Source organism: Ptychodera flava, chromosome 22 (assembly GCF_041260155.1).
Source record: "Ptychodera flava strain L36383 chromosome 22, AS_Pfla_20210202, whole genome shotgun sequence".
In the NCBI taxonomy this organism is placed as follows: domain Eukaryota; kingdom Metazoa; phylum Hemichordata; class Enteropneusta; family Ptychoderidae; genus Ptychodera; species Ptychodera flava.
The window spans coordinates 23,239,957-23,312,045 of record NC_091949.1 but is presented as its reverse complement, the minus strand read 5'-3'; the positions used below and the strand labels follow the sequence as shown (position 1 = coordinate 23,312,045).

At 38.0% G+C, this 72,089-nt stretch overlaps 1 protein-coding gene and 2 long non-coding RNA genes across 4 annotated transcripts; all 3 read left to right on the top strand.

Annotated features, from left to right (window-relative positions):
- The first annotated feature begins 5,464 nt into the window (after positions 1–5,464).
- On the top strand, positions 5,465–12,342 carry LOC139122993 (uncharacterized). 2 transcript variants are annotated; one of them, XM_070688927.1, is made up of 7 exons: positions 5,465–6,077; positions 6,167–6,201; positions 6,766–7,236; positions 8,233–9,471; positions 9,818–9,939; positions 10,275–10,483; positions 11,290–12,342. In XM_070688927.1, the coding sequence occupies exons 4-7, from the start codon at positions 8,665–8,667 to the stop codon at positions 12,138–12,140; spliced, it is 1,989 nt and encodes a 662-aa protein (XP_070545028.1). In that variant the 5' UTR covers positions 5,465–6,077; positions 6,167–6,201; positions 6,766–7,236; positions 8,233–8,664; the 3' UTR covers positions 12,141–12,342. The 2 variants fall into 2 exon arrangements, with proteins under 2 accessions (XP_070545028.1, XP_070545029.1); XM_070688928.1 differs by lacking the exons at positions 5,465–6,077; positions 6,167–6,201 and having other exon boundaries at positions 6,655–7,236.
- A 37,837-nt stretch (positions 12,343–50,179) lies between these two features.
- Positions 50,180–59,838, top strand: LOC139122384 (uncharacterized). The gene is made up of 3 exons (XR_011549441.1): positions 50,180–50,296; positions 58,442–58,557; positions 59,624–59,838. It is a non-coding gene; the product is annotated as an uncharacterized lncRNA (long non-coding RNA).
- A 2-nt stretch (positions 59,839–59,840) lies between these two features.
- LOC139122382 (uncharacterized) lies at positions 59,841–63,143 on the top strand. Its single transcript, XR_011549440.1, has 3 exons — positions 59,841–59,880; positions 62,325–62,467; positions 62,987–63,143. It is a non-coding gene; the product is annotated as an uncharacterized lncRNA (long non-coding RNA).
- Positions 63,144–72,089: the final 8,946 nt, after the last annotated feature.

Genomic DNA, 72,089 nt, shown 5'->3' with positions numbered 1-72,089 from the left:
GTAATTAGTGATATTACTCAAAAATTACAGCATTAAATTTGATGAAACTTGCTACAGATGTGGATCTGATAAATATCTAATTGTACTTAGAAGCAATGACCACTGTCAAGTTAAAAATTAGCTCATTTGCATATTCCATGAAGTCTTATAATTAGTCATATAACTCCGAAATAACTGCATCAAATGTGATGAAAACTGCTGCACATACTTTTACGACAGATATCTTACTGTGTTGTAAAGCATTTAGTAGTGTAAAGTTAATTAAGGGTTCATTTGCACATTTAATGAACTTTGTAATTAGGTATATAACTCTGAAATTTCGGCACTAAAATTTGTTGAAACATGCTACAGATATTGATTTGATAAATATTTAATTGTGGTATGAATCATTGAACAGTGTCAAGCACTTTTGTGGACGTACCGTGTGTCAAGTTAATGTAGGGTTTATTTGCATATTTAATGAACTTTGTAATAAGTGACATTACTCTAAAATTACAGCATTAAATTAAATAAAACGTGCTACAAATGTTGATCTGATGGATATCTAATTGTCCCATAAAGCATTGAGCAGTGTCAAGTTAATTGACAGCTCATTTGCATATTAAATAAAGTTTTGTAATTAGTGATTAAACTCTGAGAGTACTGTGCGAAGTTTAAAAAAGCCTGCTACATATAGTGATAACATATATCTCATTGTTTTGTGAAGCGTACTACTATTAATGAACCTGTTGTAAAACACGTGAGCATATTCAGTTCATATCTGGTCTCTCATAGCGACGTCTGTCTGTCTGTCCGTGTGTGTGTGTGTTAGTGTGTGTGTGTCTGTCTGTCTGTTTACACGATAACTCAAAAACGCCTGAACAGATTCAAGTCAGATTTGGTACACAGGTACGATATGCTACTTGCAAGGACTGATTAAATTTTGGTCAGTGTTCCTTGCATATTAATGAAGTTATGCAATTCATTTTTTCGTCCGTACAATGGTTTCCCTATGGAGACAGTAATGACAGTATAGACATATATCAAGAAATACTGCACAAAATTTCATGAAACTTTTCACAGATGACAATCTCAGAACATTATGATGATACTGTGAGTGTCATGTCAATTATCTGCCCATTTGCATATTTAATGAACTTTTGTTATTAGTGACATTACTCTCACATTCCTTCACCAAACTAATTGATACGTGCAACAAATATTTATCTGATATATATCTAATTATACTTAGAAGCATTGGGCAGTGTCAAGTTATTAAAGAGCTCATTTGCATATTTTATGAAGTTTTATAATAAGTCATATAACTCTGATATAACTGCATCATATTTGATGAATTCTGCTGCAGATACTATTCCGACAACTATCTAATTATGGTGTAAAGCATTTAGTTGTGTAGAGTTAATTAAGGGTTCATTTGAATATTTAACGACCTTTACCATTAGTAATATTACTCCAAAATTACAGCATTACATTTGATGAAACTTGCTACAGATATTGATCTGATAAATATTAATTGTACTGAGAAGCATTGGGTGTGTCAAGTTAATAATTAGCTCATTTGCATATTAATAAAGTTTTGTATTTAGTGATTTAACTCCGAAAGTGCTGTGCGAAAGTTGATGAAACCTGCTACATATAATGATATACATGTAACAGGTATCTGATTGTTCTTATTACACGACTCACACGGGTGTCGATTATATTAGTATAAATTGGGTTTATTGACAGGAATATTGAAAAACATAATAAGATAAATCCCCGTCAGAGATAGTTACTCTGGCAGTAGACCGTATTCACGTATAGTCTGTCTTCCACTCCGCGTTGTGTGCTCAATTGAAATGCTGTCAGAATATACAATGTCTGTCTTTGTTCGTGTGTTTCGGTTAGTGATTATCCTGAGGTCTGGAAATGTAGCGTAACATCTCCTTGCTCGTCGTCGTTTGAGACAGGTCAAAGGTACAATTGTTTTTGCTCGTCGTCGTTTGAGAAACGTCAAAGGTACAATTGTTTTTTACTACTTCATAACAGTAAAAAAGTATACAGTAATTCATGTCATACTGTATTATTTCATGCGTCCAGCAGTGTCTGATAAATGTCAATACATGTCAAGTCATCATCAGTCAATTTCAATGCTTGATAACTAAGTTTGTAATTTTGTCAAACTCAAAATCTGTACAAGTGAGCACAACACGTGAGCACATTCAGTTCGTATCTGGTTATAAGTTTGGATTACGTTGACAACAGACGCACACAGTATCCTACGATAGCATACGCATTACGTCCATAAACATTGCGCTTTATTCACATGCAACGCGAACACTAACTTTCGACTTGCTACAGACACAGACCAGATATGAACTGAATATGCTCACGTGTTTTACACCAGGTTCATTAATAGTAGTACGCTTCACAGAACAATGAGATATATGTCATCACTATATGTAGCAGGTTTTTTAAACTTCGCACAGTACTCTCAGAGTTTAATCACTAATTACAAAACTTTATTTAATATGCAAATGAGCTGTTAATTAACTTGACACTGCTCAATGCTTTATGGGACAATTAGATATCCATCAGATCAACATTTGTAGCACGTTTTATTTAATTTAATGCTGTAATTTTAGAGTAATGTCACTAATTACAAAGTTCATTAAATATGCAAATAAACCCTAAATTAACTTGACACTGTTCAATGATTCGTAGCACAATTAAATATTTATCAATCAATATCTGTAGCACGTTTCACAAAATTTTGGTGCCGAAATTTCAGAGTTATATACCTAATTACAAAGTGTATTAAATATGCAAATGAACCCTTAATTAACTTTACACTACTAAATGCTTAGATATCTGTCGTATCAGTATGTGCAGCAGTTTTCATCACATTTGATGCAGTTATTTCGGAGTTATGACTAATTATGAGACTTTATGAAATATGCAAATGAGCTAATTATTAACTTGACACTGTTCAATGCTTCTCAGTACAATTGGATATTTATCAGATCAACATCTGTAGCAAGTTTCATCAAATTTAACGCTGTAATTTTGGAGTAATATCACTAATTACAAAGTTCATTAAATATGCAAATGAACCCTTAATTAACTTCACACAACTAAATGCTCTACATCACAATCAGATATCTGTCGTATCAGTATCTGCAGCAGATTTCATCACATATGGAGCAGTTATTTTGGAGTTATATCACTAAATACTAAACTTTATAAAATATACAAATGACCTATTTGTTAACTTATCACTGCCAAATGCTTCCCAGTACAACTAGATATTTATGAAACAAGATCTGTTCCCAATTTCACTGACGTGGGTACCGTAATTTCAGAGTTATACACCTAATTACAAAGTTCATTAAATATGCAAATGAACCCTTAATTAATTTCACACTACTAAATGCTTTACACTACAGTTAGATATCAGTCGGATCAGTATCTGCAGCAGATTTCATCACATTTGGTGATATCGGAGTTATATGACTAATTACAAACCTTCATAAAATATGCAAATGAGCTGTTTATTAACTTGACACTGCCTAATGCTTCTAAGTATAATTAGATATATATCAGATCAATATTTGTTGCAAGTATCATCAGGTTTGGTGCAGGAATTTTAGAGTTATGACACTAATAACAAAAGTTCATTAAATATGCAAATGAGAAGATAATTGACAGTATCATCATAATGTTCTTAGATTGTCATCTGTGAAAAGTTTCATGAAATTTTGTGCAGTATTTCTTGATATATGCCTTCACTGTCATTACCGTCTCCATAGGGAAACCATTGTACGGAAAAATACGATATTGCCTAACTTCAATAATATGCAAGGAACACTAACCAAAATCTTATCAGTTCTTGCAAGTAGCATATGGTACCTGTGTGCCAAATTTGACTTAAATCTGTTCAGGCGTTTTTGAGTTATCGTGTAAACAGACAGACAGACAGACACACACACCGCACACACACACACACACACACACCACACACACACACACACACACACACACACACACACACGGACCACAGACAGACATCGCTATGACATTAGCCCACGTGTTACCACACGTGAGCTAAAAATGGGTCAAAAGTTCAAATCGCAAGAAAAAGTAACAATTTTATCGTAAATTTACATAGGAACAATAGCCATAGCTGTTTTGGCATACTGAAAATAGATTTGACTCATTTTGTAACGATCGTCGACCATCGCGACGTTCAGTCTTGGTATAGTGAGGTTACAGAAGCTTTCTTGAATGATGGATAATTTGAACGTTATTGTACCAGTAAACAAGCAGTTTTGAAATAATACAGAGTTTGGATGACAGCAACTGTGATCAACTGTTCTGCCCGATTCAGCGAGAGCTGGACGCTGACACTGCTTGTATGATTTCATTTGTAATACTGTATGTCAACTTTCGTCGCAGTCACCAGGAATAATCCCATGATTGTTATTTTGAACTTCTTGGTCTACATCGTTAGAACATCCTGTTACAGCCCAAACTTTGGCAAAGAATGTCTGACATATTGGTTACTGTGAGGAAGTGTCGATTTATTTGTGTATGAACGAATACTAGCTTCATTTTAAAGAGCTGTGTGTCGCGTCTCGGCTCCGGCTGAATCAGGCTAAAGTGCACGCTGCGCCGTTGCCCTTATATGCAATGATTTTTGTACATCAAACCCAAATGTGCTGCTTCAGAGGTGGTTTTTGTCATTGACACCAACTTATTTTCACCACGAGGTGAGTTACAAATCCATACTTTTACCTGTGTCTCGAAATTCGGACTTCGGCCTTTGAAACAAAGCGGACTGTTTCGGATTAAGTTTTGATCGGTACGTTCGCAAATGCACCGACTGGGCAATTTTCGACAATGCTGATTTAGGGGCCCGTTTTAGCACTGCTAAAACAGTATTTTAGCATAGGTGGAATGAGCTGTCGTCCCATCCGAATGGCTCATGGTAGCATGATATAATATAATTTCTGTTTAAGTGATGTTCGGCAGGTTTTGAAAGTTCCCTCGCTTAGATGAACGGGTGGTAGGAGTAAACCAATAGCAATTGATAAAAGTTCTGCAAATGGTACGAAGATAACTATAACATGACGTATGCAAAACGTGGGAAGCTGTGATCATCAATAACCAGAAACTTAAGAACCTGGCAGAACATAAGGGATCGGATATTAACCATGGGAAACTGAAAGTCAGTCAAAATATACAATAATTTGATTTGTCGTGAGCTAAAGGACGTTCTCAAAGCGTGCAAGTATATTTTGATATGATGGGGACACTATTACATAACTAAATACATAGGTTTCATGTCATCACTAATATCTGAGCAATTCCTGATTTTAGAATTGCGAACTCTCGCGAGATTTAACATTATGCGCAGGCGCATTAAATGTGATTTTTCCTATTTTGAAGCAGACGGTAGGACAATTTTTTACCGCCAATCCATCGTCCGCTCGCACGGCTCGTTAGCCAGACAGGAGTCTTCCACTAACCACGCCGTGCGGGATACCCCCACTATATTGCGTTAAGGGAGTTGGATGGAATTAGAAAATCAGGCGGACCAATCAGAGCACGCGTTACAAGTCCCGGAAAATCCAAGATGGCGCCGGCTAAGTGCAGAGCATGCGACTGCGACCTGAGCCCCAGAGATCGCCGAACGATCTTCACTTCAACGTTTCCACGGGCCTTACTTGGCGTTTTGAGCGAATTTTGTGGAGAACTGAAAGAAGATGTGGGATCCAAGTACATTTGCAAGCCTTGCTTCGCCACATTAAATACTTTGACGAAGCTGCAAGACAGTGTCAAGACTTTGCGTACTCGCGTTGAAAATGTGCGAGAAGAATTTAGCATGAAATGTAAACAGCGACCACAAATGCTTGGAAATGTAACACCAAGAAATAGTGGGAAAAGACTTATAAACCGCACACCGACTCCCAAAACGGTGAAGATGGCAAAGGTGTCCGTACGCCCTACACCGCCCAAGGTCGCATCATCGTCAACAGTCAGACAACGGCTCGGATTCGACCAGGCAATGGATACTGCAGAGAGAGAGACAGAGACAGGCAAGAGAGAGAGAGAGAGAGAGAGAGAGAGAGAGAGAGAGAGAGAGAGAGAGAGAGAGAGAGAGAGAGAGAGAGAGAGACAGAGACAGGCAAGGGAAATACTCAGGGGGATTTTCACGTGAAGGTAATTTCGACAAAACTTTAAATTGATACCGGATTTGACTGCGACAATTAATGCATATGCGAGAGCAAGCATCCAAAGCATGAAACCATAAAAACCCGGTAACATTTTCTCAAACGTTGCCACACGGATAACATACGGACAACCCTCATTTGGAGACCCCTTCGATTCCATAAACTACTAGTATTACGGTATTGTTGCCAGAATGATGAAATAGGTCAATATACTTACATTATTTACATGTTATAATCTATTCTTTTTGCCTGAAGGTGGTCAGACTTCCAATGAATTAGCATTGATGCAAAACAGAACAATTTGAAAAGAAGTGAAAATACTTTAGTATAAATAATATTAAAGTATTGAGTTTTTAGTTTAAGAATTTCATGCTGAATATAACTCAGAGGCATGATTTTTGAAAAAGTGTTGAAGAAGGGTTTTATTCATTGGACAAAAACATAAGTGTAGCCTAAATGGGGATAAGTGTAATCATGTGTTCCTTCTGCCATCATAAATTATGATCATAGTTGCTGCTTTCTTAGTACCAATTTTTTTCACTCATTTTTTCAGGTGGCAGTAAAATATCCCTGTGGTGTACATGCCAGAATAATAAAAGACAAATCTACACAGGTACTCTGCAAAGCCATAATGAAAAATGACTATCACGGCATGGCAAATGCCATAATCAAAGACTCTACCTTGATGAAATGTCTGATGAAACGTATCACAGATAAGCTTACAAAGCAGTGCGGGGATCTTTGCAGTAGCAAGTCCCCTTCAACATTGCATTGTTCTGACCCAGAAGACCTTGTAAGCTTTGATTTCCAAAAGGTTATTTTGGAATGGAAGGAGAAGGCACCTCTGTTTTATGAGTTTATTGAAGCTGCCACTGTGACTCCCCATCACCAAAACCACATTGAGGATTTTTTTCCTGTAATGGTTGTAGCTGGGTCATCCCTTCTTCGCAGAAGAAACCCAAACATGTCATCTCTGCATCATGCTATTGGTCAAACATTAGAGCATGGTGGTGCTACTGATAAGGTAATATATGTACAAATAGACATCTAGGTGTAACTTTGCTATTTCTTGAGTATTCTGGTTCTGTAAACCAACTTCAGTTTCTCATCATCACCCCCATGTTATGCTAAAATGTCAATATTCTGGTCGTCAACACAGCCTGTTCATGTGTAATGACCATTATTATTGTTGAAAAATGAATTCTGCCCAGGCTTTAATGCAGTTTTTACGATAATAATGCATGATTAATTGTGTTGACAATCTATGGACTTGGGTGTTTCATATTAATTGTGTTGACAATCTATGGACTTGGGTGTTTCATCATGATTGAGGGGTTAACACCAGAAACAGTAAATTAACAAACACAAAACAAAAATACCGAAATATTGTTAAAAGTTATAGCTAATGGAGCTTTAAAGCTATAGAGTCTATGATTTTACGTAACAACAACTAAGCCTGAATTTGATCCATCATTCACGCTGAGTTTGGACATGTTATTCGTTAAGATGAAAAACCCGAAAATCTTAATTTGTGTGAACTTCCGGAAACAAGAGAGCAGTCCTGAACGCGTACCATTTTTGCTGGCAACAAGGATGCCTTACACAGTGAAGTCATGCGAGCGAGTATTACATGTTTGTTTGTGTTTTTCCCTCTGCATTCATAAATAAACAAACTCCCCAGCAAACTAAACAAGTGTAAATATGCCTATTGTAGCTGAGGATTACTGGCTAAGTTATTTGCCCAATTGATGCTTCAGGACTTGGTCTCCATGCTAAGAAAACATGAACAGGCACTGGCCAATCTAATACGAAGTTTCTATATCAGCCAAATTATCACCCAACATTGTAAAATTCACAACTTTACCCATTTGAACAGATTTAAACCCCAATTTATAGTTTAATATCTGTCATTATGTTTTCTCATCAACCTGTTACATAAGAATAATAGTGAAACTATTGCAAATTCATAATGCAGAATTAAGACTAAATATCAATATATGTTTTATGTCTTTCATTTCAGACCATAACACTGATGAATAAGCTAGGCATGTGTGTGTCGATTGACTCTGTAAAGAAAAAGAAGAAGCAACTGTTATCAAGGCACAAGAAGAAGATAGCAAGCGGTTTACCAAAAGAAATGGTAACACAGAATGAGGTCACTCTGGCCAAGAAGAGCCTTGATGCAATTCAGTCTTCTTCAAATTCACCACCACTGTCTGTAACCTCTCCAGTACCTGTGTCAATTACGGAGACAAGTCAGTACTCCAGACTGATGACAGCATCGGTAACAGATGCCACCCAGTCATACCAATACATGGATGTAATGTCAGAAACAACACCTGCAGGAATTAGCAACACCAGTCAAAGGCAGCCACTTGCATATGATTCATCTCAAGCCATGGACCTGTGGTCCACCTAGCCACTACAAGATCAAGATGTCAGTAGTGGCTAGATGTACCCTTGCTTTATGGCTCGTCATGATCATGTGTCAAATAGCAATGCCTTTGACAAGGTGTGCAGTCATTCACATGCTGGTTGTGGACTTCTAGGAGCTGCAGTGAAGAGCACATCAATGGCAGACACCTCGGCCACTGAAGCGTACTTGAAGAAAATGGTATCCAATAACAACAGCAACAGAGAAGCACCATGGGAAATAATCGGAGACAATCTAGATTGGACACGTCGGCCAACATACATGACTCAGGAAAAACGTCCGGAGAGCCTTCACTGGTTTCTCAATACTGCTGTGAAGCGGCGTGTACTGGGTTCCAATTTACCTGACAGTGCTCCCAAAGCAGACATACTTCAGATTCCGAATGCAGAGTTCCTTCCAACTGTTGCTGAATGTCTTGAATTGGACTCCAATTTCACTTTCCACATTTGTCGAATCCTTGTAAGCAGCGTTGAATGTTTGAAGACCTTTGCAGACTGTGTACCTGCTTACATTAATCATCCATATGTTGAACAAACTAAACAAAAATCCGAGATTGTAATTCTAGATCTCCTTGACAAGAGTGAAAATAAAAGTGATGACATGATCTCCATACTGCAACATCTCCATGAAAATTACATACCTCATACTGATGAAAACAGACCGGAGGTGACGGGATTCAAGGTATTTGGTGGGGATGTACTGACAAATGAGAGAGCCCATTCTGCTCAGCTGGCCATGATGTCAAGCCTTTCTACCAATTATGAAAGCTGCGGAGGTGTGTACCATCGACCTGAAGGGCTTCATCGAATGATGAATTTTCTACAGGTAATGTGGCATGTTTTCACAGTTTTTAGTCTAAATAAACTTAATATAGTTGTAATTTGTTTTAGCTTCTGGGGCATATTGTAAAATGAAAGTTTGAATTTTAGTCAGTTTTAGCAAAATATGATAGGTGCAGCTGAAAAGTAATCTAACGTTACCTTCCATAATCTGTAAATGCATTAATTTCCTCTTGGATTTATTTTCATCATTTCAATGTTCCTGGCACATTCACTCAGTTTTACATTCTTTTCTTTATAAGTTTACATAGGGCATGAAAAAATGAAAGAAAATTGTGATATGTTTTATTTACATTGTGCTATAGAAGCTTATTTTCTTCATCAAATTTCAGTGCATTTATGAGATCTTCTACACAGAGAAGTCAGCCAGGGACACTGGGACAATGTATCACCTCAGAAACACAGTGGCAAGAAATGATATCACTGGAAAAGATGGTGTAATATCAAAGTACAGGTAATACAGTTTTTACAGATTACTGACCAAGTTAAATTTGAACAATAAATTTCATATTGATGGATTGCTGTTACGTCGTGAACCTCATTATGGTGTTTAATGTCGGTCAAATTTATTTAAATCATAAAAAAGAGTCAAGGTTTTAGTACCTGTAACAACATAACATCCATCATGTCTTTATTTATCAAATTGAGAATGCGAAATTCATCTACATACACTGAATTTATTAAAAGCATACGAGTTGGAGTGACGAAAAAAAAAACAGCATGAGTGAAGACTACTGAAATTTGATGTTCTTTCATTTCTAAAGATAGTTCCTTGCATTATTATTCTAGATCACATTTTACATTCATGAAGGACTGCATTGATGCCCATGTTGTAGCTGCTGCAATGGAAATACTTGGCCTAGAAGCTGTAGATGATGTACCACAGAATGGACCTCCTCCTGTGATGAATAGCTGGTCAAAAGATGAACAGTATGAATGGATTTGGAATCTTGCAAAAACAATCCTAACAACACATGTTAAATTGAGTGACTCAGAAGGTAAATCAATTTAATTTGATGGAACATCTTAATTGGGGGCATTTTTTACTGTTTTTGGTCAAAAAATCTTCCCTTAAACCATGTGAAAGATTTCGTTGAAATTTGATATGCAGAGTTGTAGCTATGAGCTTAGTCAGATTTGTTCAAATTGTCTGAAGATTTTCATATTTGTATTTTTGGGGGATTTTTTGCTGTTTTTGATAAACTTCTCATTTGCTATTAGTTATACATATCTGTCCTTCACATTTGCCTTGTATCAGTGTGTTGATATCACAGCGGAGCTCTATCAGCCGCCAGGTCACTTGTTTTTGCTTCAAAATTGAAACCCTATGAAACTGGGGAAAGGGATACCATATTTAATTTATGACACTGTGCTCATAATTCATATCTAATTATTTGAGTTTTTTTCTGTTTTGATGACATCGTGCATATGATTTGCAAAAACTTAATCTTTTCAATCAGTTTGAGAATAGTGCAAAATTAGAATATTTGAACCCACTTACCCTATTAATAACAAGCTGACAGCACCCAAAATATTTTCAGTACTCATTGATCAAAGTCAAAATATCATCAGATGATAAGGGTCACGCATTGCAATCACACAGGCAAAAGTGGGTTGTGAGAAGCTGTGTCTCACGATGTTATTCTTTACTATTCAAATGAGACAATAGTCATGCTTTGTTCCTTTTACACCCAAGGTCCGGTTTGCAAGACTGTAGGTTAATAAAGATAAAGTTTCGTTGAAAATATCAATCTTTTATATGTACACTGTTCTGTAACTATATTTCTGAATTTTTGCACTTTAGGAATGGCTAGAATCATTGGTGACAGCCAAATTCTTGACCAGGAAATGGAGGGACTGAAAGCCATGTTTGATGTGCATGAGAACCACTATGTGTGTAGCTATTGTGGGAAGATATACAAGATGCTGACATATTTAAAGCGGCATTTGACATCTGTTCATGACATGGACTTCAGGACAACATCCTGTGTGACAGTTGATTCATCAGACACTGCTGAAAAACTTAAATCAGCATTTCTTAAATGTGGTCTCTTGCTACTTGACACTGCTGATGCATATGCCATGGCGGATGGCGACAGAATTTTCCGCAATGCCAAAATAGAAATGCTAATTGATCATTTGCAGGGGCATACTAAATACAAATTATGGCTCTGGCATATGATTGCATATGAGAAGTCATTACTGTCCCCAAGGGAAGCTGTAGAATACAAATGGAACACAACAGTGAACCTTAAGGGTGGCATTGGGCACAATATTCCAAATGACAATATGGTTGAAATACAAGTTCATACCATTAAAGAAAAGCTACGAGCACAGGGTGCCAATGTCAGTTACCAATCAGCGAAAATATCAGCATGTACCACCCAGATTGCTGATGAGATCAGGGATAATTTAGCGAAGCAAGCACATGTGAAAGTGAAAGAGCATAAAATTAAAAAACCAGATAAAAGTGTTGACATTAATAAAATGGCAACAGTGTTAATGAAATCGAAAATGTTCAATGTCAGTGGCAATGAAGTGGCTGGGTTTGCAGGATTTAAGGATCCATTTGAGAGAATTGATATTGCCAAATTGTATGGGTGGATATCTAACCAAAAGAAAAAAGCACATTTTGAAATGATCATTCCTAGATAGGTCATACAGATCCATCATGACCACAGTGTAACTTTGCAGAAAAAGAAAAACTAATGGTCATGGTTTCTTTCTGACAATGGAGCAACAAAATATCTTTAATCAGTTCCAGCGAGTGTGTTCTCCAAACTTGTAGATTGAATTAGAGTTAAAGGCACAGTAGCTGTAACTTTTGATAATATTTGCAGAATTTTTAGTCCCCAGTGTCACCTACAGTTTCTTGTTCTTCTCCCTACATCATGTTGATATGCCAGGTATTCAGCTTGTCATCACAGTAAATGCGTGATCACTTTTTATTCAATTTTGGTAAACAAATGTTCTGTTGAACAGCCTGTTTGACCTTTATTAAAGTTTGTATGCAAGTTCCGATGAGTGAAACAAGTTAAATCAACCAAAAGACTGGTACATATTGCATATTCATATTTCCGGGCAATTTTTTCGTGTGTTAGTCAAACAAACCTCCCTTGTCCAAAGCTGCAAGTACAATCGTTTGACATATGCTACGAAATTTCCCAAGGTTACACACACATAATTCGTTCTGAAAATACTGGTCCATATTGAAAATATCAAATGTTACAGCTACTGTACCTGTAATCTTTGGCAGTCTTAAACCATTCCCTTTGAAATCAAGAATAAGAATTATATATATATATATATATATATATATATATATATATATTATATTATATATATATAATATATATATATATATATATATATATAATATATATATTGTTACGTGCAGAGGATACGAACAAAAGGGTGACCTCAGTAGTTTACGTTTAAACAAAATTTATTACGAAAATAAAACTAATTACTAAGTCAGGGATAGAGTAAAGCTTTAAAAGTGTACAGATTACTTATCTCAGCTGGGACGGCAAAGCTCCAGTCTCAGAGTTGAAACAGTCAGTCGGATGAATGAACAGTCCTTTGGCTTGCAGGCTTGAAGCTGCACAAAGTCCACAGTATAAATCCAGCGTTGGCAGTGAAGGTCTTGGAAAGTCTTGAGAATGACTACTGCTGGAGTTTAGTAACACACAAGAGACACGATCCCGAAAGTCTGACTGGAAGCTGAGCACGTCCCTTTTATAAAGGCATATAAGAACAATCTAGAACTTTTATTGACATGCTAATTACTGTTCTAAAATTATCTCCCTTACACAACTAATCAACTTTCCAGAACATTCCAAACATGACTAATTGAATTCAAGGTTGTTAGGTCATCAAGGGCAGTGACCTTGAGAATGTTCTAGACTAATTGAACTCAGGTCATGATGAGTGTGGGGGGAAATGACCTACATAACACACCCCCTCTTCAAAAAAAAAAAATTTTTCAAAGAAAAATCTTTCTTTTACAAATGTAATCTTAAAAGTGTGAACAACAATAAGTTCTAAATACGAGAGAGACAGTCTGCAATTAAATTGTCTCTGCCTTTGATATGTCTAATGTCAAGATTAAACTCCTGTAACATTAAACTCCATCTTAGCAATCTCTGATTTTTGCCTTTAAATTTCTGCAGAAAAACAAGAGGGTTGTGATCAATATAAACCACTATTGGCTGATTTGAAGAAGTAACATAAACTTCAAAATGCTGTAAAGCTAATATCAAAGATAAACACTCTTTTTCAATTGTAGAGTAGTTTCTCTGGGATTTGTTAAATTTGCGTGAAAAATAGCAAACAGGATGATCTACACCATGACTATCCTCTTGCAATAAAACAGCACCAGCAGCCGTATCACTAGCATCTACAGCTAATTTGAATGGCAAAGTGAAATCTGGTGCAGACAACACTGGAGCACTTTGCAGTATGGCTTTAAGTGTATCAAATGCCTGTTGGCATTGCTCTGACCAAACAAACTTTACTTTCCTTTTAAGTAAGTTAGTCAAAGGCTCAGTAATTGTGGAGAAATTTGGACAGAATTTTCTGTAGTAACCAGCCATACCGAGAAAGCGCATCAGTTGTCGTTTGCAGTTTGGTATGGGAAAACTTGAAATGGCACTGATTTTAGCATCAACAGGTTTTATCCCACCCTGTCCTACAGTATGTCCGAGGTAAGTTACCCTTGCCCAACCAAACTCAGATTTGGCAAGGTTGACAGTCAACATTGCTTTACTCAGTCTCTCAAAGAACTTCCGCATGAGCTTGATGTGTTCCTCCAAGGTGTCACTATACAGGACGACGTCGTCAACGTAAGCTGCACATCCGTCTAGCCCGGATATGACGTCGTTGATCATCCGTTGGAACGTTGCTGGAGAGTTCTTCATTCCGAATGGCATCACCTTGTACTGGAACAATCCGTCTGGTGTAACAAAGGCGGATATTTCACGAGCACGATCCGTCAGAGGGACTTGCCAAAATCCCTTCAGTAGGTCAAATTTCGTCACATACTGGCTTTTCCCACTCGGTCGATGCAGTCATCAATCCTCGGGATTGGGAAGTGTCTGTCTTTGTTAAAGTGTTGACCTTCCTAAAGTCCGTGCACATACGATAACTGTGATCTGATTTGGGAACAAGTATGCACGGCGAACTCCAGTTTCTTTTACTGGGTTCAATAAAGTCATTGTCCAGCAGGTATTTGACTTCTTCCTGGAGATATTTCGCTTTTGTTGGATTCAGTCTGTATGGATGTTGTTTTACAGGCTTACTGTCCCCAACATCAACGTCGTGATAGATGACGTTCGTCCTCGTTGGAACATCTTTAAACAGGTGTTTATATTCATGGAGCAGTTCTTTCACCTGTTGTTGTTGTTCTGGCTGGAGGTGTGCCAACTTTGTAGACTCCAGCTTCTCCAGGATTTCTGAGTTCTGAAGCTTGACCGAGCCCAGCTTTGAGTTTAGAGTATTTTCACTCAAGTCAGTTTCAGTATCACTATCTTCATAATGGCCAGAACTGACTGTACTGACAGGCTGAGTTATAGTAGGATTATCCCTATCCAAATATGGTTTAAGCATATTTATGTGACATAGCTGTTTTTGTTTTCGCCTGTCAGGTGTTATTATGATGTAATTTAAATCACTCAATTTCTTATCGATTAGATATGGCCCAAAGTAACGAGCATGGAGTGGTTTGCCAGGAATTGGAAGGAGAACAAGAACCTTTTGACCTGGTTCAAACTTCCGTTTTGAGGTGCTTTATCATATTTGGTTTTCATTGACTGCTGAGATGACTCAAGATTTTCTCTGGCTAATTCACATGCTTTAGAGAGTTTCGTACGAAAATCTGACACATATTGCAAAATATTCAGACAATCATCGTCGTCAGACAGGAATTTCTCTTTAACGAGCTTAAGTGGGCCACGGACTGTATGTCCAAATACAAGCTCAAATGGGCTAAAACCAAGAGACTCTTGAATTGACTCTCTAACAGCAAAGAGCAGAAAATGAATTCCTTCATCCCACTGCTTCTCTGTGTCAAAACAGTAGGTCCTAATCATGTTTTTCAAAGTTTGATGAAATCGCTCAAGAGCACCCTGACTTTCTGGATGATAGGCGGATGACCTATACTGTTTAATGCCTAGCTGATCCATTACTTGTTGAAAAATTCCAGACATAAAGTTGGAGCCTTGATCGGACTGGACACATTTAGGGAGGCCGAATAAAGTGAAAAATTTGACTAAAGCTCTCACTATAGTCTTTGTCTTTATATTTCTCAGTGGTATGGCTTCGGGGAACCGAGTTGATGTACACATAATTGTCAACATGTACTCATTTCCTGATCTTGTTTTTGGTAGGGGCCCAACACAGTCTATTAGTATCCTACTAAATGGTTCTTGAAATGCAGGAATTGGCTGTAAAGGGGCCTTTGGAATAGTCTGATTTGGCTTTCCTACCATTTGACATGTGTGACAAGTTTTACAGAAATGTGCTACATCCTGCCTGAGATTAGGCCAATAAAAGTGACTGAGAATTTTATGATAAGTTTTCCTGACTCCTAAGTGACCAGCCCAGGGGGTTTCATGGGCCAGGCGCAATATTTCAGCACGGTAGGGCTTTGGAACCACAATTTGATGTTTTATAGCCCAATCGTCATCAACCAAAACATCTGGAGGTCTCCATTTACGCATGAGAATACCAGACTTTGTATAATAAGAAACAGAGCTATCTGAAGTTTCACCTTCATCATCTACCCTGTCAAACAAACACAAAATATCTGGGTCTTTGTGTTGTTCTGCAATGAGATTTGATCTAGAAAATGTCTGACCTTGGTCAGCAGAAGTTTTACTGGAAGTTTCAAATCCACTAGGGATAACGGAATGATCCGTGTCAAACACCTGACTGAGAAAGGTGTCATTTAAGTCAACATCTGTGACATTATTTTTGAGAGTATTTTGATTCTCAGAAGTTTTCTTTGACATGGCTCGAGTAATGGCACATGAAGGAAATAAATCAGGTATCTCTTGTTCAATTGGCTCTGGATCCTGATCTAAACTAGGATTATCAGTCACAAGTGGATTAGTAATGACCTTGTCCCCAGCAAGGTCGTTTCCAAGAAGAAGGTGAATCCCTTCAAAAGGCAAAAAAAGCCTAATACCTAAAGTCACAGGTCCAGAAACAAAGTCCGAAGACAAATAGACATTATGGAGAGGAACAGGAATGTAGTCATTGCAATCTACCCCCTTAATAAGAACTTTAGAACCTGAAAATGACTTTTCAGAAAACGGCAGGGTATCTGCCAACAAAAGAGACTGGGAAGCCCCGGTATCTCTTAAAATTTTGACAGGGGTAGCGGAAGAAAAATCACTAGAAAGTGATATAAAACCATTATGAATAAATGGCTCGAAAATACCCATAATGCTATCTTGAGAAGAATTGACCTTGACCTCATTAATTGGGGATAAGAGGGGTTTAACCTCAGAAAATGTGTTGCACACATTATTAGACTCTAATTGAGTTGATGAAGAAATAAAGCCGGTTGGCTTAGATCCACTTTGACCACTTTGACCTTCACGTTTTCTTTTCAATTTGAAACACTCTGACATTAAATGGCCGTCTTTCTTGCAATAATTACAAGAAAGTGTACCGAACTGTTTGTCAGAAGGAGATTGAGACTTGGGATCTGATGATGTGGAAGTGTTACTTGAACTCTGTGAACTGTTGTCATTTGATTTTCTACTCTCCTTTGAAAAATTCTTGGATGAAAAGGAGGAGTTAAATTTACCTGCATTGTTTCTGTATGAAAAGGACTGGGATGGTTTGCTGAGAAATGAAGATTTATGGGTCAATGAATAATCATCGGCCAAACGTGCAGCAACCTCTAATGTATCTGCCTTTTGTTCATTGATAAACGTCTTGATGTCACTCCGGATGCACCTTTTAAATTCCTCAATCAAAACAAGTTGTCGTATTTGTCATAATTCTGACTGACCTTTTCAGAAGAACACCAACGATCAAACAGTTGTTCTTTTGTTCGAGCAAATTCAACATAAGTTTGATCCTTCACCTTCTCACAATCCCTAAATTTCTGACGGTAAGCTTCAGGCACCAACTCATAGCCCTTGAGAATTAATTCCTTCACAGAATCATAATTTGAAGCCTGTTCCACTGACAACTGAATGTAAATTTCTCTGGCTTTACCCACCAAAGCACTCTGCAAAAGCATAGACCAGGACTCCTTAGGCCAATCCAGACTCTGAGCAATTTTCTCAAAATGAAGGAAATATTTATCAACATCCTTTTCTTGGAAAGGGGGAACTAACCTGAAATGCTTAGTGATGTCAAACTTGTCTGAAGGGAAGAATTTCCTGACTGTCCAAGCTCTAAACGTCTCATTTCTAACTGTAGTCGATGTTCTTCCAATTCTCTCTCCTTTTCTCTCTGTCTTTCTTCCATTTGTAATTCTTTGTCTTTCATTTGTAATTTTTCCTGCCTTTCCCTTTCTTCCATTTGCAATTTTTCCTTTTCTAATTCCAATTTCTTAAGCTCCAAATCTGCCTGTATTTCTAATTCTAATTTTTTGAGTTCGAAGGAAGACTCAGGCTCATAATCTTTTAAGGCAGACTCTTCAAAATGGCCAGAATTAACTAAATGTTTTGCAATCTTGAACTGAATTTCTCGCTTGCGCATAGATCTTTTGACATCTACTTTAAGGAAATTTGCCAGTGCTATGAGGTTGTCTTTTCTGAGGGAATTAAATGTGTCCTGATCAAGGTCATCCATAAATTCGTCTGGCTTAAATTCCGCCATGATTAAATTTCGCTGAGTTCACAGTATATAGTAGTTTTGAAAAGCTGTCAAAATGTTGTCAAACGGCTCAAAATATTCGTATCCCGGACAAGCCCCCAATTTTGTTACGTGCAGAGGATACGAACAAAAGGGTGAACTCAGCAGTTTACGTTTAAACAAAATTTATTACGAAAATAAAACTTATTACTAAGTCAGGGATAGAGTACAAGCTTTAAAAGTGTACAGATTACTTATCTCAGCTGGGACGGCAAAGCTCCAGTCTCAGAGTTGAAACAGTCAGTCGGATGAATGAACAGTCCTTTGGCTTGCAGGCTTGAAGCTGCACAAAGTCCACAGTATAAATCCAGCGTTGTCAGTGAAGGTCTTGAAAGTCTTGAGAATGACTACTGCTGGAGTTTAGTAACACACAAGAGACACGATCCCGAAAGTCTGACTGGAAGCTGAGCACGTCCCTTTTATAAAGGCATATAAGAACAATCTAGAACTTTTATTGACATGCTAATTACTGTTCTAAAATTATCTCCCTTACACAACTAATCAACTTTCCAGAACATTCCAAACATGACTAATTGAATTCAAGGTTGTGAGGTCATCAAGGGCAGTGACCTTGAGAATGTTCTAGACTAATTGAACTCAGGTCATGATGAGTGTGGGGGAAATGACCTACATAACAATATCCATTACCACCAATTTTGAATTGCCACTTTCCATCTGCGCAACACATAAACGGTAAGAATTGTCATACCCTATATCTTTTGTAACTTTCTAATTTACTCAGCCTATAAAGTACGTTCAGCATTTAATGACGATCGACACTAGCATTACATCGTTCTGTATTTGTCTGTATTCTCCTTTTGTACGACTGGCAAAGATTACAAGCACAGTAGCTGTAACTTTTGATATTTTCAATATTTTGGTTCTGTGTTTCACTGAGTTTCCTTTTCTCCTCCGTACGTCATGTTGATATGCCAGGTATTCAGCTTCTCACCATGGTAAATATGCATTGCCAGCAGTGTTTTTGTTGACAACTGGATGTTGGTCCTGACAAAATTCAAATTTCAACAATAACATGGAATTTACAAGCATACATACTTTTGTTGTGTAGAACAAGAAACAGTAGTTGTTGAATAGAATAGAAATAGTGAGACTACTGTATCATCGTTACAGCTACTGTCCCTTTAAAATTAAACATTGCCTGAGGGGGGATTCCTGTTGGAAAAATTGAGTACCGTAACATGTCAAATAACACTGCAATGTACCTTTTCATTCATACTGTATTTATTAGGAAATAACGATTCGAATAAAAGATATTTCCCTCTACATTGTTTATTTGCATAAGCTCTTTTTACAGTTTGGTAGTAGCAAGGCTGTGCCTGGCAGAACTGTTACACTCAAGCAAAGCATTCGTAGGAGTCACATGAAAGCAGTATAAACCAGCAATCTAACAGCCGATAGAGCTCTGCTGTGATATTGGCATGCTGATACGAAGCAATGTCCAGCAAGTATGAGCAGTTGGACAAGTGTTTTCAGAACGAATTATGTGTGTGTAACTTTAGGAACTTTCTTAGCATATGTCAAAGCCATTGTACTAGCAGTTTTGGATAAGGAACGTTTTTTGACTAACACAGGAAAAAACTGCCCTGAAATATGAATATGCAATATTTACCATTCTTTTGGTTGATTTGACTTGTTTTACTCATCGGAACTTGCATACTAACTTTAATAGGCTGTTCCACAGAACATTTTGTTTACCAAAATTGAAAAAAGTGATCATACATTAACTGTGGTGACAAGCTGAATACTTGCATATCAACATGATGTAGGGAGTAGAACAGGAAACTGTAGGTGACACACAGAACAAAATTCTGCAAATATTATCAAAAGTTACAGCTACTGTGCCTTTAACTCTAATTCAATCTACAAGTTTGGAGAACACACTCGCTGGAACTGATTAAAGATATTTTGTTGCTCTATTGTCAGAAAGAAACCATGACCATTAGTTTTTCTTTTTCTGCAAAGTTACACTGTGGTCATGATGGATCTGTATGACCTATCTAGGAATGATCATTTCAAAATGTGCTTTTATATTTTGGTTTGATATCCATCCATACAATTTGGCATTATCAATTCTCTCAAATGGATCCTTAAATCCTGCAAACCCAGCTACTTCATTGCCACTGACATTGAACATTTTCGATTTCATTAACACTGTTGCCATTTTATTAATGTCAACACTATATTTATTACATGCAAATTTCACCATAGTTTGAACAAACTGAGGTTACCCCTACAGACCAACTCATCAAATTGCAAAGCAGACAAATACGAAACGTGCAACGTGTTATTTTATTATGAAGGGCCGTAAGGGACATTTTTTTGTAAAGAAAAAAATAATATCTCATTCGCACGAGATACTATCTTGTGCGCACGTGAAAGTATCAGGTGCGCACCAGATAGTATCTCGTGCGCACCAGATACTTTCTCGTGGCCACGAGATAGTTTCTCGTGCGCACGTGATAGTATCTGGTGCGCACGTGATAGTATCTCGTGGCCACGAGATAGTATCTGGTGCGCACGAGATAGTTAGTTTCTAGTGCGCACGAGATACTATCTGGTGCGCACCAGATAGTATCTCGTGGCCACGAGATACTATCACGTGCGCACGAGAAACTATCTCGTGGCCACGAGAAAGTATCTGGTGCGCACCAGATACTTTCACGTGCGCACAAGATAGTATCTCGTGCGCACTAGATACTAACACGTGCGCACCAGATAGTTATCGAATCTTTTATTGCCTTGCTAAGGTGCCCACATTTCTAATTAGTCATTCATTGGCCATATCGGTTCTCTTTTATGTTTGTTGTGCATTTGAAAATAAATTATGAAGCAAATATTGAACTTAATTCTACCTCTCGTTTATCATTTGGCTGACTTGTTGCACAACACGCTTTGATAATTCGTAATCATTTTATGGTTAAAAATTAGATTGTATTGTTTCATTTTTTGTTTGAAGAAATAGAATTATTAATTGCAAACCAAACATTATACCTCAGTTTCAACATGGTTGACACAACCATCATGTTTGTGTAAATGCACGATGCCGGAATAAATTTGCAAATTTGACGTCCTTTCTTGCTAACACCTTTCGATTATTTTATGCATATCTCTAGACTTTCCATTCAGCCGATATCCTCTCCTCTGAACGGAGAAAATGTATCTTGTGAATGGGCTGTCATTACATTATTAGTCGTGCTGCAGAGCTATCAGCTTTGTGTAAAATGTTTCAACATATTTTGTCGTGTTGGTTTTTTATGTTAATATCGTCTAATAAGTTTTGCATGACAATACTTTTTATAACACGGTAATGATATTTATGTGGGATGCCAGGTCTAATATCGCGTAATCTTCATTTTTGTAAAACTATACATTCCGACAACGCTGATGTTCCATGGTCAATGTAATACAGCAGTACTTTTAATGTATGGTATTGGGAACGCATACCGCTTCATTTCAGCGATGGTTGCAAAATGATTTTATTCTCATCCGTCCCTCTTTGTTCGATGTCAGACCGAATATAGCCATATCATGGCCTGTTTCATTTTCATGATGAAAATACACCTCACCACTTTTGGTATAATGTATTTTATTGATACAACTTTGTCTCATTATTACTTGTATGTTCGACGGGACTAATAGTTACTGATGTGAGGCTGTTATGACAAAAATAAACCATCCTACTCTGTTTACAAGATTTAGAGTGTCATGAGTACGCTCCTCATGTATAAACTGCGGAAACACATTTGGAAAAATTCTACCGTTTCCGATCATCATGAGTTAAAACCTACTCAAACATTTAATTTTGGATGTGCAACCTCAGCTGGTTGAGCTCGATATCTTTGCACTTGATATCTCAATAGAGCAATGAAGTAAATTGTCCCTCCTGTCGTGTGTATAAACAGTTTTCAAATACATTATTCTTTTTGTCTACCAGTCCGTACTGGACGGTGCGCGGAGATGTTGGATTCGTTTGGAAACGTAGTATCTACAGTGTAAAAATAAATCCTCTGTGTATGCTGATACAACAACTTCAAAGCTCTCGTTTCCATCAATGCTGCAGTAGACGACTGTAGTCTTTCTATGGAATATTGGTACGCGTGAAGTTCAAAGACGTTGCGTGACGACCATTTCACTTTTCAATCAAAATCATTACAGAAAAAAGGGTACTACATGTACATCCTTTCAAGAACACTAGCTTCTTCTTATCACGTATTACCTGCGCACAAACAACATATCTTTCCGTCGATGCTAACACCTGTTAAAATAGTTAAACTATGTTTCAAGCACTTTACTGTGATGTTTAATTTGTCTCATTATAAAGTGATAATAATATATGATAACTTCCTGTTGCTTTCCGAGTGTGTCATAGGAAAGAAGGATGCAATGATGCACATTCTGTTGTAGCTTTGACCTTTTAGTATCTGTAACGGCAATAACAATAACAATTAAAGCTGCAAGCAGCGTTGGCGTGGCCCAAGCGATTAACATGGTGTCCAATTCTTACACTGATTACATTATGTGCAAAATTTTAGCTTGAAAACAGTCAAGTTCTTGTAAAGAAGAATTTTGAACATCATCTCATATTTGTCTGTTTCATGCAAAATACGATATGGGGACAAAACTATGTGACCGATCCAATTGTCTTTCACAAACTTGAAAGAGCTCTCACTAAGAATGACAAAAGTGGAATTTCACTTCCATCAGTGTTTTGGTTCTGGAGAAGAAGATTTTTAGAGATAAATTGCGATTTTCGTGAAATCAAATATGGCGTCTTAAACTGAGCACGGTGACCTACCAAAAATTTGTTTCAAAAGTACACGACATATATCAATTAGATGCTACTCAAAATTGACAATACTGGAAGGTTAAAATATTCCATCAAATGAATGTATTCATCTCTGAAATTTAGGCCGTAATAATTGCAAATTTGGTTAAAAAATAAATAATTCCATTTAGTCATATATTTTTTCATTACTTATTGCTGTTCAAAGCTTTACTTTTGCATAATTTTATGACAAGACTGTGAAAATTAGAAAATCAAGCATGGTGACCCCATCTTTGTCTTTAATATTGATTATTCTCATATGCCAGAATTCAAAAATTTCCATGTGTTCTTCCTTGTGTTGCTTTCTGGCCTGATCTTGTTTAGGTAATGTTTCACTATCATGAGCGTCATTTGACACAATCTCTTCTTCAACTACCATGTATATCAGAGTCAGAGCTATCTCTGTCACTGCTCACGTATGCAGTAACAGTGACACTACAGTAGCAGGGCGGTATCTGATAGTGACAGTTGCCAATAGGCAGTAGCTGTATTAACTTTGATAATTTTGACAAAATTTTTATTCAGTTTATTATACAACTGTGTTTTTGTTCTACTCTCAACAGCATGTTGAACTGTCCAGTATTCAGCTTGCTAGCACAGCCTGTGTATGTGTACCATGCATCAGTGCTGACAACTGACTGTCAGTCTGGACTCTAATTAAACTATCACCTAATACATATTTATATATACAGGCTTTGTCGACAAACTGAACATTGTGTGTTTGAGCTGCTGTAGGGAGACCGCAAGAAACTGTAGTTGATATATTGGATAGAGATTGCAAAAATCATCAACGGTTGCAGCTTCTGCCCTGTTACTAGGCTCAAGTTTGATTTTTTACGACAATCACACATGTTTAGATTTTTTTCGAGATAAAAGTCATGGAATGTGACAAAATGGTTGTAGATTCTGTTAAATTATTACTAACATTACAACATTTGAATGACATAAAGAAGGTATTCATTTTTCATTAAGTTACCTACAAAAATTGGGAATCGGAAAATGTACAACAGAAAAGGACCACTAAATTTTCAAGCGCCCCCTACAGGTAGAGCACAATTTTCAAGCTCCATGAATTTAGCAAGTGATGCTCGGACAGCGCACAGCGTATCGATGACACTTGGGTCAGGGGTCATCACCAAAAACGTCAGTGCGTATTCACGGCCAGCTTGAATCATGCCACGGATCGCGGAAATCACGGATCATAAATCCAAATGTTCATGTCTATTACGTAAACAGAACCCTAAAATATAAAACACATAATGTTTTGATATGGAATAACATCTTTTTGTTTCACTGACGATCAAGTTAAATGCTCAAATATCGCGACAAGACTTGCGCATTTGCACGACATGAATGTGAAAGTACGTCGACTCGGCATATGAGCGAGCGCCTTTTCTGAAAACCTGTTTACGATATCACGTCACAGTACACTGAAAATTCTTGCGAATTCATCATTAAGGAGCCAATTCACACAAGTTTCTAACGTCAGTAGGGATATTTGCTTGTTGGCAGCAATACACCACCAACATTTAGCCGTTCAGGAGTGCCTTACTCGCTCTACGTTGTAAAAAAAGCCGTATGCTTTTGCCGTGACCTAACTTTCCAAATTCACGGTAGACTTTCCGCAATAGTCGTTGGAGATTTTGTTCAATATATCATGCATGGTGGAAACCGCAATTATCCATAATCACACAGGCACCTACAGCCAAACACGGATTTCCAAAGTTACTTGAACAGCCTCTTCGAAACAGTTCAGTGACTCCAACCTGTTTGGTGGGTCAATGATCACATCAGAATGATCGACACCCGTTGCATTGATACGTTGTCATCAAGAAGTTTTCTTATGATTTCGTGTTTCCTTGGCTGCCGCCTTCAGTAAAACTTGTTATGTTGTCGACAACTCTGGTGCGTTCTCGCACTGGTCTATCACCGGCTGTCAGGGGGAGGACACAGCGACATTGCACTTTTATATGATATCCGATAGTTGCGGCTAATAGACTATACAATATCGAAGTTAGATTGGCTCGGCTAGATCTATTAGGTGGTGAAATCTCCGATATAGGATATTTACCTGCGATTAGACAGAATCTAGTATCGCCTAGTGTCGAAGTCAGAGTCAGTCCTTGGGAGTCGGGTTTGACCAGAACAGTAAGGTGGTGAAATCTTCGATATATATCGGATATTTACCCGCGATTTGACAAAATGTAGTACCGGTATCGTCCAGTATCGAAGTTAGAGTAAGTCCTTGGAAGTCGGGTTTGACCGAACTGTAAGGTGGTGTTATCTCCGATATACGATATTACCCGAATTGACGGAATCTAGTATCGTCTAGTGTCGATATTAGAGTCCCCAAATCACCGATAAATATCTGGTAAATATCGGCGATTTCACAAACCTTGCGTGCCGAGGCACAGGGTAAGTCATTCAAGTGTCGTCTACTATCGATATAGAGTCCCCAGATTGCCTATAAACATCGAGTAAATATCGGCGATTTTACAGATCTGGCGTACCGAGGCACAGGGCAAGTCATTCTAGTATCGTCTAGTATCGATATTAGAGTCCCCAAATCGCCCGGTTTCACAGATCCGGCGTACCGAGGCACAGGGCAAGTCATTCTAGTATCGTCTCGATATTAGAGTCCCCAAATCGCTGATAAATATCGGGTAAATTTCAGCGATTTCACAGACCGGGCGTGCAATGGCAGAAAGCAATTACAGTGAAATACGATCAAGCTACAGAACTTCATAAAACAAGGTGTTGTGTAATTAATCGATGTGTATCAGTAATTTTTACGACATAAACAGCTGGGCTTGATGTCGTCTTGTTTACATATTTAATCAGCTACATGCTCTCAGTTACATAACGCACAAGGGCCACTCCATGCATGTCTGATAGATAATCATAAACAAATCACCACACCTTGCAATGTCATGTATCTTTCTTTTTTATTCGTGATGAATAAGTGAGCATGCATTGAGACACCTACATGTAAAATTACCCGAATAGCTTCATTTATGATCCTTGACACTCACATATCAGCTGTGCGTAGACCCCAGTAATTGTGCCCTGGTTGGACCTTGTCCCGCTCTTATTCAGTCAATCACACCAGTTGGCCACCCTTAAAGCTAGTGGCACACTCCTCTAAGTACTTCCGTGGCAGTATGCTTGACAACGTCACCTGGCGTACAAAAGCTGGTCGCCAAAGTTGCCTTACACAAGGGGCCGAGATTAGGGTTCGTGTGACTGCTAGCTGAATTTGACAGCGGGCATTGCAGTCTGTTGTGCCGTTTTGACTTTCAAGTGTACAATATAACATACATCACTGATCGATCTTCTGACTGACGAGGTTTTAAACTGCAGCCTTATGAACATCGAGGCGACTTAACCGAATGCCTTTCGCAAACTTGAAAGTGCTCGTACTAAGAAGGACATGAGTAAAATGTCAGTTGAATCTGTGTGTTGGTTTTTGAGAAGAAGATTTTTAATGATTAAATTGCGATTTTTGCTATATCCAATACGGCGAACAAACCTTCTGACTGACCCAAACGCCTTTCGGAAATTAAAAAGAACTACCAATAGGGATTATGAGTGTAAAAGTTTAGTTCAATCTGTGGAGGTATTTAATGGTATCAAAACAGGGTCCGTGCGACTGGTTGTGCGACTCGCACAAAGTCAAAAAACACCGGTCGTGCGATCGATCGCAATGGGGGTCGTGCGACTGGTCGTGCGACTGCAATGAACTGAATAAATGCATGCGCAACTTTACAATGTTTATAGACCAGCGAGCGTCAAGTAATAACTAGTCATTCATATAAGTGTTGAAGTGCGATCACCATATCTACCGCTACAAACGACGGTACAACTTTTTTGAACGTTACAATGCAAAGAAGAAACGGCAGCTGTGTTGAGAAAACGGAAAGCTGTGTCGAATGCAAAAGTGTTGCTCCGAGGAGCTGAGACCGATGAGACCGAACGTTGCTGTCCATGCAACGTCCATGCATTAATTTATCTCAATCAAAATAAGAACAAGTAGAATGTTTGAAATCTGCCGCAGCCACTATGTTACAAATACTAGAAAGAATAAAATGATCGAATAAAAATTATGAGGACCCTGAAAGCCGTACAAAGTTGATTCAGTGAACGATATTCAAGGGCTCGTTGAACAAAATGGCATACTTTATTGCGGTAGAATATCCATCATTGTTAACAAAATGTAAAGGTTACAAGCATTCATGACCCCCGATATTCTGATGCAATTGATCTTTTGAAATGATTATCAAACTTTGTGTACAGAGAAAATAAAAATCATACTGTAAGTATAAACGTAAAAGAGAACTTGTCATTTGCTGTTGTCTGATTTCTCAGAGTTTTAGTAGCTATTGAATCTTTTTTATCCTCAAAAAATCAATCATAGAGAACCAGACAAGTCTCCAAAAATACATTTTCCCATGATCTTACTTTATCTGGTGAACAAGCCACTCTAAAATTTCTTCAAAAAAGTTTCCTCTTTCTTCGAAAATTATCCGGCAAAAACTCCGCATACGACGCCATGCCGGATAAACAGTATCAGAGTTCACGTGCCCAGGTCGTGAACTGACTTGACTGAAGTCACAATTCTCAGTCGCGCTATAGTCGTACAATGGTACCAGAAGAAGTATCGCTCGCTTGAGTTGCATGTATTAATAATAAAAAGGATATCTGTGATATTTGAAATGCAATGACTAAAACACACGAAAAGGTTAACGAAAAAGACGGAAGTGATGTAATGGGTCACGATCTGCACGCAGGTCATTGTGTACTCGTTCCGCGCTCAGCAGTTTAACTGTGTATTGGTTCTGGAGGAGAATGTCTTTAACCCCTTGACTACCAAGGCCAATGTATTCCTATATACCAGGCCCCTTATGTAAATATTGATAAAATCTGGGGTTTGGTCATTGCATGAACACTGCTTAGAGTAAAAATTAAGTAAGTACCAATAAACCATATATTTTCTGAATCAGCATGAAATTTTCCACTTTGTCATACATAAATTTTGTATTTCCAGGTCACGTGACTGATCACATGACACGTCATGTGACCAGAGTTGGCAAAGAATATGAATATTTGAAGCATCAGGACGTGTTTTGAATCCATAAAATAATGCAAATTTGAATACAGTTGCAATTTTCATGGCATTGTCTTTACATATATGTAATAATAACTACCCTTTACTTTATTTATAGATGTACCTATTTAAGATTTTTCTCACAAAAGGCAGAGTAAATGAACCATAAACATCAGCATCTGACATGATTCTGTATTTGAAAATCAACACATTTTATATTTGTAAACACCTGCTTTAAGTCTTCCTTGCAGAAACATGCATCTAAAATGGTTATGATTTATCAAAAATATTTAAAAATACATTTTAGGGAACAACATATCACATGACCAAACACATGACCAGTCATGTGACCAGTCATATTGATAATATGGCTGCTATAAAATTTTACTGGCTTATATATAGTAAAACACTGTATTTCCTCTAGTTTCATTCACGAATATTGCTGTTAATAGAACATATTTACATATAAATCATTTGTTTTCAATAAATAAACATTTCATTTCATTAAAAAAAACCCATAAACATCTTCGCGATCGTCCGTACTTCTGAAAACTGTAAACAATCAGCGCGAGGCTTCAGTGATTAGCCTGACCTTTCAGGGTCGAGGTCATGGGTCACGACATTTGCTTCCGGATTTTGGCCATATTCGGACGTACGGTGGCGCAATCACATTCAGGCCAGATCGGAATACATCAATCTTAGTTGCGCTGCGTGCAGGCGCCGAAATTATGGGATTTTTAGCGACAAAAACGAAGCAAATACGCCTATTTAACTGTGCCGGATATTTCCGGCACTCAAGGTATATGGTAATTCAATATGGCGCCGGAAATATCCGGCGCCATAGGTAGTCAAGGGGTTAAAGATTAAATTACGAGTTTTGCAAAATCAAATAAGGCAGCCAAACCATGTGACCGATCCAAACGCCTTTCGCAAACTTGAAAGAGATCACACTTTAGATGATATACATAAAATTTCAATTGAATCTGTGTGTTTGTTCTGGAGTAGACAATTTTAAGAGTAAATCACGATTTTGCAAAATTCAATATGGCGGCAAAACCGGTGACCTATCCAAATGCCTTTCACAAATTGAAAGAGATAACACTATAGATGATGCATGTACAATTTCTGTCGATTCGGTATGTTGTTCTACAGAAGAAGATTTTTAAAGATGAAATTAAGATTTTTGCAAAATCCAATATGGCGGCCAAACCACGTGACCGATCAAAACACCTTTCGCAAACTTGAAAGAGATCACACTTTAGATGATATATATAAAATTTTAGTTCAATCGGTGAACCAGTTCTGGAGTAGAAGATTTTTAAAGATTAAATTGTGATTTCTCAAAATCAAATATGGCGGCCAAACCACGTGACCGATCAAAATGTTTTAGCAAACTTGAAAGAGATCACTGTAAGAATGACATGAGTAAAATTTCAGCTTAATCGGTGTTTTGGTTCTGGAAAAGAAGATTTTTAAAGATTAAATTACGATTTTTGGCAAAATCCAATATGGCGGCAAACCACGTGACCGATCCAAACACCTTTCGCAATCTTGAAAGAGATCACACTTAAGATGATATATGTGAAATTACGGTGAATCGGTTCTGGAGAAGAAGATTTTAAAAGATTAAATTGTGATTTCACAAAATCCAATATGGCGGCCAAACCACGTGACCGATCAAAATGTCTTTCGCAAAGTTGAAAGAGATCACTGTAAGGATGACATGTGTAAAATTTCAGCCTAATCGGTGTTTTGGTTCTGGAGAAGAAGATTTTTAAAGATTAAATGAGTATTTTAGAAAATCCAATATGGCGGCCAACGTCATGTGACCGCATGCGATTTTTTTTTGCAAATTCTAAAGACTTTAGGTAAAGCTTACTATACAACAAATTTCAAATCGACTTGACCCCTAGGTCTTCTGGAGAAGCCATCTTTAGGTTTTTGGAAAATCCAATATGGCCGCCAGGTCACGTGACCAATCAAAATTTCAAGGGTCAGGTGCACGAGTACTAATTGGCTCCTATGAGCCCTGCAAATTTGAGAAGTTTTCGTTCAGCCGTTCGAGAGATCTAGGTGAGCAAAGAAACGGCAGAAGAAGAAGAAGAGGAAGTCAGTAGAACTTGAGCAATAACAATAGGGTCCCAGCCGGTCGGCTTGGGCCCCTAATATATAACAATAGTAATAGTTTATTCAGTAATGTAGGCCACGGGCCTTATTTACAATACAGGAAAATAAACAGAGACAAACTTAGGCCTACACATAGAGTTGTTTGACAATAAAACAACATTGTAAGTATTACTGGAAAGGTATATTTACAGTAAATTTTCTCTTTCTTTTAAAACTGTACAAAATATACCTTGATATACTCAATATTGTACGATGTTGTGGAGAAATCATCAGATTTATAAATTTCCTGAGAGTTGGTATTTCATAATAATATGGTGAAAGAAAACGTTTTCTCAAATCAGTGTAAACAGGACACACCAAACAGAAGTGAAACTCATTTTAAACTTGATGCATATCACATAAAAGGCATAGTCTGTCTTCCCTTGTCATGTTCTCAAATCGACCACTTTCTATGTGGAGATAATGGTTTGAAACTTTGAGTTTACAAAGTGCCTCTAAATAGATCAATATTGTCATGAAATACTGGACACGAAATCGCCCTTGGAGCCCGTTGGTGCGGATGGGTCCCTACTTTGAATTTGCAGGTGGTTGAGAAAATAGGCAATATCCCTGATTTTCAGATGGGGTGTTCCCGTGTATGTCAGTCACCAAATTAGGGGCGGGGTTTTAGTCACATGTCCAGGGTAACCATAGGCAACCCATCCCCCGGCTGGGACACTCTAGAGGTAGCTATCCTGCAGTGAGCAGTGCATATCGGTGCTCTCCTGATCTAACCTCTTGGCTACCGCTATTTCGTTCTATTTTGCGTTAAATCATATTTCTTGCTACTCTTAGTAAGCCTCCGCGAGGCTGAGGTGCCAGATTTACAGGTATACCAAGTTAGTTTTCTCAGGTTCTCTTTGTTGTTGGTTTCGCCTGAGTCAAGGCGTGCGTTCAGTCGCCTCCTGACCCAGTTTTATATGTGCGTGTTCTGTCCACGCACAAGTCAAACACCACAGTTATGGACGTCATTCAGAAGCCCGTTCACGTTACCACACTACAGATTTCTGAGAGAATTGTCCTCACGTATTTTATCAGGTGTTGACTTTCATGGTATTTCTGGTAATTCAGAGGATTTCGTTACAACTGGTGGCAGCTTTTGCGGGATATAAAATTGGGTCATTGGCGTTGATTTCTACTCGTGTTCGTGTTCGAAAAATCGATAATACATTGTATATCGTGTTGGCTTCAAGTTTGCAACTTTTTATGATCGAACAATAGTTCTATTGTTGTACTTTTCATAGCTGTGTTGGCAGGTGTTCTTAGTCTTTTGCTGAGATGGAAAGTTTTGTGGACAGTGAGATTTCATTTCCTCGCGGTCAGCCCGCAGGTAAAATGGAATTACTGGCATCAAATGCGAATCAAACTCAGTCGACTAATATTCGTTCCGAACGAAAGACTGAGGGAGACAAAGATTTGCCGCCTCTTATGTCACCTGATGGAGTAGTCATCCAGCCTCGTGTACAGCACACAGAGCAGGCTATTCCATTCTCCCTTGGGGGTGATATGCATAGTGTTGACAGTGGTTTCAACACGGCGACTACTAATCGCAGCGGCAATTTCACGTCTACGGTTAAGAAAAGTGTTTCTCCGTGCGGTCAGGGTGAAGCAGGAGACGTGGGTGCTACTCCCGCTAAATCTAGCCTCGCTAGCCCTTATTACCGCCTTGGCGTGAGAGACGCAAGGAGAGAATATTTGCCTATCGGTAGAGGGAGAAGTTTATTGCGTAGCAACGAGAGTTACCAGACAAGGGGAGCGGACACGACTCCTATTGTTGCTACACGCGACAGTCCAGACATGTGCTCTCCTGGGCAAAGCTTTCCTACCGCTGGCAAAGACAGCGCCAAGGTAGATAACTTTACTGGCGAAACAGACTTTGCCAATTATCGGGTTCACTTTGATATTTGTGCGAAAGTCAATCATTGGAATTCAGAACAACGGTACAACATGTTGTTGACTAAACTGAGGGGCCGTGCTTTACAATTTGCTGCTCATTGTGGGCAAGACATAGATACCTATGACGGTTTATGTAAGTTGCTTCTAAAACGGTTCTCACCTAGTGGGTTTGCAGATGATTTCCGTCTGCAGGTCAAAACTATTGTGCGAAAGAAAGATCAGTCATTACAAGATTTGGCCCAGGAAATTAGAGAAATGATGATCAAAGCATATCCGAGTGCTACTGGTGAATGTCTGGAACGCCTCTGTATTGATAGCTTGATGATGGCTGTGAAAGATGTAGCTATTCAACATAAAATAAGTGAAGCGGGTAGAAAAAAAGATGCTACCCTAGAAAGTGTTGTTCATGAAGCGCAATGCGAGGAAAGTTTCCAGAAATTTTGTCAAGGTAAAGTCGGCTAACATTCGGGCCACAAGTGTCGGTGATGATGTTGAACGTAAAGTGCAAGCGAAAGTTACTGATGACGTGTTATTACAAATACTCGATCGTTTGGAACGGTTAGAAGCTGCACAGTCAGCAAAATCGGGAAACCGAAAGAAACTTGTATGCTGAATTTGTGGAGTTGAAGGACATCGAAAAGTTCAATGTCCTCAATACAAAGCCAGTCAGTCTGATGTGAAAGGACAGTCGTCAAACTACAAAGGGTTGGGAGAGCCGGCCGGCTTCCAACCCATAAAAAAAACAGTCACGCAGTAAAACTGTAGAGAGGGCCGGAATAGATTGAGCTAGTAATAAACCGACGAACAGTTCTAATACTGTCATAAAACCTCATATCACTGTACCTGCTGAAAGTAAAAGTAAGAAAGTCGGTAAAAGCCGACAGCCCAAGCAATACCATGCTACACCTCTTTCTCCGAAAACTTATACCATAAGCAAGAACTCTTCTTCTCCAATAGAAATTGTCACCGCTTACACCATGCATTTTTAGTCTGAATCTGGAGACAGTTCTCGGGTCAAAAGTAAAGAAGCTGTAGCCGCTCTGGGTCATTCACATATTGGTAATAATGAACAGTCTATAAGCATGTTACTGGTTGATGTCACATTTCAGGGAGTAACACAAAAGTGTCTTGTCGACACTGGTTCAACACACAGCGTAATATCTAAAGATTTTTTCGAATTATTCCAAAGAATGAACGCCCTCAGGTGACAGATTCTGGTACATGTTTAATACAGGTGGACGGGTCCGGGGTATCTCTATGGGGTGAAGCCTTAATCAAAGCAGAAATAGGGGGCAGGCAAGCTGTCGTAGCCATCTTAATAGCCGAATCTTTGAATGGATCTGCAGGCATTTTGGGTATGAATCTTTTAAGGGAATTTGATTGTTGTTTAGACCTCCAGAAAGGTACAGTGATGGTAGGAAACAAACAAGAGGAAACTGTTCACGAAGATACAAAACCTTTTTGTTGTCGGTTGCAGGCAAACTTGGCTGAATCTGTTCTGGCTGGGCATGAAGCCATTATCATGTCTCATATGAGTAGAACCCCTCGAGTTGCTGAAATTAGTTACAACTTGTGTGGGGGTCGACAGTTTTGTAAAATTGTGAAAAATTAGGTGGAACGTTAGGTTATGGTATCCAGAATAGCTTCTTAGGAATAACCTCTCGTGACACCAGTGCAGTTGAATAAAGTAGGACTAATGGGGGCAGGGTCCCTCAGTCAAGTGGGAAGTAAATTACATGCCGTGCGGGTTATAAATCTCAGTAACCAAGACATTGAGGTTAAAAAGGGACAGTGTTTGGGTTTGTTGAGAATGGACAAAACTGTTAATTTTGATATCGAGTCCTCCCAGGCTTTGGGTAAACATAGTGAGCACACAATACCTCCGTCAGTCAATAAAATAACTGCTGGCCAAAGTGGCATAATGCCTGACCATCTAAGGGATCTATATGAACGCAGTGTCCAACACTTAACTTCAGACAAACAAAGGCAGTCAGTATTTGATTTGTTGGTTAAGAACGCTGATGTCTTCAGCAAAGACCCGACAGATTTGGGGAAGACACACGTAGTGGAACATCATATCCCGACGACAACTGAGAAACCCATAAAATCGCTTCCATATCGTGCTCCATTTTGGAAGAAAGCAGAGATTGATAAGCAGATACAAACATTTGTTGACAAGGGGCTGTTGGTAGAAAGTGATTCCCCGTGGAGTAGCCCTTGTCTACTTGTGGCTAAGAAAGATTCCTCATTTCGTCTGGTTTGTGATTTCCGTCGTCTGAATGCAGTAACCCTTGTAAACGCTTACCCTTTGCCCCGTATACAAGACAATTTGGAAAGTCTGGGTGGAGCACGCTTTTTCAGTTGCCTTGACCTTTGTAGCGGCTTTTATCAGGTTGCTCTGGATGAGGCAAGCAGAAAGAAATCGGCAATCGTGACGCCATCTGGTAGACTTTTGGAATGGACAGTTATGCCCATGGGTTTATCAGGGGCACCAGGCACATTTCAAAAATTAATGGAGAAGGTATTTTACGGTTTGCAATGGGAAATTTGTTTATTGTATCTGGATGACTTGATTGTTTTTGCTAGTTCATTTGAGGAAGAGCTAAAGCGGCTGCAGTTGGTGTTTGATAAACTGAAGGGAGCTGGGTTGAAATTGAAAGCAAAGAAATGTGTGCTTTTTGCCGAGCAGGTCGAGTTTTTGGGCCACAGAGTTTCAAAAGAGGGCGTTTCTACTGACCCCAAGAAAATTGCATCTATTTGCAACTGGCCGGTGCCAACCACCGTATCAGAGGTGCGCAGTTTTTACGGATTGGCATCTTACTACAGACGGTTCATAAAAGACTTTGCTTCTATAGCAAAACCACTAAATGAGCTGACCAAGAAAAATGCTCATTTTATCTGGTCATCTGAATGCCAAGACGCTTTTGATCGACTCAAGCAATTATTAACAACCTCGCCAGTATTGGCCTTCCCGTCTGCAGAAGGAGATTTCATCCTAGATACGGATGCTAGCAAAGTCGGTATAGGTGCTGTACTGAGTCAAATACAAGAGGGCGTAGAAAAACCCATCTGTTATGCGAGCAAGGTCCTAGGTAAAACTGAAAGAACTTATTGCATAACATGAAAAGAATTGTTGGCAGTTGTGGAATACGTGAAATATTTTAGACACTACTTGCTTGGTAGAGAGTTTACAATTCGGACAGATCATGCCTCGTTGGTCTGGTTATTGCGGTTTAAGAACCCTGAGGGGCAATTAGCCCGCTGGATAGAACTTTTAGGTCAGTACAAATTTAAGATAGAACATAGGCCTGGTAAGAAGCATCTGAATGCAGATGCTCTGAGTCGTGTACCAGTCGAGTACTGTAAGCAATGTGGTAGAGAGCATCACAAAGACACACACATTAACGCAAGGGTAACTAATCGGTCAGAGTTTGAGTCATGTGAAACAGCACAGCAAGACTCTTCTACGGCCAAGATTGCTGAGTACAGTCATAAGTCTTCCGAGGTGGAGAAAACTCCCAATCACTCGATTGATGGGTGGCCTAGGATGGAGGGACGCCTCCATCCACATAGGTGTGATGTACATAAGGTAACCACGAAGCCCCTTGTTGCTCAGCCTGAGCAACAGGAGGCAGAACTTAGCTTAGATAGTGAAAGAAACATTGAGCATGAGGTTTTGTGGTCAATGGCCGAGTTAAGGGAGCAACAATTGGGAGACTCGAATATAGGTTTGATAATGAGGATGGTGGAAAGTGGTGAAACTCGACCAGCGTGGGAGGACATTTCCCATAGATCACCAGCCCTTAAAACCTATTGGTCCCAATACTCCCAACTCAGGGTACATAATGGAATACTATATAAGCTTTGGGAAGCAGCTGACGGAAGATTGGTAAGGTGGCAGATCATCTTGCCAAAGGTCTTCATACCCCTTGTGTTAGAGACATTTCATGGAGCATTTTAACCACAACGCTTGTACGCTATATTAGAGCTTATATGGACCCCTTGCAACACCAAACTGACTGGGACGAGAACATCAGTTTAGCCACCTTTGCATACCGCAGTAGTGTACACCCATCTACAGGAGAAACTCCTAACATGATGATGTTGGGGAGAGAGTTGCACTACCCATTGGATATGGCATTGGTACCTGTAGATGTACCTGAAGGGGAGGTTAGCTCTGAGTATGTGGCCAATTTAAGGGATAAATTAGAACAAGCACATACACATGCAAGAGAGCAATTGAAAATCACTGCTCGCCGACAGAAACGTCTGTACGATCGTTTTGCGACTTCTTATAACTATAAGGTGGGAGAATTCGTTTGGTTAAAAGATGAGCGAAGGAGGAAAGGCTATGCTCCCAAATTACAGTTGGCCTATGAGGGGCCATATCTGGTCATTGGTAAAGTGTCTGACCTTGTGTACCGGATACAACTCAGCCCAAGGAGCAAAGCTAAGATAGTACATCATGAAAAATTGAAACGGTATCAGGGGAAAGCTCTGGATCCTTGGTTGGACAGAGTGAAATCTATACCCGTGGACGAGCGTATACAGGTTGGCAAACCTAAAAATGCTGCTCATGCTAAAGCAGGAGAAGATAGTGAAAGTCAGGTTTTCAAACCCTTGATTGAGGATAAATGTGATGATGTCTTGGATTACGTAAATGATCAGTCAATTGACGGCAACCTTGGGTCAGATATTCCTACTGATACTGGTAAATTAGAGGGGAACGACCTGAAAAATGACCATAATGAAAATAAGAGTACAAATGATATAGATAAAGGAAAAAGTTCTAATAATCTGCAAGGTGATAAGGAAGTTGATCAAAAATGTGATAATGAAATGCCCATGGAAAATCCCCATAACCTAAATGACTACAAATCTGAGGAGCTAAACAGTAGCAATAGGTATCCAAGAAGAAACAGAAAAGCAGTCGATCACTATGGTTTTAGTAGACTGTCAAGGGCCGTAAAACAAGCATGGAGAGGGTTGACAAACGAGAGCTCCATTGGTGGTGTACAAGTTATATAGTCACACATGTATAATCTACGGTACGTAGAGAGGGAGATTGGTAATATCCCTAGTGTAGGTGAGTGAGACGAAGTGCAACAGTCACATAGGAGTTACATTTGGTGAGCAGTATAGTTCACAGTTCCACACATAGTCACATGATTCCAGGAGTAGTGGTATGGGATCATCGTGACTAGCTGATGAGAAATCATCGTTTATCATTTTTCTTCCCGACAATCGACAAATATTGACTGAAAGTGAACATAATGAAAACAAAAAAAAAATTAAAACTTAAAAAAGATTAAAAAAAAATAATGGGGACAGATTACATTAGAAAATTAATTGTTTTGAGCTGTGGATGTTTGCAGTGGGCTAAGGTTTTAGTGATTGTTGTCGGGTAGTATACGGCATAGGGAAAGGCTATGTCTAGTGGACCCAGACGCAAGTCAAAAATGTTGCCGGATAACGCCCAGCAAATGCTTAATTTACTTTCTCCTTGAATGCTTAGGGTGGCAAGTAATCATTGATTAAAAGACATGCCAAGACCCGTGATAACTCTTATTTCAGTTCAAGGGAGTTCTTCCTGTGTTTGCATTTCGATTGTGATATGGCTGGGAGTTTTTTTAATGACATTGTCGACTGACTGGACTACGAGCTTTCTACTTTCAGAGGTATGTGGTATCCACAGTTATGTTTTGTAACGTTATTGACAAGACATATTCTTCAGATTTAATTTTTGACACGACAGGAGGGTTGAATACCCTTGATAGCCTTGAGGTTGAATCAGTAAGGAAAATGACAAGAACTTCTTTAACAACCATTGTGCATGAGGACATGCACAGGTCTAGGTGGGGGGAGTTGTCATGAAATACTGGACACAAAATCGCCCTTGGAGCCCGTTGGTGCGGATGGGTCCCTACTTGAATTTGCAGGTGGTTGAGAAAATAGGCAATATCCCTGATTTTCAGATGGGGCGTTCCCGTGTATGTCAGTCACCAAATTAGGGGCGGGGTCTTAGTCACATGTCCAGGGTAACCATAGGCAACCCATCCCCGGCTGGGACACTCTAGCAGTAGCTATCCTGCAGTGAGCAGTGCATATCTGTGCTCTCCTGATCTAACCTCTTGGCTACCGCTATTTCCTTCTATTTTGCGTTAAATCATACTTCTTGCTACTCTTAGTAAGCCTCCGTGAGGCTGAGGTGCCAGATTTACAGGTATACCAAGTTAGTTTTCTCAGGTTCTCTTTGTTGTTGGTTTTGCCTGAGTCAAGGCGTGCGTTCAGTCGCCTCTCTAGACCCAGTTTTATATGTGCGTGTTCTGTCCACGCACAAGTCGAACACCTCAGTGACGGACGTCATTCAGAAGCCCGTTCACGTTACCACACTACAGATTTCTGAGAGAATTGTCCTCACGTATTTTATCAGGTGTTGACTTTCATGGTATTTCTGGTAATTCAGAGGATTTCGTTACAATATTTACAACACACAAATATTTCTCGAAATGTCATCAACGAAAAGCTTAAGCATACGAGGAAAAAGTTCAGAGCCTTGCTGGACTCCAAATATATAGTTAACACTATCTCGTGCACACCAGATACTATTATGTGCGCACCAGATACTATCTCGTGCACACCAGATAGTATCTGGTGCGCACCAGATGGTATCAGGTGCGCATCAGATAGTATCTCGTGCGCACAAGATACTTTCTGGTGCGCACCTGATACTATCTGGTGCGCACCAGATAGCACGAGATACTTTCTCACGCGCAACTAATAGTAAGACTTACGAAAATGTTAGTATACCTAGTGCCCCAGATAAGACATGACGGGACGCTTGCATCTAAAAAACAGTGCACTTTTTGGGGCTCTTTCTGCACTGATAATATGCAATCTAAAGTAGTTATATCAGATATAATCAGACATTACATAACGCTTAGTCAACAACTTCAGATACCAATAGCTTGATCGGTACTACTTTATGCCAATATATTGTACAGTGAAGCGGCACAAACTCAGTCTCGTGTAAACCTTGACAACAGTATTATCATTTCAGGACATCGGAATTTGTTCCTACTTTTATTAATTTGAACTAACATATGGCTTGTAGTATATTTATAGGTCTTATTCTGTGAAAATTAGGGTACAATGTTCAAGGAAGTTCAAGGCGAATGATTATCTGTATGAGTGAAGTGTGTAAGGCAGAGATGTCTTCCCTGTACACCCACTTAATCGCTATCTCTAATCACATATTGTAAACAGCTTACAAGATGGCAAATAACTTTAATTAGGAGCTCCATAACCCTTGAAACCCCTATTTCAAGGGGTGAATGTGCATTGAAAATGCATTGTTTTTTAGATGGAAACGTCCCCTTATGATATTTTCTCTTGAGCACAGGATATTACCATATTATTCGGTACTGTAGGCCACGGGCGTTTTTTTACAATACAGAAAAATAAACATAGACAAACTTTGGGCTTACACATAGACTTGTTTGACAATAAAACAACATTGTAAGTATTTGTTGAAAGGTATATTTACAGTAAACATTCTCCATGTACAAACTGATGAGGAAAATTCATCAGATTTATAAATTTCCTGAGAGTTGGTATTTCATAATAATATGGTGAAAGAAAACGTTTTCTCAAATCAGTGAAAACAGGACACACCAAACAGAAGTGAAACTGACTTTCAACTTTATGCATATCATATAACAGGCATAGTCTGTCTTCCCTTGGCATGTTCTTAAATCGACCACCTTCTATGCGGAGATAATGGTTTAAAACTCTGAGTTTACAAAGTGCTCTTCTAAATATATATTAACAACACATAAATATATCTCGACAACAACGTTATTTTTATACAGTCGATAAGTATACAGCCTGGAGACAGTATCAAGATTCATTTTCCATCGCTAGGAACCAATATCAGAGGATCTTTGTTTGAAAACAGAAGAAAAGTGACCTCATTACCTACGGTTTGCATTACCCAAACAATACTAAACAGAAACGAAATAAAAGGTCTCTAACGTTTTTAGCCCAGCAACAGTACCCCTTTTCTGCCAAATCAAATGGATAATTATAACATTGTTTAATATTATGTAGCATTGTAACTACGTAACAATTTAAGCCAGTATTTAATAATACGAGGCAATCTCACCAATTTTAATGGCAATCGACCAAGTTCTCCCCAAACTGCTGAGTTACATGTTCTTGTACTAACTTTAAGCTCGTACTTACAAAATTAGTCATGAACCTTTTCAATATAAAAGCCCCACACTTCACATCAATACATGAGAATTAGTATTACTTTAAAGTCAAATATTCTTAAAGTTATATTAATATCAAAATAATTGTATATATGGAACTTTTATTTAATATTATACACTGCTTTTTTAATAATAGTAATAATAATTTATTTTTTAAAGCGATTCCATTAATAAAATATCAAACCGCTTTACAATAAATCTGCTTTACAATAAAATACAAGATGAAAATACAATTATAATAATAATAAAAGTACCACAATATGCTCTGGTTAAAATACAACAAGTACATTAATATAAAAAATACAAACTCTACAATGCAACATGATACGAACATCAAAACGATGACTTAATCATAATACTTTCTGAAGAGATATGTTTTCAGAGATGTTTTAAAAGAGGCTACAGATGGTGACAATCTAATTTCTTTTGGTAAGGCATTCCATAAAGTGGGAGCAGCATTAGAAAAAGAACGATAACCAAAATGTTTCTGTTCCCAGTTCACCGGCTCCAAAATTGGTGTGAACGCTGAGCGTGTAAACCGTTTAGGAACGTGAACTGTGATAAGATCAGAAAGATAAGCAGGTGCTTGATCGTGCAAAATTTTATACACAAAAAGAAGAATTTTGAAATTAATTCTAGCATGGATAGGCAACCAGTGAAGCTCACGTCTCACTGGTGTGATGTGTTCATGCATTTTTTGTGCGTGTAACTAGACAGGCGGCAGAATTTTGAAGTAACTGAAGTTTACGGAGGTATTTGTCTTCGATACCGAACAGCAAGCTGTTGCAGTAACCAAGTACCATTTTTCAGAATTTTCAACCTCCCTCCATTTCTAAAAACCATAATTTTTGTCTTGCTTGAATTAATTTTTAACTTCAATTTCTTACAGTAATTGCTAAGTTTATCTAGTTGTCGTTTCAACCCAATTACCTTACGGGAAAAATAATTAAATATTCAGCAAATGATTAATACAATAGCTTTAATATTTCAACATACACTTCACTGTATAGAGACCACTATTCAGGGTTACTCCAATGTCATCAACAAAAAGATTAAACAAAAGAGGAGAAAGTACAGAGCCTTGCTTGACTCCAAATGTATAGTTAATACTATCTTGTGCACCCTAGATACTTCCAGGTGCGCACGAGATACTATCTGGTGCGCACCTGATACTTTCTGGTGCGCACGAGATACTATCACGTGCGCACGAGATACTACCTGGTGTGCACGAGATACTATCTCGTGCGCACGTGATAGTATCTGGTACGCGCGTGATAATATCTCGTGCACACCAGATACTATCACGTGCGCACGTGATCGTATCTGGTGCGCACCAGATACTTTCTGGTGCGCACCAAATAGTATCTCATACGTGTCAGTCTGTATCGGCCACCATTGTGGTTCCTACATCAGTACGGAAACTGTCACTGTAGCTTTCACAACTCTTTCCTTTCCATGTAATATCTGAATTTGATTGACAGACATGCTTTTTAACTAATCTTAAAATTGCCTTGTGAACTTTGAGATCATGTTGCTGGGCAATTTTGATGAAACCAGTGAGAAAACATTTATTAGAGCCAGAACACTATGCCTTTGAGGTAGTCAAGTCTACTGATGATTGCTCAGACTGACATTTCTTATCAACAGATTCAAAAGCTCATAAAACACTTATTGAAATTTGCACATCTTCCTACGGTATAATATTGGTCGAAAGGTACGTTTTTCTGGATAAAATGTGACATCGGTAATTTCTCAGTGTCAAACATTCGATATGAATAACATATATTGCCATAAAGGATGGAGGAAGTATACTTTCATTTAAAAATCCGACATCGGCAATGTGTCGTTTAATGGGGATTGTTCATACAATGTCAACTGAGTCAGAAAGGATAGTTTCAACATGAAATAAAACATGCATCACATCGATAAATATTTCAGAAACCAGACGTAAATTGAATAGCTTTGTTTTGAATTAAATACATGGATAAAAATACTCTAAAACCAAATTTTCTTTAAAAAATGATTGAGGAGATGATATTCCTTCAGTACAATCATTCTTGAGCACTAAGGGTGATTGCTACTCATTGAACAAATTGCAAAAGGAGAACAAGAAGAGGTTTATACCTGTATACTTTTAGAACCAGTCTATACCTATTTTTTCATATCAATACACCAAGACAATCTCCAATAAAATATTCAATTACAATAAGGCATTGCGGCACTTAAAAATTGATGAATTCCTTCAAACACCAGCATTCTGTGACTGCTCTACATCTCCCTTCAAATACACTCCAGTTGGCCATGTCATCACTGGTGATCTGAACTCGGTTGAACATCATCACCTTCGTAAGATATTATCTTGTGGACCCAATTTCGGAGAACCTCGCAGGATCAACTGGAACCATAATTTTAAGCTCGTTATGGACTCTGTTGAAGAATATGCCAGGAAATGGGCTAAAAGGGAGGATGTAGAGTTGGACACACTGTCAGAATGGGTCAAATCTGTGAGGAAAATAGTTCGTGGCCGTATTGGTCGACTAAGATCACATGTTTGCAGAAGATCCTATTCTGTATTTAAAGATCCGGATGCTGTTGAGTGTTTGAATGATATCCATGACAAATATGTTGTCGTTCCTGCTGATAAAGCTGCCAATAACATTGTGTTTGTCTGTAAGAAGTATTATTTTGAATGTCTTATAGACGAACTTGGTGTAACTAAGACCTCCACCAACTCCACTTACAGACAATCAATGTTCAGCAAATCTGAAATTTTGGCAAACCATAAGTCATTCATGGATAATTTTAATGTTGCAATAAAGGATGACCATAATAAGTTGCCTAGCTTATACTGGATACCAAAGCTCCACAAAACACCTTACAAAGCTAGATTTATCGCAGGATCTTCAAAATGTTCAACTACAGAGTTATCGAAGATACTGACTTCTGTTCTTTGTACTGTTAAAGGGGACTTCAAGCATACTGTGATGTTGTCTTTTCTCGAAGTGGTATAAATCAAATGTGGATATTAAAAAATTCGAAGGAACTCTTGGAAAATTTGAAATCAAGATCTGTTTCAAAAATAACATCTATTAAAACTTTCGATTTTTCCACATTGTATACCACAATACCACATAATAAATTGAAAGAACACTTGAAAAACATCATCAACCAAGCATTTTTCTACAAAAACGGTTCACGCCGTTACAAATATGTGGTATTAGGGTATAATTCTACATATTTTGTTAAAAATACAACTAACGCTAAAGTGTTTTATACCGAGAAAGACATTATCAGTATGCTCGATTTCCTCATCGACAACATATTTGTAGAATTTGGAGGACACATTTTCCAACAGTGTATAGGAATTCCCATGGGCACTAACTGTGCTCCCTTGCTTGCAGACTTATTTCTGTTCTCATATGAGGCAGAATTTATCCAGAACTTAATTAAACAGAAAAAAAAGTCTCTGTCGCTCGAACTTTCAATCTAACATATAGATACATAGACGATGTTATTTCAATGAATAACTCTGAATTCAGTAAATATCTCGCTATGATTTATCCTCCAGAATTGGAGATTAAAGAAACTACAGAAACGGCCTTTTCTGCTTCATATCTGGACATTTTACTTGAATTTGACTCTAATGGTCACCTTTCTACTAGGCCATATGACAAGAGAGATGATTTCAACTTTAGTATCATCAATTTTCCACACCTAATAAGTAATATTCCACTCTCACCAGCTTATGGGGTATACATTTCCCAGCTTATTCGATATGCTAGAGCATGCAGTTCATATGGTGATTTTGTAGAGAGACATGGCCATCTCTCTTACAAACTATTAAATCAAGGTTACACCAGAGCAAGACTTGTCTCTACATTCAAACGCTTTTTTGGCAGGTATCGCAAGCTGGTAGACAAATACAATATCTCTCTTCGACAAATGATCACTGATGGCATAGGTGACATTGGGCCTTAGTTAGTGACCACTACCTATCTGACTTATAGATTGATATATGGCGGGTGCCACATGTGGGGCAGGATGCGCTTACTATTTTCGAAACACCTGACATCACTTCTTGGTCTTCTGGCCAGAGGTCCATATATCTTTCTTTCATGAATATGACTTTGTTTGTGTATCGTCTATTTACTGTCTGTTCTGTGCTGTTTTGTGTCTATGTTTACAACTATTGTCTTGCGAATTCTGACCTACTGTCATTGGATTATGGATTGGTATGATTGCGATTATTTTAACCTTCGAATCGGCAAAGTGCGACTAGGTAAATAAATTGAACTGTCAATGAGATGCAAGCTTGATGAGATGCAATTATCAACGTCCGATATGCTCTGGCAAAAATAAACTAATACAAACTCTACAGTTCCCATTGTTTACCGTCTTTACTTTCTTTACTTTGTTTAGCATATAGGCAGAGCAAACCGTTCAGTGAGATGATAAACAAGTGGTAGAACAAAGTTCAATATTTGCTTCAAAATTTGCTACCAATGCTTAAGAAACATAGAACAAAACCAATCTCGTGCGCACGAGATTATAATTTTTTTTTCTTTCACAAAAATGTCCCTTATGGGCTTTCATATTTCATAACACACCATTAATAAAATATATCCTTTATATAGCCAGTAAGTATTATTATCCACCATGTCACTGATACAAAATATCGTTACTATCACGCCTAAAAATAGAAAAAGAGAGAAAACTGTCGTGCATATAAACGAGGACATACGCAAAGAATGCTGGGATTGAAGTTGGAAAAGCGCCCTCTGTGTCAATAACTAGATGCAAAAATTGCCAGTTTTTAGACGGAATGCTAGTTTTCAGCTTGCAAGTCGAGGTTGCAGGGCAGTGCAGTTACTATTGCAACGATGATGGCACAATGTATCCCTTGATAAACACAATTGTAGTTATCATGTTAAAAATTGCCAATCTTTGTCCAAGAGTTTTACACACTGAACAGAAATCTGTACCTGTAGTATCTGACATCGTTTACGTGAACAGTTTTCATCAGAGGGTAAACTGGGCATAGTTGTCTTCAAACGTATACAGCAAGAAACAATTAATTCAATTTTATCCTTTACTATTACTAATCATGAATCAATACAAATAAATTCTAATATAAACCCCTGGCCCTATATAATATTACCATTGCTAGAAGAACAAACTGTCATTAATGTTTGAATAAACTGGTAATACATACACTTTGTCAACGCAAAAAATGCTTCTGTCAATTAAACGTCTGTAGAATGCCAATGTTTACATGATATCGAGAAACGACCTTGAAATGCAAAAGATAGCAATAACGCTCCTAGAACGTCTCTTTCGAAAAGCTTTATTGAAGAAGTTATACATCTGAACCAACCACATTGATATTATGTAGATAAAGAAACATTATGTAAGTTGTCATTGTCGATAATGTTTCGCGTGTGTGATGAGTATATCATACAATTAGAGAATGTTTTAATTTTCATAATCAATATTTAATGGTTACTAAATAATAATGGCTCTTTTCGACGCAAAAGGTTTTCTTTTTACTATCCTGGTCGTCAGGCACTTAACAATTGCATATAGTGCCATAGCAACGGATCTGCTCAGACGATATTGTTTATTTAAACGCAATAAAGAAATAAAGTGCATTAATCGACTAACTTGATTGTCCAGGAGAGAAAGACATTTAGCAGCTGCAATTCACTATTTCTCAGTTTCGAAGAAAGATTAATTTCTGCAGATGAACGAGCTCTGAATATGGCCTTGCATCATAGAGTAGTTTGTGCCAGGGTAATTGCGAACTTGTTTATAGTTACCGTGAGTTTGGTAACACATGGTGCAACTGCCGCGAAAGGTAGGTAATGTGTTTTATATCATGCAGCGATGTTTCGTCCTTTTGTAACGCGATAGTCAATGTGACATATCCATTTGCACCTATTCGCTACCACTTCATTTTGTGTCACAATCATCTAATTCAAGAAGCGAGGTGGGAAGTTGTATGCAATGAGAACAAGTGTAGCGAAGTGTAGCGAAGCTAAATTAACACTACACTTGAAAGCGTAATGTGTTAGGAGTGTTGGTTTATATTTATAAAGCATTCTGTAAAATTTGTACATCGAGTTTCTTTGATGTATTGTCAAAATAAAGCCAAGAATGGCGTACTTGATTGCTTGTCATGGAAGGATATGCCTGTGTAAAGCGGCCCTATTGTTTGGAGGGCGCTGTTCATATAGCGACCTACGACAGCGTTTCGTGTCTGATAAATCCCTAGTTTTTATCGTTGTTTTCCTGTTTTGATGTGTGTACTGTTTGAAATCGTCTATAGCAATGTATGCAGATGTCGCTGGTCGTTTCCTGCTTCTGTTTTTACTGGCATTAGAGAGTTTCAGCTATTTTGCAGCTGGCCTGCACTATCACAGTGGACAACAGTATCAACAAGATGGCCGTCTGCGGTATAGCCGTGAGTTTCTCTTCAGTCTTCAAACTAACTCTGTTCAGACCCAAGTGACTTTGTCCCCCGACAATGTGGTCTCACAACTCTTCCAAAGTCGTGCATCTCAGGGTAGAAACAGTAATTTCAAACCAAAGAAACGAGGTAAGAGAGGAGGAGTACGTCTGCGGTTGAAGAAAACAGCGAATAAAGCGCATGCCGCTGCCAACCATTGTTCTGTCGAACGTACGATCTCTGAAAGGAAAGGTCGACGAACTCCAAGCGAACGTCCGTTTCCAGCATGAGTAAAGAAATGCTGGTATACTTGCCTTTACAGAAATGTGGCTGGACGACACTATTCCTGATTCAGAGCTATTTCTTGACGGGTTTGACTATCCAGTCCGCCTTGACCGTAACAAAGAAACAACAGGTAAAGTCCTAGGAGGAGGAGTGTGTTTATATGTGAACCAGCGCTGGTGCAAGACTGTTGTTATCAGGGAAAAAGTATGTACCTATGACATCGAGCTCTTGACAGTCTCCCTCCGTCCTTTCTACTTACCTCGTGAATTTCAACAACTGTTTGTTACTGTAGTTTATATCCACCCAAAAGCCAATGTAAACAAGGCTGCTGATACAATATTTAACGTTATCCAGAAACTGCAGACAATTTCACCTGATGCGCCAAATTTCATCCTTGGCGACTTTAACCAATGTTCTCTCAAAAAGACCTTACATACTTTTCATCAGTATGTTACCTGTTCAACACGCCACAATAAGATCTTAGATCTGTGCTACGGATCGATCCCAGGAGCTTACAAATCTTATAGAAAGCCACCTCTCGGTTCTGCTGACCACAATACAGTGTACTTAGTACCAGTCTACAAATCTGTGCTCAAGAGAGAAAAGTTGCAGACACGACAAGTTCGCGTATGGTCTGAGGACAGCATACAATCTCTACAGAGCTGTTTTGAATGCACAGACTGGACATGTTTAAGGATACTTGCCGCGACATAAATGAACTTACTGATGTTGTTAGTAGTTACATCTCCTTTTGTGAGAGTAACGTAGTACCACAGAAAGTTTGTAAAATTTACCCAAATAATAAACCATGGGTCACTAAATCTCTTAAAAGTGTTATTAAATAAGAAGAAAAAATTGTTTAAAGAGGGTAATCTAAGTGAGTATAGGGATGTTCAGAGGGATTTGAAAACAGAAATCAGGAAAGCCAAGGGTAATTATAAAGACAAAATTGAGAATAAATTAAGCTTAGGGTCTTTGAAATCAGCCTGGGATGGGATAAAAACTATGGCAGGTCTAAAATCTAAGGGGAACAGAGATAATATTAAGTGGGAAAATAAATCTGATAAAGAGTTTGCAGATGCACTAAATAAGTTTTACTTAAGATTTGATGTCCATGATTTTGATCGGGAACAGAGAAGAATTAGGGAAACTGTTGTTACAAATGAGCAGGTTTTAATTACATTAGATGATGTGCGCAAGTCCCTGAAAAATACAAAAACTAGAAAAAGCCCTGGCCCAGACAACATTAGCGGTTATATCCTTAAATCATGTGCCAATCAGTTATGTGACATTTTTCATTTTATTTTCCAACGGTCCCTTGATCTCCAGAAAATACCTAACTTGTGGAAACAAGCTACTGTAGTACCTATTGCAAAGAAAGCATCGCCTAAGGTTCTAAATGATTTTAGACCCGTGGCCCTTACATCACTCGTAATGAAATCCTTTGAAAAAATCATCAAACGGTATATTTTCGATAAAACCGAGAATATGTTAGATCCTTTGCAGTTTGCTTACAGAGCAGGTAGAGGAGTGGAAGATGCCTTATTGACCCTCCTTAACTGAATTTATAATCACATTGAAGGAAATAAAACACATGCCCGGGTTCTATTTGTTTTTTTCATCTGCATTTAATACTATTCAGCCGCACATCTTAACTGGTAAATTATTGTCTCATTTTAACATTCATCCTAAGATTGTCGGTTGGGTTTTGGATTTCTTAACTGGGAGATCACAACATGTTCGAGTGAACGGCACTTTTTCTGATGTATGTATCTCATCTACTGGCTCACCGCAAGGTTGTGTACTGTCACCACTTCTGTATATTCTATATACCGATGATTGCAGAAGTCACCATGATGATAGATTTATAATTAAGTTCGCAGATGACTCTGCCATAATCAGTCTACTCCAAAATCATGAAAGAAATCATGGGCCAGTGGTTGATGACTTTGTAGAGTGGTGTAAAAGTTCTTTTCTCGAACTTAACATTGATAAGACCAAAGATTTGTGTATAGATTTCAGGAAAGACGCACCATTAGCTGATGTAACAATTATTAATGGTAAAGAAGTGGAAATTGTTGAGAAATACAACTATCTGGGTTCTATTTTGGATAATAAGCTGCGATGGGAGGATAACATTAATATGATTTTATGTAAATGCCAGCAGCGTCTGTTCTTCTTGAGGAAATTGAATTTCTTCAAAGTTGACAGAAGAATGCTTGTGCTTTTTTACAGATCATGTATTGAAAGTGTCTTAAGTTTTTCACTCATTTGCTGGTTTGGAAACTTCACTGTACAGTGCAAGAACAAACTTGGTAGAATAGTAAACATCTGTAGTAAAATAATTGGAGTGCAACAAACTAATCTCAGTACATTGTATAAAAAACAAGTTTTACACAAAGCCAATTCTATAGTCAGGAATAATCACCACCCACTTTACAAGGAATTCAATATTTTACCATCTCGCCGGCGTTATAGGGTTCCAATAACTAGAACAAATAGATCAAAACATTCATTCATTCCCACTGCAATTTCTGTACTGAATCAAAACAGAAACGACTAGTCATCTCTGCTTTTATATAATGTGTTTTAACGTCACTGACCTTTTTAAAATATTTTATACATGTCTTATCTGTGTAACTTTTTGACTTGTCCGCTGTCGTACAAAGAATTGCCCATGTTTTGGGATAATAAAGAGCTATTGTATTGTATTGTATTGTCACAAACGCCCGGTCACCCCAGGCCTGGGTCACCCCGGTGACCGGAGGCTGTACGAGAAATCCCCATGTCACTTCAATGCGCGGTCACGCGATCGCGTATGAGTTGTGTTTGTTACATCGTACTGCAGCCAAGTCTCACCATTGTAGGGGAGCAGCTGATGATCACGTATTTTCCGTCGACTGGCGAAGTCCTCTCTTCCACGTAAGTATCTACCTCCATGGTATCAGTATGCTGCCTATGGCGCGTAATCCATGCCAAAATTAATACCTTACATTTTGAGCCAAACTTCATTCAACTCTCGCTCAGTGCGACCCAACTGTGGCCACCTTCATTCAACTCTCGCTCAGTGCGACCCAACTGTGGCCACCTTCATTCAACTCTCGCTCAGTGCGACCCAACTGTGGCCACCTTCATTCGGCTCTCGCTTAATGCGATTCAACTCTCGCTCAGTGCGACCCAACTGTGGCCACCTTTATTCGGCTCTCGCTCAGTGCGACCCAACTGTGGCCACCTTCATTCGGCTCTCGCTCAGTGCGACCCAACTGTGGCCACCTTCATTCGGCTCTCGCTCAATGCGATTCAACTCTCGCTCAGTGCGACCCAACTGTGGCCACCTTCATTCGGCTCTCGCTCAGTGCGACCCAACTGTGGCCGACTTCATTCGGCTCTCGCTCAGTGCGACCCAACTGTGGCCAACTTCATTTAACTATCGCCCAATTCCATCCAATATTGTCGCCAACCTATCCAACTTTCACGAAACTCAATGCGACTCGTAACTTCGGAAACAGCTTTCAAAGCAATATCTTTGGTACTATGATTCTATTATAATTAACAGACAATATTCCTATCATTAAAAAAATGGGTCATCTAATATTATGAAGTTTAAGGACATTTTGAATGAGAAGACTTACACAGTAGGCCTATAGTTGGTTAGGGAAATAGTACATTGAGAATAAAATTACTGTAAAGGGGAGAAAAATCAAAAAAATCAAAACAGAATTAGAAACTCTGTTAAATACAACGGGTATGGGAAGAATGACATCATTTTATTCTTAGACTAATAATCGGTATTAAATATTTAAGCAATAAAGCACACCCAGCAACGGTATACATCGAGATTTTGACCAATTCACGACATATGCACGAGTGATAGCGAGAGCATAAAATAATAATAATAATAATAATAATAATAATAATAATTTTGTTTGCTTGTAAATGGAGAATTTACATCACATTTGTGGTAATAAAAATGTAATACAAAAATAAGTTAAATTTTTTCTAAAAGGGATCTAGTCGAAATTGAGCGGTATACCGTCGCTTGGTTTAATGTATTGCTATTGGAAACAATATTTGCGCGAACGAACTCCTAATCCATTGAAGACAACAGAATTATTTATATAGCTAGACGACGTGATAACAAGAACTTTGTTGGAACTGTAAATCTGGACTTCCGCAACAGACTTTTGAGTTGAATATTTGGATCCCCGAGGACAATGACAGAAAACATATGAATATATTAATGACGTCATGTGACGTCACTATGATGCCCTGTGACGTCTGGTGTGTTATGGCAAGTTGGTCACTTTAATGATGGGTTGGCTGCCATGAACCACATTCTGGCACGGTCAATTTGAAGTAAAATCAGAGTCGATAACATAACATAGAATCACCTTCACATAAGTAAAGTAAATGCAATGGACTCTAAATCACGTGTGATTTGTTTCAATTTAAAAGTGTCTTCATTTGAATCGCATGCTGTGGCGCCCATTTCAAAAATGGTTCGCCCCAACCAAGCCCCCCAAAACACGGAATATCCCCCGACACGAATGCGTTCAGCTCAAAAAGCAAGACGAATGCAGAGTCATCAAATGAGTTGAGCTTCAAAGGTAATCTAGGGAGCATGATTCAAACGAGTCGCGGCGGAAAGCGAATGCATTACACGAGTCGCATTGAGTTTCGGTGAAAGTTGGATAGGTTGGCGACAATATTGGATGGAATTGGGCGATAGTTAAATGAAGTTGGCCACAGTTGGGTCGCTCTGAGCGAGAGCCGAATGAAGTCGGCCACAGTTGGGTCGCACTGAGCGAGAGCCGAATGAAGGTGGCCACAGTTGGGTCGCACTGAGCGAGAGCCGAATGAAGGTGGCCACAGTTGGGTCGCACTGAGCGAGAGTTGAATCGCACTGAGCGAGAGCCGAATGAAGGTGGCCACAGTTGGGTCGCACTGAGCGAGAGCTGAATGAAGTTTGGCTCAAAATGTAAGGTATTAATTTTGGCATGGTTTACGCGCCATATGCTGCCGCTTTAGCTCTGCGTGGTGGTGTGGCAGTGTGTGTAACTGCACAGTGGCTCGAGGTCACGTTTCGCCGTCCGACCCAAATACTTTGAGCGCGAGCTACTGTACTGCAGCTTGTCTGTAACACAGGCGTTCTGTTGAGTGGGTAGTTCGTAAAAGGGTAGTTTATGCTACGTTCGGACGTTCTGTTCTGTAGCCTTTTCTTCAAATGGTGATAAGGCTACGGAGGAGAACGTCGGAACGGAGCGGAAACTTCACTTTTACAAACTATCCACTCAACATAACGTCTGTGGTCTGTAAGCTTCAACACGTACAGCATCATAGGGAAAAATTGTGAGATTCGAGCGAGAAAGTGACGCTTTCTAGTGAGAATCTGTTCTTATTCTCACCGCTGAATCATAAAATAATGTTTTTCTACCGTTATTCTTTCTTGTACCCTTATTGTAAATTGTCGAATCCTTGGTATTCTATGCCATCTTCTGCAATCATATATGTATTTCTTACCCAGAATTACTAAAAATTTGCCAGTGAATGAATCATCTTTTGTTATAATTCCTACGATAACATTCTCTGGAAACAATGTTATTGAAAAATTACAATTTTTCAGCAAGAGCGGAATCAAATACCCGGTTTGGGTATGGAGCCGAGCAGAGCTGTGATGGGGGCCGTACGTGTTTACAAAAATCAGGGAAGGTGATTGCAATTGTGAAATTTACTGATACTTCACAGGACTGGAGATTACCATGATTCATTATGATAATTGTACCGCTGCGATTCCCCAGGGAAGGCAAAATATCCCCCAATGTTTAGAAAGATTCACAGACTGCAGTGCTTTCCTTAGAAGCCGGGTGCCGGGTAAATAACCCGGCTGTTTTGCATTTTTTCCCGGCTACTTTTAACGTCATTAGATTATTTAATAGACCTGTAATTTCGGGATTGCACTGCCAGCTGTTAGACGGCACACGTACGATTAGCAGTTTCGCGACCCCTTTCCCCGCATGGAACTGCACAAACACAAAACAGTTTCTAAATACCCGTTTGTGGCTTTTATTTGTTAAATAGTGTGATTGGCTGATGGACGCGCCTATGTTGTTGTCTTTGTTACGAGCAGTGTAATTGGTTTGACTAGTGTAAAGGTCATCTTAGGTCATGATTTTTAACGATGGCGTCAAAAGAAATGTCACCGGCACCTTGCCGATGGAATATTTTTTCCCGAAGAAAGCCCGTTCGAAAGGTATACTTGATTCAAAAAATATATTTAGTTTATGTATGAAAAACTTCAATTTCGCTGAATTTGTGAGAAAAAAGCGCCGAAAAGACAGGCATGTGTGTTGCCGACCGTTGCCGACCGGCGCATCATCGTCACGGCTTCACCGTGGCGCTGATCCCCTGTTGCTTAAGGTAGTATGCACCTCGAAAGTGAAAGACTTAAACTTTTGCTCTAACTTTCCTCAAGGATTCGTTCAATCATTCTCTTTCAAAATCAAGATTAAAAATAGGGGGTCACCGTGCAAATTTTGGTAGACCTACTAGAGAAACAGATTACCCAAGATTTACCGATATTAGAAATTCAAAATAGCCGCCATCCCTGTGTTAACTCTAAGAAGAAAAATAAAAATTTTCGAATTTCGAAGAACTAAGCCGGTGAAAAGTTTTCTTTCACCAAGAGCTTTAAAATGAACCCCCACATGTGGTATATCATAAGAGAATTGTAAAAGTTTGAGAGTCCGAATGTCTGTCCCCGAGATGCGTTCTACATTAAGACAACAGGACAATACGTCGTGGATTCCGGCATGGGTTCAATTTCACTGCGCCTCTCCATGTTCTGTTGGGTTGCCCGATAGGAAATAGAGTTGTTTCCTTCCGACGCCTTGCTGCATATCTGCTTTGATCAAATTTGGGGACAGCGAGACGCGATGATCGTGCGCGGTTTGTATTTAATTTGTTGCAACATTTCTGTCAATCACTCACTTTGTGTCATAAGTTTCAGAAACTATCGCTAGCCTGAAAATTAGCAACGTAGTAAGTTCATAGGCACAGCTGACATGGTAACGTGCCTCTGACTCGACGATGCCGATTTTTCAGACTACACTCAGAGAATTTGAAACTTTCCACACAAAATGAGTGATTGACAGAAATGTTGCAAAAAATTTAATGCTAAGCGGGCACTCATCTCGTCTGGTTGTCGCCTAAGCTCGCAAACATTTTACTATTATCGTTTGCGTATAGAAAACTCATGAAAAAATGCGTAGAGACTCAATCCAATGCGTAATATTATTACGCATTGGATCGACTCTCTACGCATTTTTTCATTGTTATGAGTTTTCTATATATATACGCATTTGTTTTCGTAAATGCGAACACTGTTACAGTGAATTATCTTACCGGTGTTTTTCTTAACAAAAGCGAATGTGTTTTGATTAGAACACAGGGTCCTCGAGCTCCGGTGATGATGGTGATCAAACATTTAAAAATGAAGGAAAATAAAATGTATTTGGACTCAGTAAAGTTGTTGTTGTTGTTGTTGTTGTTATTGTTGTTGTTTTTGTAGTTGATAGTATTTTCAGAAAAGGACAAATTATGCGCTGCAAAATTCAATACAGCCTCACTGTACACATGGAGGTAAGCTGCCTCCATGCTATACACATGCGCTGCAAAATTCAATACAGCGATATTGATGATGATGATGATTAAATATTTAAAAATGGAGAAAAATAAAAATATATTGGACTCTGTAAATTTGTTGCTGTTGATGTTTTTATTATTGTTGTTGTTGATAGTATTTGCAGAAAAGAACAAAGTATGCGCTGCGAAATTCGATACAGCCTTACTATACTATGCGCTGCAAAATTCAATACAGCCTAACTATACATGTGCGTTGCCGCCCAACTATACTATGCATTGTAAATTCAATACAGCCTAACTATACATGTGCGTTGCCGCCTAACTATACTATGCGTTGCAAATTCAATACAGCCTAACATTACCCAAGGGTTGTCACTTCATTGCCACACACTTTTTTTTCAATCGCCAAAAATGCACCTAGCAAGCATCGAAATCGGTAAAATTCGACGTAGGGTCAAAGCACATTGGTCCTTCTCAATCATACTCAAACATGTTTACCTCTAACCGATGAAAAGTCGAGAAATCAGCAGGTTTTTCAGCGCATCTGGTCGTCTCTCACATTCCAGATTTAAAAGACCGCGCGGTACATTAAGTCACGTGGGCGCATTTCAAATCGAACCAATAGCAGAGCTGGATGGGCCCAGCGTGAAAACCTGGCAGTAACGTAAGTTTCTTACGTCTTTTGAAGACTATGGGTGACACTGTCTGCGTATGAAATTCTGGTAACTTTAACAGTTGCAGTTCACCCATAGCAAGAGAACGTTCTTTCCAAAGACGTGAGAAACTTACGTTACTGCCGGGTTTTCACGTCGGGCCCATTCATTCAGTACGGGCTCTGCTATTGGTTCGATTTGAAATGCGCCCACTTGACTTAATGTACCGCGCGGTCTTTTAAATCTGGAATGTGAGAGACGACAAGATGCGTTGAAAAACCTGCTGATTTCTCGACTTTTCATCGGTAAGAGGTAAAAATGTTTGAGTATGATTGAGAAGGACCAATGTGCTTTGACCCTACGTCGAATTTTACCGATTTCGATGCTTGCTAGGTGCATTTTTGGCGATTGAAAAAAAAGTGTGTGGCAATGAAGTGACAACCCTTGGGTAATGTTAGGCTGTATTGAATTTGCAACGCACATGTATAGTTAGGCAGCATTGCACATGTATAGTTAGGCTGCATCGCACATGTATAGTTAGGCTGTATTGAATTTTGCAGCGCATAGTATAGTAAGGCTGTATCGAATTTCGCAGCGCATACTTTGTTCTTTTCTGCAAATACTATCAACAACAACAACAACAATAATAATAAAACAACAACAACAAATTTACAGAGTCCAATATATTTTTATTTTTCTCCATTTTTAAATATTTAATCATCATCATCATCAATATCGCTGTATTGAATTTTGCAGCGCATGTGTATAGCATGGAGGTAGCTTACCTCCATGTGTACAGTGAGGCTGCATTGAATTTTGCAGCGCATAATTTGTCCTTTTCTGCAAATACTATCAACTACAACAACAACAACAATAACAACAACAACAACAACAACAACAACTTTACTGAGTCCAAATATATTTTTATTTTTCTTCATTTTTAAATGTTTAATCACCATCATCATCGGAGCTCAAGACCCTGTGATTAGAATAGAGTGAGTTTGATGGTTTTGGGGAACTACTATGTGGTAATGAAGAATGGGAAATGAGCAATGAAATGAGCAGACAGCGGGTGATTGAAGATTAAATGTTACATCTTCACTGCAAATGAAACCATAAGTGTGTCATAAATAATACAAACAAAACAAAATCATATTTAAATTTGTTTTGTTGTATGTGAGCCACGTCTAAGACACGCAACAAAAGTACTGTAAATGTCACCTCAGATGCCACCAGAGAACACCATTTCCACTCCAAAATTTCATTTTTCGCCTTGCGAGAGGGGGGACACCCCCTCTCGCGCCCCCTCCCCCCCCCTCGTTCGCTACGCTCACTCGCCGCTCGGTCGCTTCGCTTCCTCGCAGTCCACCCGTCTACTTTCTTAAATTACTCGGCTACTTTTAAATATAAGGACAACACTGCAGACTGTTTTAAAAATTCTGAAAACATATTTATACTCACTATTCTTCTCTATTCCAACTTTAAATGAGTTGGAAAATTATGCTTCATTAAGATTAAGATTAGTCATGCATATTTATTACCTGATGTCATATGAATTATTTATAGCTACAGTACAGTGCAAGGTTCACAAGTCTGTAGGGAATGGCATTCACCCCACTGTCTGAGCACCAGCCAACCACCTAGCCTGCCAGTCTGCGAAGTTCATTGCTTCAGTGTATTCATTTTTGATATTTACATGCCCACGGACTTGGCGAAAGTCTAAAGAGTGCAAAAATGTTGTCAGTTTTGTATTGGAAAAAATTGTTCCTTGTTCCTTTGGCAGCCTTGTGTACACATGAATAGTGCATTTGCTGAAATTCCAAAATTTAATTTCTTGTACACAAATGGCCTTATCACACTTATTTTAACCCTTAATAAATGAAATTAATATTATAGAAAAAATGGGAGAAGCCCTGACCATTATCATTAATTTATGGCCAAGGGCAAGAGGAAAGTCCAAAACTAACAAGGCTTGGCGAGCATGCTTATTTTGGCTTTCAGTCTTGCCAAGCCTATAGATAAATGTTAATGGTCAGAGCAGAGTCTGTTATTTCCATGATATTATCAACCTGCTGCGAGGGCACATAAACCCATGTATTCAGGCAACAATATCTTCATGGTTATAAATGCTGTATCACATTTAGTTACATACGTATATATGCAGGACATTTCAAACAATTTTACCATTATCGACCTGCATCAAAAGGATTTTAACAAAAGTCAAAATAGAAGTGTGCACATGTATATTTTACATCTATCATTAAGTGTCTACTTGGATGTTAAAAACGTTGAAGGGCTTCACTTGCCCGGGTAACCATTAAAACCGGTCAGTACATTATGTTCACCGACCCGCTAATGTTCCTTTTCAAATCAATTCACTGATTTGCACCCACGTCAGGCATGTAATAAGCATTGATGCACAGTCATGGCCACCCTAAAATTTGGCAAATCTGGAGATTTTGTAAAAAGTGTATAATTTGGCCCACAAGCACTTCATTTTGTTTTTGTGATTGATTATGATCTTTGTACAATTGACTATTTACATTTTTGCTGAAAAGTTTCAATGTTAGCATTATTATTCATATTCAAAGACATAAAAGCAAACCATGATTACTGTGTATTTGTGGCATGGTAATACATAATGAATGAGTGTATGATTTTACTAATCTTTGACACATATCCATGCTTATAAAGTTGAGTATCCATTGTACAGACAGTGAGAAATAGGACTATCTGCAAGATTCTAATTGTATTCATTGACATTTGTCTACAGCTGTTAGTATACCTCATGTAACCTGGTCGTAAAGCCTCAGAGGTATATGTATGTGGAACGTAGAAGGAACAAGAATCAAAAGATTGACAACTGATCTTTTACAAATCCTTCATCAGGTAAGATTTGTTTTAAATTTTTAGTCATTTTTTATTTTTAATTTCCTGCACATCTTGTTCATTATCAGTTAAGCTTTTCACATGCTCGGTTATATTTGGCGGAGTTGTAGTTCTTTCTTCAACATCAACTCCCTTGACGCTCTGTACATAAGTTATATAATACATGTAAGTATTTTAGAATATGTAACTGTACTGTACAGTAGTGTGGTCTCCTTGGCAAAAAAAATCAACAGGAAAAAATAGAGCAAGTGCAAATGAAATTCATGAAGTTCCTTTGTTTCAAACATAGCATCCTAACAGCTGAAATAATTATGAAGAATTCTGCAAGCGTTTTAACCTTTAGCCTCTTTATCATCGAAGATTGTTTTTATATACTATATTTTTATATGAATATTTTAATAATATGTATGATTGTCCCCAATCATGTTTCATGTTAATTTTGATGTTCCTCAGTAAACTACAAATACTAGAACTCGCACTGTTTTTTAGACTCACAGTATAAAACTCAATGTTTTTAGGTACTTGGCTCTTCAAAGATGTATGGCTACTTTGATGTGTGCATTTCCAACCCTGCCATTGACAACACTTTATCTTGTCAAAGTTTCAGATGCCTGGTCAGAATGTCATGCCTAAATTTACAAGTACATATTTTTAATAGTTTCACATAGTTTGCTGTGTGTTGTTTATTTTTATTGTACTTCATGCATTCATATTTTTATGTATATTTTATGGAGCCTGTTAATGTGACTAGTTCTCGTTGGTCTTCCCTTGAAATAAATGTATAAATGAATTTATTGCTACTTGCTTGAATGCACGTCTTGACCTACATTATAGTTTTCTTTAAAAAGGTGCACAATCATCAGTGATTACAATGGGTTTGGTGCAAAGTTATACCAGTGGTGAAAGGTTTAATTAAAATTACAGAAGTCATAAACAATGAAGTTTTCTTATCTTAATGAATATAAAAAGCCATGTTTTAGAATGAACTGATGTGTAAAGTAATGTCAGCAATTTGCAGGAGATAATATTTACATTACATCGTTGTTAATGTTTTCTTTTCACCCAGTCAGATTCGAGATCCCTTACTGAGGCAGTGCGTCCCGTTGTCATTGGATACTGGTCTGACAACCAGGTGAAAAGCAACATGGTGACAATACCATCCTCCATTGCAAAGCAAATACACAGTGTGTGGCTATGCAAACAGCCAACACTGAACAGAGATGGTGGTGTTGTCATCAATGCAGTGCAAAAACCCATGGAATTGAGGGAGTTTTTCATCAATATATTACTTTCCTAAGGCAGTGGGTCCTTGCTGTGGCACAGGTTTGTACTTACATATATCCTGTTCAGTGTTTCCACTGGCTAAATTTACCACTAAGCCATTCTGGCTAATTGAGACCAACATTGACTAGCTAGAACTATAGCCATCCAAATTACATATAATTTCATCTGTGATTTTGGCCAACTGACAGCTGTATACTCAGGTCCTATCAGTTGCTACAGGAACAATGTGACATTAAACTGGTCCCATAATCATTTCCATTCAAGTAATACATTACCAGGTCCATGGGACATTTGTGATTTTCAAATTTAAGTAGGACCATCCTGAACCACAGATAGTTAGTGGCAATGAAAATAAACAACTATTTTTTATGGAACAAACTGCTTTCTTTATAAGATTCACAACAAATTTTATTTCCCGTGTGCTTCACACTTATGTGACTTGCACTTTTGTAAATGTATCAAGACGTATCATAAGTATTGCATTATTTACAGGGTAACTTCAAGATGTTTCCTTTCTACCCTTTCCCTTCTTCCTCAGTCATCAAGTGCTTTCAGTTCTCCAATCACATAGTCTAATTTTTAAACCAACTGTTCACTTTGAGAAGGTGTACTGCAGATAATCACATTTTGTACACTAGGTGTAAACAGTCGCCTCTTTCTATTGGTAGTCCAAACAATGAATGCTTTAATTTCAAAATCAAACTGGTGTATAGGAATAAATTGTGAGACTGGAGAGAGAAAGTGACGCTTTCCCGCAATTTGTGAGAATCTCTTGTCAATTCTCACAGCTACCAGTGAGAATTCAAAAGTTCTCACCGATGAGTAGTGAGAAATGTACTCTTTGGTGAGATAATAGATTCTCACCAGTTAGAATGGAAATTCTCACTAAGCACTGTGAGAATGGTAATTTTTAAGGTGAGAATGAACCAGACTCACCATTCATTGGTGAGAATCAGACTTGTTGTTCACTGGTGTGAAACAATCTGGTTAATTCTCGCAAGTGAACAATGAGTCTGGTTGATTCTCACCAGTGAATGATTAGTCTGGTTGATTCTCACTGTAAAAATTACCATTCTCACAGTGCTTAGTGAGAATTTCCATTCCATTGGTGAGAATCTATTATCTCATCAAGAAGTGCATTTCTCAGTGCTCAATGGTGAGAATTAAACTATTCTCACCGATAGCAGTGAGAATGGCAATTAAAAGATTCTCACCAATTGTGAGAAAGCCTCACTTTCGTTCCAGTCTCACAATTTTTTCCTATAATGGCCACTTGATGTCTTACAGAAAAAAAACCCTGATTCTTCTCTTATTCAAACACTAGCCATGGAAATTCAACAAACTATTCCTGTTACACTTTCATTTTTTTGTAACTAGTCCTACCCTGCAACTCTGCGGACAACCTGTGCAATTATCGTTTTTGCTTACTTGTAATCGAACACGACTTAGCATGTCGCAGTGTGCTGCTTGTTGTTCAGCGTGGTAAACATTCAACTGGACAATATCCTGGACAATATCTTCATGCAAATATTATGACCAATGCCTATCCACAATACAGTGTTACTCAGTACTGGTACACATCATGACAGAAGGTGACCGCTGCCTATCCACAAATACATGTACACGGTATGGAAGATGACCCAGGCCTACATGCACACGATATGGAATATGTCCAAATGCATTCACATGGTATGGAAGATGGCACAGACATATCCAAAATACACATAATATATGCAATGGAAGATGACCTAGGCCAATCCACAATACGCATACATGCACACAGTATGTACAGGTAAGATGACTCAGGCCTATGTAGAATACATAATGGGAGATGACCAATGTCTATCATCAATACAAACAGTCTGTACCTGTATTGTATTCAGGATAGGCCTGTATCATCTTCAATAATGTGTATCTGTATTTGTATTCAGGATAGGCCTGGGTCATCTTCAACAATTAATGTTTACCTGTATTGTATTGTATTCAGGATAGGCCTGGGTCATCTTCAATAATGTGTACCTGTATTTGTATTCAGGATAGGCCTGGGTCATCTTCAACAATGTTTACCTGTATTGTATTGTATTGTATTGTATTGTATTGTATTGTATTGTATTGTATTGTATTCAGGAAAGGCCTGGGTCATCTTCAATAAAAACACTGTACCTGTATTTGTAATTGTATTCAGGATAGGCCTGGGTCATCTTCAATAATGTGTACCTGTATTTGTATTCTGGATTGCCCAGGATCATCTCCATAGCGTGTACATGTATTTGTTGATGGTTGACCGGGGTCACCTGCGATGCTGAGTAATTGTATTGTGGATAGACCTGGGTCATCTTATTTAGAATGTTTACATGTGTGTAATGCTTATTATCATTAGCAATTCATTAACATCCCATCATCAAATGTATTTTAATCATTCAGGTTATCATTGTCAAATAAAGAGTTATAAGTAATCATGAGTCTATCTGTTTACAATTCAGGATCAGCAGTGAATGCTGCATTGTCAAGGATGAGAAATACAATTGCCTTGACAAAGAGCAGTAAAGAACAAAGTGGAGGGCTTTGAATAGGACTTTGCCATGACATTTACAATGAAAGATGAATGGAAATGATCAAACAACAGGTAAGTTTTTTCCTTTTCAGTCCTTACTCCCAAGTATATATACACAAGTGGTTGTTGCAAAGATGTGCTGGAACTGGTATCTTGTAACTTGCACAAAGTGTTTTATATTAGTTGTCTTTATATAGCTAGCATGTTTACGATTACAAGAATACTAATTAGAAACACAGGTTCACTGATACATTTCTGTATTTTAATTGACATTGCCAGCAGCAACTATGTAGGTGCATCAGCTTAACACTAATCCATCCAGATACTATACACAGCATACATGTTACAGCAATTCTCATTCTTAAACTGCGCAGGACATTGGTTGAGCAAGAAGAAAACGGTGTGGTTGAGATGTCTACGTTAGAGAAATATGCATATAGCGGAGAGAAAAATAAATTTATTTGTTTGTTTTTTTTACACAAGAATTCTTTGATATTTAACACACAAATAAACTAACTTTTTGTGAAGAGAAATTATATGTTTTATGTTCCATGATTGTCTTCCATGAATTTATTATTATTACTATGTTAGGGAACAGGTGTGTATATCCATGCAGAAGAGGAAGCAGGATAAATCCAAAACCGACTTTAAGGCAGCATTTTACCATGCAAAGAAAGGAACCAACTACCAGGGACAGTTGTCTCAAGATGAAGACAGTGGGATTGCACCTCCATTTGGTAGAGGATTTCCTATTATTCCTATTAGTCAGTATGGTGGACAGACGTGAACCTTACACTGCTCAGCACAGATTGTATGTACATGTATGTTAGGATCAAAACTCCTAAACCACTACACTACCACAGACAAACAGTGGGCAACTTAACAGATATAACCCGCAATACTAAGCATCATCATATTACAGCTAGTACACAGAACTGTTTAAGGTAGTCCAGCTCAAAGAGAGGAAAAATTGAACTTTCAGAGCACTGAGAAAACACAATTATTATTCATGCCTCCCCTCAGTATCATGGTGATCTCTGTAGTAAAATAACAAACCTGTAGGTAATTGTCACTTGTGATGATTGTTTATAAACATTCCATTATCACTTTTTCTGCTCCAGATGTGTACATGTCAATCAGGAGTTGATCTTAAAAGAATTGTGAAAATTCATCAAAAGATATATACAGCTACACTGCAGCCCAAATTTCATTGGGAGCTGTCATTATTTACAGCCTGGGGGGATGTTGGAGGAATTTTGTCGGAAACTCTAAAATTTCAAGTGCCCGCCCCCCCCCCCAAACCATGATGAATATGAGTAACCCCCCTCTCTACATGGAAATTTTGACTGACCCCCCCCCCCCCACTCACTTTTGAAACTTAAATTTCAATACATGTATTTCTATAATTTACATAAATACAGCAATAGTAAAGACCATTCAAATCCTAGTGTACCCTGCTAGATAATCATTGGTTATCTCATGACGGTTGGAAAAGGTGAAACCAACAAAATGAAATTCAAAGTCACAACAAAACATAGATGTCAAAGGTCACACTATAACCAGTATACAACCACATACAGTATTGTTTAATATGGATGGGTATCATAACAGGGTCCTCACTGGGATATCTGATAGGGTAGACTTTGAAAATGCTGATTGAAGAACATGTGGAAGGCTGATGGGGAAAGTGTCCGACGGGCTTGCTCCTCTCCCTTGCATTGAAAAATTTGAGAAATTGTAGTGTGCATTTGTGCAGTTTGGCGTAATCTCAGGGGTGTTTTCAATGTGTAATTTTACTGAGTAAAAATTTGTAGAAATTGATGTGTGAAGTGGTGCAATCTGAGAGGTATGTGTTTCAATTGATTTTACACCAAAAATTGAGTAACCCCCTTCTTTATCTCAACATTTTGAGTAACCCCCCTTATAGCTTTCAATATTTTGAGTGACCCCCCCAGGCTGTAAACAATGATGGCTTCCAAGGAGATATATCTTCAAGCTTGTGCAATATGGATATTAGGCAATGTCAACTTGTGGACAGGGTACAGAGATTTATGTTGCAGATATTATTGCAAATTGGACTAACTCGTGAATACAGTACATGAAGTCCCATTCCATTATCAAGAGCAAAAGCTCAAAACTACATCTGAAACTTGCTTTGGAGATCAAAACTATTGCTTGCAATAAGTAAAAATTCATGTTATCAGAAAATCACAAGCACACCTTTAGCAGTCTGACAAGCTTATGAAAAATAGATATTTACAAGTATACATGTATATGTTATCAGTACTTGTTTACTTGTATTCCAAGGAATATAACTTTAAAAGAACAGACATGGAATCAAATGGTTAAATTCTATTTTAGCTCTGCAGTTAGTGTGAATGAGCTTTTTTTTAGCTACTATAGTCTATAGAAGCTATTGGGATGGGTATCCGTCCGGCGTCTGTCTGTATGTATGTATGTATGTATGTATATGTATGTATATGTATGTATGTCTAATTGTGAGGCGTCCGTCCTCTCAAATATCTTGAGAACCGCCATACTTACTGATTTGATATTTGTTGTGTAGATGATTTATATGATTTTGAGAAACCAATTTTTTTCAATGTTTTGATATTGTTGAAAATATCCAAATTAGTGCCAAAAAAAAGGCGTTTTTGGTATAAAATCTTCTTCTTCATAACCGCTGGTCAGACAGCTTTATTATTTGGTATACAGATCCCTAGGGATAGCCCAACGTAGATTTGTTCAAATTGTGATGATATATGCAAATCTGTATTTTTAAGGAATTTTTTTGTCATTTTTGGTCAAAACTTTATTTCATCAAAACTGCTCATCTGACAGCTTTGATATTTGGTATACAGGTTCCTACAGATAAACTTAATATGATATATTCAATATATGACGAAATCTGCAATTTTTTTTGGTGCTATTTTTGCCATTTTTGGTCAAAAAATGTGTTTCTCAAAAACTACTTGTCTGATGCCTTTGATATTAGGTATACAGGTTCCTAGGGGTTGTCTTAGTGTGATATATTTAAATTTGATGAAATCTTCAATTTTCGTATTTTTTGGTCAATTTTTGCCATTTTTGGTCAAAATATTTGTGTTTCAAAAGTTACTCATCTGATAGCTTTGATATTTGGCAGACATGTTCTTATGGATGATCTTAATGTGACATTGTGAATTTTTACAGCTGTCCTGAAATGAGCTAGCAAAGATTTCCACCCTCTTCATCAATAAGTGTCAGAAATAGTCTCTACACTCTACATAACACAGCTGAGCTCTATCCGCTGCCATTCACTTGCTTACAAATGAGAACTTTTAATGCTACCAATATGTCACAAACCATTAAAAGAGAGTTTCCATGTTGTTTAGAAATGAATGTATTCATGACATCAATTGTCAATTGGAAAAAGCCCTCCACTACATTTCTTCCTCAGTGACTTTGCTGTGCTTCACTCACTCAGTGACCCCCCTATTTTAACCATCATAGATCACAGTGTCCCACCTTTCCAAATCCTTGGAAAAACACTCACTGAAACCGACAGGTACATACCAACACATTTGTCACACATAGTTATTCTCTGGACTCCACAGCAGGGCTCTGTCAGTCACTAGGTCACTTTACAACCAACTTTACAACATAACAACCAATACTTTGAATAGGTCTAGTGGACCCCAGTTCAGTTGGTTAAAAGCAACATATTTGAGAATAGAAAACTTTGTGAACCTGTTTTATGCAGCTATAGGTATGATGCATCATTTTCCTCAGAATATTTCAGATTATGTACAATGATCAGTCTTAGGCTTTATGTTCCCATTGGTATGCCTGTAAAAATATGCAGCCAAGTATTAAAGCTGTGTATTGTGAAATTCTCTTGTTACACAGTAAAGACTTTTATCACAATACTGCATGCTGATTTACATGGGATAATGATCTCATCCCCAATTGGCAGGATTGACATTGTATCAGCTGTACACTGATGTATACTTGAAACTTCCTCACGTATGTAAGATTTAATTGATTCCTCCAGTAGTTCAAATTACATTGCATTTGTAACCTTTGTTAATAAGGAAAATATATGTTAGTTTTTTCCAAGGCCTGCATATGTAAGAACACTTGGTTGATTGTGTATCACTCTTTTACAATGTAATACAGATATTTTAATGGTAAATAAAACCTCCTAACAAGCTTTTATACAGCATAACATGTATTTCTGTCTCTGTCATATCGTAGGATGATCTACCGGGTATATGTGTGTCTCTAGTGTTTTTTTAAATGTATGGAATATATTCAAATAGATGTAAGCCATCTTGAATATCACATTCATACACTGTGCCAAATGGCAAGTTGATCAATCTTGAATGCCACCAATTTCAATGTGTCAGAGATATTATGCATATTTTATCATAGAAAGCATTATTGTTTTCAAGAAAATTTAAGTGAACGTTTATGTGTCATGAAAATGTATATTCTCCAAAAAAAATATCAGTTATCTTTCTATGTACAGTAAAACTATATTTTCTATATGATATTTTTCAAAGAAATATCATATATTAGAGGTCTTGTTGCATTGTGTACACACATTTAGTCCCCACGGAGGTAAGTTCAGTGAGGGACTTATGGTTGCATGAGTCTGTGCATTTGTGCATGCAGGTATCTCAGACATGCCTGAGCCAATTCTTTTCATACTTGGTACAAGGACATAAAACTATGAAATACATATGCAAAACCATTGTTTTTGGCGTGGCATGAATAATTAGTACTAAATTGCATGATTAGTGAATTTTGAAAAAGCTAGGTTTCTAGAAAGATGGTGATGAAATTTAGTACTGGTGTTGGTCACACAACTCTGATAACAGACAAAGATTTACATCAGTATTTTGTCAATTAATTGCTAATTTGCATATTTAATGAATATTTATGATAAGTGTAATGTAAGGAATCCTGCATCAAATTTGACTAATGTGGTACAGATGTTGATCTCCCAGGACTACCATAGTGTGCAATGGCATTTAGCAGTGTTAAGTCAATTAATTGCTAATTTGCATATTTGATGAATTTTCATAATTAAGATGTGTTTAGAAATTCTGCAAAGTTTACAAAATCTAGTCCTGTAATAGTGTGCAAAGACATTTACCGGTATCATGATAATTAAGGTCTAATTTGCATATTTAATGAAATTTACTTATAAGCGTAATAAGTTAAGAAATACTGCATCAAATTTGATAACACGTCGTAGCATAGTTCCTAAAAAATGATGTACAGATGTAGATCTTTCAGTGTGGAATTTCACTTGTTGAATTTTTCAATGAAAACAGGCAAATTTATTGCAATTTCTCTAAGATTTTCAGAAAGCCATGGTTTTCAGGAAACAGAAACATTTTTACCTCACATTTGGTATATGTATAAAATCAATGAGAGGCTATCTTATAAGATGAATCAGTTCATTTGTATATCTGTGTATTGTTACGTGCAGAGAAAACGAACAAAAGGGTGAACTCAGCAGTTAACGTTTAAACAAAATTTATTACGAAAATAAAACTAATTGCTAAGTCAGGGATAGAGTACAAGCTTTAAAAGTGTACAGACTACTTATCTCAGCTGGGACGGCAGAGCTCCAGTCTCAGAGTTGTAACAGTCAGTCGGATGAATGAACAGTCCTTTGGCTTGCAGGCTTGAAACTGCACAAAGTCCACAGTATAAATCCAGCGTTGGCAGAGAAGGTCTTGAAAAGTCTTGAGAATGACTACTGCTGAGTTTAGTACCACACAAGAGACACGATCCCAAAAGTCTGACTGGAAGCTGAGCACGTCCCTTTTATAAAGGCATATAAGAACAATCTAGAACTTTTATTGACATGCTAATTACTGTTCTAAAATTATCTCCCTTACACAACTAATCAACTTTCCAGAACATTCCAAACATGACTAATTGAATTCAGGTTGTGAGGTCATCAAGGGCAGTGACCTTGGAATGTTCTAGACTAATTGAACTCAGGTCATGATGAGTGTGGGGGAAATGACCTACATAACAGTATGTATGTTTGTATGTCTGTATGTGTGTTTGTGTGCGTGCGTGTGTGTGTGCATGTGTGTGTGTATGTATGTCAATTAAGATTAGAAACTCCTAAACCGCAGCACCTACCATCTTAGCATTTCACGTACAGATGCACCCAGGGGTGTAGTTGAGAATATGTTCAAATGTCGGTGCCAAAAATATGCAAATTAGGGGAATAAAGGAAAAATGCGGCAGCTTGCTAAGACTCTGTAACCTTAGGTCATATTGGGTTGAAACGTGGTGTACGCAGGTTCCTTTAGGTATACTAAGTAAGTTACAGAGTAAGGAGTGTACAAATTGAGGTGAAATATGTATGTTTGCATTTTTGGGGTTATTAGTCCCCACGGACGAAGTCCGGGGGGACTTATAGATTGGGTCATGTCTGTCAGTCTGTCAGTGCGTCCGTCCGTGCGTTTGTGCGTCCGTCTGTTAACGCATATATCTCAGACATGCCCTGGTCAATTTCTCTCAACTTTGCAAAAGGACTGGACCCTACCCCATACAGATGCACGTCGATTTGTTTCACAATGCGATCAAATTTGGCCGTGTTAGAGGACTTTTTAGTTTACAACTCCATAGACTCCCATGTATAAGGCAGCTCTCTATAGACTCCCATGTATAAAGCAGTTCTACATAGACTCCCATGTATAAGGCCAAGAAAAATCAAAATTTAGTTTCTCATCGTATTCATATTGCAAAAAGGATGGAGTGACACAGTTTTTAGTCCCCCTGGATGAAGTCAAGGGGGCTTATAGATTGGGTCATGTCAGTCCGTTCGTCCATCTGTTCGTCCATCCGTTCACGCAGATATCTCAGATATTTTGACAAAATGTCATGTGACCTCAGTGACCTTTGACCTGAAATATACATATTTGTCCATAACTTAGTAACCACAAGTGCTACACCCTTCATATATGGTGTGATGGGACACCTTATGACGCCACATATTGTACCTCATTAATTATGTGCATATCTAATTTGAGCGAGCCAATAGAGCTGGATGTCTGATTTTTGGCATAAAGGATAACTTAGCAATACAATTTTTTTGACAAAATGTCATGTGACCTCAATGACCTTTGACCTGAAATATACATATTTGTCCATAACTCAGTAACCACACGTGGTACACCCTTCATATTTGGTATGATGGGAGACCTTATGACGGCACATACTGTACCTCATTAATTATGCACATATCTAATTCTGGGCAAGCGAATAGAGCTAGAGGTCTGATTTTTGGCATGTAGGGATTAATTAGCAATACAATTTTTTTGAAAATGTCACGTGACCTCGATGACCTTTGACCTTGATTATACATATATATATATATATATATATATATATATATATATATATATATATATATATATATATATATATATATATATATATGCATAACTCAGTAACTGCAAGTTCTATACCCTCCAATTTTGATAGGATGTTAGACCTTCAGATGTCACATCTTGTACCTCATTTATTATGCACATATGTATTTCTTGGCTGGCCAATACAGCTAGAGGTCTGATCTTTTTTACCGATTTAGAACCACAACTTAGACATGCCTCATGTGTTTCAAATTGGGAACAACGACATAGACCTATGTGCCCATAGATCTCAACATATACACTCCAGTGATACTTCTTAATGACCACATTTCCCTGCCCCATCAAGACTAATACTCCTATTACAAGTGGGGACTATGTCATTGTCAATGACTTGCTTTTTTCAGTGTTTAGTCAAAAAATTTTCCCTGAGACGGCTTGTCCGATTGCTTTGAAAGTTGGTATCCATGTTCCATGGGATGACTATAGTCAAGTTTATCCACATTGTAGTGAAATTCTCTTGTTGGTAATATTTGGGCATTTTCTCCAAATTTTTGGTCAAAAAACTACTCATATGATAGCTTTGATATTTGGTATAATGGTTCATAAGCTTAATCGAAATGTGATGTATTGAAAGTCTGATGATATCCACAATTTTGTATTTTGGGGAACATTTTTGTCATTTTTGGTTTGAATAATTGTTTCTCAAAAGTACTCGTCTGATAACTCTGATATTCAGTAGACATATTCCCATGGATGATCTTAATTTAATATGTCAAAATTATGATGACATATTTAATCAAGTATTTTTGCAGCTATTTTTGCCATTTTTGGTCAGGCTAGCCTGGCATGGTTGTCAAAGATGTCCTCCTTCATCAACACATATGTCACAAAAGTTCTTTATATAACATAAGAGGCTCTAGCTTCAGACAATATCTTCAATTTTGTGTTTTTGTGAAGTTTTTTTTTCGGAATTTTTGACGGGAAAAAATACAGAAATAGTTCGTTGTATTGATTGGAAATTAGGTTTGTAAATCCATACAAATGTTCTCATACATACATTGCATGTTAGAATGAGATAAACAATTTTGATATTTTTATTATTTTTCTTTGTCGATCTTGGTAAAAATATCCCTACAACAATCACTTCCGATGCTGGTTGAAATTTGGCATGAAAGTTTCATTGAGTGCAGTACCATTATATATTCAGATTGTGATGATGTGAACAAAATTAATAGATACTGTGAAAAAACTTGTTCTTATTTTATACATTCAGGAACATAGAGTATACAATGTGGTTATTTAGTAAGCAATTATGGTAATTTAAAACTGTATTTGGTATTGAAATAGCAAAGCTGAAGGTGATTTTAGCAGGTTTGGTCTCCAACAAGTATATTCCATAGGTTTTTCAATTCTCTCTCTCTCTCTCTCTCTCTCTCTCTCTCTCTCTCTCTCTCTCTCTCTCTCTCTCTCTCTTCTCTCTCTCTCTGTCTGTCTGTCTGTCTGTCTGTCTGTCTGTCTGTCTGTCTCTCTCTCTCTCTCTCTCTCTCTCTCTCTCTCTCTCTCTCTCTCTCTCTCTCTCTCTCTCTCTCTCTCTCTCTCTCTCTCTCTCTCTCTCTCTCTCTCTCTCTCTCTCTCAGGGATGACGAGATCGATGTTTATGTGTATCAAGGTTGTAAATAGTTTACATATTTTACATTTTCTGCCATTTGAAATCATAATTTACATCAGAGACTTCCGAGTGCAAAGATAAGGAAAATACAAATTTGACTTTATTTAATATAAAATACGAAAGTTAACAATAACAAATGAAATCTAATCGAAGCCTTTTTTCTTAAACTTCTCATTTACAAAACTACGTAACTGCGCTTTGAACTGTGGCAAACTTTCGGTATTCCTATATAGATGAAGGAATACTATATCCCATTGTAGAAGTACGTTATACAAACTACATATCTAGCTGCTGTCTGAAAAGTTGGAATGTACAAATCAGCGTTGCCAGAACTTCGAGTATTGAAATGATACATCTAAAACGTGGAAACTGTAAATAATCAGGTGAAAAACCATTCATTATTTTAAATGTCTGAACAGCGACAAAATAATAAGTAAATCCATAGATAGCCCATTGACGTGAAAGAAGGAAGCGAGAAGACACCGTAACATGTACTACCAATATAACCCTCCCAGCTCTCTTCTCAAGTTTGTATAACAGTCGTCGTTTATTTCCCATACTGTAACAGTACAACAATAAGTAAGTACAGTAGGAAATTAAAAGTTGCATTATTCCATCTTTCTCCTATTCCTCTTCTGTA

What these genes read in the sequence shown, in the direction of transcription:
- LOC139122993 (XM_070688927.1), top strand. Translation starts at nt 8,665, where the DNA reads ATGTACCCTTGCTTTATGGCTCGTCATGATCATGTGTCAAATAGCAAT. An exon ending in GAATGATGAATTTTCTACAG is followed by an intron (nt 9,472 to 9,817) that starts GTAATGTGGCAT and finishes ATCAAATTTCAG; the next exon opens with TGCATTTATGAGATCTTCTA. An exon ending in TAAATTGAGTGACTCAGAAG is followed by an intron (nt 10,484 to 11,289) that starts GTAAATCAATTT and finishes TTTGCACTTTAG; the next exon opens with GAATGGCTAGAATCATTGGT.